Below are 72089 nucleotides of genomic sequence, written 5' to 3'. Positions count from 1 at the left end.
TAACTCGTTATGACCGATTCGTGATTTCAGAATGTGATCGGTAGCTTGAAATACTTGTTCTAGAGAACCTTGTTCTGGTGCCGGATGATGGAAAGTTGACTTGTGTTCTAGGCGTAAATGGCGATCTGGAAATCTAGATTTTCCTACATACGCTATTCTGGCGGGATTCTCGTCCTCTACCTCTTCCGCAGAGTCATTTTCTTTCTCGCTTACTTGTGCTGCTTTACGTTGGTCATGTAACCTTATTATTTCCTTACGAATTTTCTTGTACATACTCTCTATACTACTGATAGTCTTGTGCTTACCCTCGGCTATATTCTCACTCCACCTTGTCAGGGTTCTCATTTCGACTTGATCTTTGGTCGGATAATCTTGTTCCCTTATTAGACAATTAATCAGAAACTTTAATATCATGAGCTGGATCTCAACTTTCCTTTGAGACATGACTTCACTAATACTTTCTGGATCATCCCCTGTACGGATGAAACGATATATTCTGTCTAGATCTTCCTTCATATTCGGTAAAGTGACCAAGTACTCGGACACCTGCCTAACACGCACGGAAAATATAACCATACCATCCTCGCCTGGAACTGGATCATAACAGCATTCAGTGAGAGCTCGCCTGATTTCTGCAATGGACTGATATTTAGGCGTACGCTGTAACGCACGTTCATGTAACTCGACTGCTCCTGGACGTCTATTTGGCGGCGGGGTCTGAGGAGGACCTCCTCCTGCGGCCCCTAAACTGGAACCATCGACTGATGCTCTTCGTGCTGGCAGAGCGGGAATTTGAAATGCAGGCTGGACCGGGGGTGCCGTAGCAGGTACTGCAAGGGGTGCCCCGGTGTCTGGAGGAGCAAGAAGTGCCTGATTTACAGGGACTGGCGGAGCGGGATTTGCATATTCCGGGACTGTGTCGTCCAAATAGGACGAGATGAAAATATCAGCTGCGGTCGGTTTGTGACGTAGCTTGAGCGGGACTAATGGCGGCGGGAAATTACTGGATGCCTCCGGGGTCGCTTTTGGCAAGCCCTCGGCAAGAAGAGGATACATACCCTTAATAAGGGCATGCCTCTGTCTGTCTGACTGTTCGGTTTTGACTCGTTCACCTATCTCGATTAATTCCCTTTCTTGGGCTCTTTCTAAGGATTCTCTACTTAATTCTGACTTCCTGATTTCTTTTTCGGTTCTTTTATGAGATTCTTTGCGCCATAACTCGATGGCATCTTTCTGTGACTGTCTGGCCTTCTTTTTCCATAATGCCTCTTCTACTCTCATGATGCACTCGGCATCCCACGTACCTGATACGGGCCATCTATACTTTTCTTCTAACTCCTTGGTATACTCTACCCATAAATCTAGATATAATATGGCGCTTATGCCATGCTTCTGATACATAAAATGACCTGGACTGTCCCTAGGCGGGACAGGAACTGCTTCTTCTAGCAGACCCTTTCTAGTTTTTAACTGACGTAATCTCGAAAAGAGGGACATTGCAAACTTGAATCTGAACACAATACAATACACGAGGAACAATAACAATTGAGAAAACAATTCAGGCATACCACGACATTGAAAATACATTGAATAACATTATGAAGCAACAGTTCGGACAGAATACTACCTGGAACACTGAGAACAGAAACACATGAATTTCTCGAGAACGGAACAGACTAGAATTACTGGATGCGCTGCTGAAACAGCACGGAACATACCGGTCCCATAAAGGGACGCATCAAGACCCGTATCCACCTAGGTGAACACTTCGTTTCAGATCTGCGTACCCAGACCCATCGGACCAGAGACAATTCAGATTGACCCTGTCTAGATACTACCCCAGCAACGGTACTCACCGGGCAGCAAGAACGGAAGGCCTCGGACTGGACTGGACTGCTTCGACGCCGGACGGACGAACTTCGGACTTCTGTTACGGGTGGGCCTCCGGATACCTCGGACCTTGGACTCTCGGCTTGGGCTCTGGTCGGGACTCGCCGCGTTCCTCCACCGTCTCGTCTGGATGCTGGACCGCCTCCTCCGTCTCCTCCGTGGGCCTGAGGGATACTTAAAGCAGAAATATCTGCCGGTGCGCAGAAGAGTTCCGTCACGACTGCAGAGGGTCAGGGGGCCGGCGTGGCTTCACCGACGCGTGGGGAAAGGGCAAGTCCCTATTCGGGCGCCATTATGTGGTAAATAAATAAATAATACCTCTATTTTTGAATGGATAAATGAATAACAGATAGCTCAATAAATAAGTGTCAAGATTCGAGGTAGTAGGAGTTTGCAGGTTTATTACAGCATAAAGGACAGGAACAGGACAACCTGCACAGGAATAGGATGGCAGGGCCCGGCAGCTGCCGGGGCTGGATCTGGGATGAGCGCGCTGGCATTTAATAACAATACACAAGCATATATAGTAAAACAGTTGCATTACAGTACATATGACAGGCGGAGCAGTGGGTGTGACGCGTAGCAGTCGCGAAAGATAAGGGTGAAAGTGGGTGTAACAGGGCGTATACATAGACAGGTGATGCAAACGTAGCAGAATATGTCATGAATGGGGCGGAAACACGGAGGGGGCTACCTAAGGAGCCGGGACCTCTAACCTGATGGTGCGCGCAAGCTGGCAATGATGTGTTACTAGGAGAAGCTGGGGGCTACGAACTCTGTGCTAGGAGCAGAGACTGAAGTCTGGAGAGTCAGGGCGACATGTACCTAAACAGTATCTAGTATCTGATGTTTAGAGAACATGTCGATATAAACTAGAAGTCAGGAGGGGAAAGGCTAACTTGATTCTAAGACTGGAGCATGCATTATTCTACATGTAGTGCGTGATGAAGAATACTAAATGATCATTAATACAGTATTTCTCTAACATGGAGACGTAAAGGCTAGACTATGACGGTAACTATTGATGCGATTCAGTAGCTTTAAGAATGCAGAGAAGGAGGGCTGGACTGATAACTAGAATCATAACATACTCTTGGCAGACTCAGAGGCAGAGCCAGGCTGAACCGGGCACTGTGAGGCAGGAAGTAAGTGAAGGGTCAGGAATACAGGTGGGGGCCGTGTCGCTCCTCAGCGAGGGCTTCAGGAGACAGGAGCTGAATCTGGTGTCCGGGCCCTTTTGAGGCCTAGAAACGGGGACTTTACAATGGAATAACGTGCACACTGAGAAACGTGGCAACGTAACTTTAAATAGGCCTGATATTCGTAGTATTCACGAGAACTGGAAACTGGCATACTAGAGATGGACACAGCTATAATTGCGTCTTTAATCGAACATGGTGAATACATATGCATATTAATCATGCACACATAACATATGATGGATGACACGTAGGGACACAGAACATGGCAAAATTTACTTTTCCACAGACGGATGAAGACGACTATGAACTACCAGGACAATACCCCACCAAAAATGAGAACCCAATGGACTAGGACACTCAGCCAATGCCGGAAACACCCAGGGAGAGCCTGCCAAGCTCTCCAGTGTGGTCTCCGACAAGTGGGACCTCGCCGAGAGTGACACCGTCCGTACCATCATCAAGGGGGGAGCAATCCAGGTATGGTTTGTGCCAGAATCCAGCACCATCCTCCCGGCTAGCCGATTTCATGGTGTGACCATCCAGAGACTGGAAATCAAGAGACTGGTAACAGACCCTCGTTATCTCTATAATGCTGATTATGTTTTGTTCAAATAAAGGATAGAAGGGTAGCGTTCCAGTCTACCTGCGCCTGTGAGGGCACGTTAGCGCGGGCACGTGTCGTCACGCGCCCGATACAAAATAAAGTGGGGGTGGCCGACTCGAGCAGTCAGAGCCACGAGTGAACCAGAGCACGGCCTCCCGAGTCGTATTTAATATCGCAGTGCCGCATTTGATAGCGTTAGCGCGACCCCACGATATTACAGTCTGCATCCGAATGCCCGAGATGCAAGCTTACAGAGGACGTGTTCTAACACATGGTTTGAGATTCTCTGAGAGTCCAACTGACGTGGGTGGAAATCATGGCCACAACGGTGGACTTAACAGGACACACTGACACCCACCCCCGAATCCTGCCTCCTCGACCTTCATTCCAAAGCCAAAGAGGACAAACACCTACATCACTTTATTGATTGGCATTTGTTCTCTTCAAACTGTGGAATACAATGCAATGAAAAGCATCCACGGCCCCAGACACTGATACATGGCTAACCACATTACTACAATGGGCATTTGTGGAATCCAAAGTGCTACGTGCTGAGGGAATGTTAAGGGTTGGGGGTGAAATTTGGGACATTTACATTATAAACATCGAAGCCAAGCAGGATACACTCCCCCCATGAAGAGAACACCCTGAGATCACAGGACACCTACTACCATAGAGCAACATATTTGACCCACACATTTCCCACATGCTGCATCTCAATGGATGGGGGCCACTGGAAGTTTATGCCGGACCTTGCAGCTTGTGGTCGTTGATGTTTGCCTCTGCACTCACAGTTTGTCTATGCTTGCTATACCCTGGGCACCACTCATTGCCTGGTGGCAACGCCATCATCCCCTCTATCCCCCCACAAGGACCATTGGAACAGAACTGTTCTGTGAACTGCTTCATTATACTGAATATATACTCTGTGTGTTTTTTGTCATTACTGTACACAGTACTCCTATGGAAATTTAATGTACGTCACTTACCTGGCTCCAGTTGTTCTTGTAAAGAACTATTAAAACCAGATTATTTTTTTAAGTATCGCGCTCCTTCCCTAATCTGTGGGTTATTCAAAATCTGTTGTTTTGCAGGCTAAGATCCCAGATGGCAACTGTATATGGTAATAAGAGTTTGAAGGGCAGTACCTCCTGCAAACCTTTACCCACATACAAACAAAACGAAAAAGTCCCAAACTGCCATCAGACTTTCTTCATTTGCAAGGAGCCAATCTTTGGTTGGGTCATAATGTGGCTGTTGTAAGCAGTGATCTTGGCTAATGCTTCTGGGCCATAATCCCATTAGGAAACCATGGCATCCAGTGCCACAGGGCTGGCATCTAAGATTATGTTATTACACAGGGATAAATCACGCTCCTGGCTCAATAAACGGGGAGAGCATGGCTTTATAATTGACTTGGCGTTGTTGAGACCAATTCAATTTGTGTTCCTTTTTGGGTACTTTCCTCCAAGATGCACTGTATGTATCTTGCACAGCAACTGGCCCTGCCTAAGGATCATTTGAATTCCTGATTAAACTTGCCAAATATGAGCATATGGCCGCAAATTCAGGAGGTTTGCAATATCCTCAGTTGCCTTGCTTATGCCTTCCCGCCAGCTGGAGATACACCAGTGCTGAGTGGCTTGTCTTGAAACAAACCTTACTGGCTGATAAACAATGTATTGCTCTGAAAAATACTCCTCCAGTTACAAATGATTATATCCTTTGTTGTTTAACAACTTTATGTAATTTGCATTCACAGATATTTTGAATTATGATAGTTGCAAGTTTACAATATCCTTTACATTTTTATATGATGATCAATGAATTCAAAGAATGAATGAAGCTCTTCAGAGATATGTATAACATTACATTGTTGTGTATAATTTGCCTATTTTAATCACCCAACAAAGCATATTTAGTCCATAAATCTTAAAAACTCTCAAAGGATGTTGACATTTGCCCTACTGTAGACTGTCTCAGTATATCAAGCATTCGTATGGGGTCTCCTATCTTAACACCTTTCTAATTTCATATAAGTTTTGAAGGGGAGTCACCGTGTTTCAAATGTATGTGCCCTGCCATTTACTATGCGATACCAAAGGGGATGATGGATGGAGCGCTTGAGCAAATCAAACACTCACCCTCAGTCAACTGATCTCGGTTTAATCCATCATCATTCTTTAGCTCACTCCACCACCCCAGTTCAGACATAGCCATATGCAAATCAGTCTGACCCTGTGCCTCATGGGAACAGTCCAGCCCGAACTGCCAAGCCATGTCTTCCCTGGACCGGAAACAAGCATCCTGGGACCGGTTTCGGGTTCATAACCCTCATCAGCCAGGCTATCTTGAATCCAGTGGCAAAGTGAGCAAGGGACCCATGTCTAACTCTGCCAACTTAGGGCAAACAAAGCGATACCAAAGGGGATGATGGACGGAGCACTTGAGCAAATCAAACACTCCCCCCAGTTAACTGATCTGGGTTTAATCCATCATCATTCTTTAGCTGACTCCACCACCCCAGTTCAGACTTGGCCATATGCAAATCAGTCTGATCCTGTGCCTCATGGGAACAGTCCAGCCCGAACTGCCAAGCCATATCTTCCCTTGACTGGAAACAAGCATCCTGGGACCGGTTTCGGGTTCATAATCCTCATCAGCCAGATTCAAGGGGGAGCTCTTGTTGTGGGATTGGCTGAGAGCATGTGTTTAAATTGTTCATTAGTTGCGGTACACTAGACTGTGTGTCGCTGTCTGGTATTGGCTGTGGAGGTTTACCGGAAACCGTGTTTCGCTGCTGCACGCCGCACCCCCTGGTTTCTGCTTCAATGCAGACTGGGTGACATTAAGCAGAGGACGACGTGGCTGGGGATTACTTGGTGGATCACTTTGTTTCTATTAGGCATGCGACGTGGGAGAAAATCCTTTGAGGTGAGTGGACCGGGACATGTCAGTGAAAGTGGGCGCTGCAGCAGACACGAATGCCATGACGAGTAGGGTGACCAACTGGCATAGGTGCAAATTCAGGACGGTGAGTGTAAAAATTCAGGACAAAGGGACAAAATTCAGGACAAAAGGTCAAAATTCAGGACAAAACTTTGGGACAAAAGGTACGTTTTACAGACATGTCTGAGGTGGTCACGCAATAGTATATAAGTAAGTAAATAGACAACCACCTAAGTACAAATCAAAACAAGTTTATATTAGGTTGAGACAATCGTGCAATTCACAGTTTTTCAGTATGGCCGCAGCTTGCTACCTTAGACGATTCAAAATTTGCATCTTTCTCCAGCAGGTACATTAGTCACCAGACAATGGGGAATCACACCTGAATATAAGTGAGGCCGCTTTTACTGTTGATTGAAAACTACTGGATGTACAAGGAACTTTGCAGTGCCAGCCCCCAGTAACAAAACCACTTCCCCCCCTTTCCATCATCCCAGGGAAACACCCGACGCCCGGTCCGCCCAGTTTGGCCTTGCTACCACCCTGCAATGGTGCCCCTCGTCTTCACTTAGACCGTCTCTCATGTGTATTTAATTTCTTTTATAATGTTACTCATCCCAAGTATATAGGGCAGCGTGTCGGAGTGCGTTACATCACACACACATTATATAGAGAGAATGACTCATAATAACGTGAAAGTCAATGTATAGGAAATGTTACTTAAGATAATGGGTGTTACGAGGTGTACTCATTCTTTTATCTATCATTCAGTCTTTCACCATTCTTTCTGTCCTTCCATCTATGTGCTCATCTATATCCAAACATATTCAACCATTTGAAAACCTATCCACCATATATCCTTCCATCTATCATTTCACTCATCCACCCCTCCATCCACCCTTTCACTCATCCATCCATTATTCATCTACCCACACTTTTACCCTATCAATCCGTAGTCATTCATCCTCTCTTCGACCCATCCATCTATTCACTCATCCATCCAGCCATTTACCCTTCACCCATTCAGCCATCCATTCACTTACTCATCCATTCACCCAGTTACTTATCCTTCCACCCATTCACTCTTTCAGTCATTCATCCTCCCTTTCTCTCTCCATCCCCCTTTCACTTATCCACCCACCCACCCATCATCTACTCATCCATTCATGAATCCATCCATTGATCCTATTACTCATCCATCCTTTCACTCATCCATCCATCCGTTCTCTCATCCGTCCACCCTTTCACTTCTTCACTCACCATTCCATCCTTTTGTCCATCTACCCCCTTTCACTCACTCATCAATTCTTACATCCACTCTTTCACTCATCCATCCATCCATCCATTCACCCTTTCACTTATCAATTCATCAATCCATCCATCCATCCACGCATCCATCCACCCATTCACTCGCCCATCATCTACCCTTTCACTCATCCATCCTTTCACACACCCATCCTCCCTTTCACCCATCTATCTACCCTTCCACGCCTACATTCTTCTGTTTACCTTTTCTCTCATCCATACTTCCACTCATACACTCATCCATCCATCCTTTCTTTCATTATCTATCCATTCACCCTTTCATTCATCCATTCATCCTTTCAGTAATCCATCCAGTCATTCACACATACCTTCACTTATTTGTCCACCCACCTTTTCACATTATGAGCTGAGCCTTTGTCTGTAGAGTTGCAGACAGAAGAGGCCCATCAAGAACTTCACCTTGCTGTAGTTCCTAAAGCAAGGGGTGGGGTGGGGGAGTTCACTATGCCCCTGCACATAGGCAGTCTGAAAACGTAGATGTCATGAGCCTTGCATGATGCACAGTGCCAGGATGTGAGGTGACTGTGACCTGGGGTTGTTTCCAGGGCTTTAAGTGGTGTAACAAAACTGTGTGGGGGGGGGGGGGGGTATGTGGGTCTCTTCAAAGGGGGTGTTCGATGTAATTAAGGGCGTGGTTTAAAACACCTAGGCTAAAAATCTACGCTTAGCATTGTGTTCCCCCCAACTGGTATTCTGTTGTTTCTATCATTGCATCCAGATATATAATATAGCAAGCTTAATTACACCACCAACAAGCCAGGACTATTGGCTTTGTGAATGGTTGGCATTTGCTGAATATAACAAGCATTTGCAATGCAATAGGTCTCGCATTAGGAAAGTTTGAGCAATTGGTATTGTAAATGACAAATTTGTTATTTATGTGTTGGTTTTGATAATAGCTAAATTAATAGCTTTGTCATTTACAATGCCAATAGTTTTAACTTTCGCAAATGTGACACCTATAGCATTTGTAATGCAATATGTGTTGTATTTACGTGACTTAGATGTATTGATACTACAAATAACAATGGCTTTAAAATTCTTTTTATAATTAATACTTAAATAAAAGCTATTGTAATTTATGATGGCAATAGCTTAAACTTTTGTGAATAACTTTTTTGAAGAATATGTTCAGTGTATTTTATTGTGACGAAAATCCAAGAACAGAAGTGAAATATTAACATCTTTTTGTGACATTTGTAATAAAGCTTGAAACATTGAGAGATCATATTTGAACCAGTTGTTGTTGAATGGTTGCACAGATTGATGCTGTGGTGGCGCTGTTTGATGTTGTGGTGGCGACGAGTGATGCTGTGGCGTTCAGTGATGCTGTGGTAGCGCATAGTGATGTTGTGGTGCCCCTGAGTGATGCTGCGGTGGTGCTGAGTGATGCTGTGGTGATGCAACAAAGTGAGTGCAATAGATAGAGTGAGGGCGATAGATAGAGGGAGGGAGGGCGATAGATAGCGGGAGGGCGATAGATAGATAGCAGGAGGGCGATAGATAGATAGTGGGAGGGCGATAGATAGATAGCGAGTGGGCGATAGATAGAGGGAGGGCGATAGATAGAGTGAGGGCGATAGATAGAGTGAGGGCGATAGATAGATAGAGTGAGGGAGATAGATAGAGTGAGGGCGATAGATAGATAGCGGGTGGGCGATAGATAGAGGGAGGGCGATAGATAGATAGAGTGAGGGAGATAGATAGAGTGAGGGCGATAGATAGAATGAGGGCGATAGATAGATAGAGTAAGGGCGATAGATAGATGGCCTAGGCTCAACCTAAAAACATAAATTTCTGGCCATTTCCTAACATACCTAGTCCCTGTCAGACCTCTCATTCAGGCACACAGGCCGAGAAAGATAAAAGACGACAAATTAACTCCATGTGTAGGAAGCCCAACATGACAACCATAAAAGCCACAAGGGAAACATTTGGGTCTTGCTGCCCGCCCCTCCCCCTCGACTACTGTTGTAGATCCGTTTCAGGCTGAGAAATAAGATAGGGAGAGGATTGGAAGAAGCTGTTGTTTGAGGGGCGCGTGCGTGCTGCGGGGCATGTTTCCACCACTGACTAGTGTAAGAACATAAAACACCACCGCCCTGACCTGCAATAAATGAACCCCCATAAAGCCTATGCTGCTTTAGTGATTGGTTTCTTGGATGTGCAGCCAACAGTGACTTGGCTGTTGCCGCCCACAACAAACTGGACACATCAACCCTGATTGTTGCTTTTATCCTAAGTGATACAGCGGCCCAGAAGCCAATTTCCTTCCCTGCACTAAGGCCCATGGCGTACTGGCTAAGTCAGACACTGGCACCGAGGGAGCATCCCTCCAAAAGCAGTAAGTTCTTGACGCGGATCAGCTTTAAAACTCTCACATTTTGCAGCGCACAAGGAAATGGCCCCTCATGTGCACAAGATCAAACAATTCGGCCAAGCGGAGAAGCCGCTGAGAGAGTGTGGCACTACGGTGAAGGGAGAACAGAGGCCCCATGAGGAGGTGCAAGAAGGCAGGAGGATAATGGGGCTGGGAGAAAGGAGGAGAGAGAAGACCAAAGGCAGAAACTGACCCGAGCGAGCGATTGGGGACAGAGAGGGCCTTGGAGGAAGATGGGAGAGAGAGTGGGGAGTACCGGGGGCGGAGGGGTGGTGGTATGCATTGTCAGCGAGAGTGGGGACTGCTGAAAGGTGAGCACTGTCAGCGAGGATAAAAGAGAAACCCATATGTATAAAGGTGGAGAGGGGTGAGACTGGCTGGGAGAGGGAGAGAGTGGTAGACTTTAGGGGAGGGCATGACTAAAATTAAGAGGGGAGGGCATCGAAGTGTAAACCTAGAAGCACCATACAGAGGGATAGGGCCAAAGTAGAAGGTCCAATAAAGGTGGGTGTGCTGGGAACTGGGGTGCGAGAGCATGGCTGCTAAGAACGCATATGGCGAGTTTGGGCTACAAAGGACATAAAAGGAACAGATGGCGAGTGAGGGGAGAGCTGCTGTGAAAGGATAGGGGGAGGGCTAGGGGGCGAGGGGGTGAAGGCCAAGAGAGATATGCGGCCAGCAGAGTAGGAGTGCGGCTGTGAAGCAAGTGTTATTGAAACCGAAACAAGAATAAATAATACGTGGTTAGAAAGAAAGGGCTCACAAGTGAAGAAGGGAGAAAGTGATGGGGCGAGAAATAGACACGACAATGTCGAGCGAGCGAAGTTAATTGGGCGTGGAGTCACAGAGAGAGAAAAAAGATTTATCAGAGTGAAGGAGAACTTAATAAAATAAAAAATAGAACCACTTCGCTATCGCCGGAGACAGGAAACGAGACAGAAGAGTTGCAGCCTGGGCCGTTGGGCAGTGTGAGCTCCTTCCCCTCTCCCAAGCAGCTTCTTGATAGGAGGTCTTGTAAACGCCGAACCACATGCGCTCCGAGTGCTGTTGTCCGCCTATCTCTTGGCGCTGAACAGCTTCAGTTCAGCCGCAGAGGAGCGGCAGTGTAAAGAAAGGTCTCGGGAAGGGTTCTTCGGCATGGAAAATACAAGAGGGAGGGAGGTTTCCAAGTTCATAGACGATCTCTTAAAAAACAAGCACTAGTAACATTACACAGAACATGTTCGTATTTTTTGTAGACACAGGAAGATTAATTGGCATCTCTGTTAAACACATTTAAGTAATTGCCTGAGCTGCCGATTAATATTCCAGTGTCTTCCAAAAATAACAAACTGCAATTGTATAATGTTACTGGTGCTCATAGAAAGCGCTTCTATAGTGAATCGAAAAGCCTGAGAGCGAGCTGCTGCTAATGCGAGTACAGCCTGCTGAGGAGAGGAAGTGGCTCAACAGCGGGATCTGCAGACTTTGGAGCTGGGGATCCATGTTCGATCCTCAGCGTGGTTTGAACGTCTTGGGAATGATTGTGGGAAATGTTCGCCCTAATTTACACTATTGGAGGAGTGGTGGGGGCCCACACAATCACTATTTTAAGAGGGGTGGGTTGAGACTACAGGGATAATCACGGGAGATGTGTGAGACACACTTTCAAAACAAAGGTGCAGCCGCCATACGTGACGATACGGCTGGGCATGCCTGCGCTGTTACCAAAAAAAAAATGCGGGGGAGGAGAAATGCGAGTCACGTTAGAGGGAGCAGAGCGGGAGGGGGATGGGGAGCAGAGCCTTTGAAGAGCGGAGAAGCAGATTGCCTTCAAGGCAAGTGTGAAGCAGTGGGCGGGGAAGCACAGGAGCAAATGCTAAGGTCGGGTCTGATGAGGCTTTGATGTGGGGAAATGCGCGTGTTACTCTTTGTTTCAAATGTTAAGAATGCCAAAGTACTAAAAAGCATTCCGCAAATGAGATGTTTAGCAGAACATGTTGCACAAATGCTAAGTAACGTAAAGGTTTAGTTAAAATAAGATGATTCGTAAAATATGTTTTTATTTTTCATCAAATTCAAAAGCAGTTATTTGTGGTTTGTGCTGGTGGTGAGTTAGGCTGTGTTGGTACTGTGGTTGTGCTTACTAGTGTTAAGTAATAAGGTTGTGTTGCAGAGGCCAGAGTGAGTAAGTCTTCTGTCACTTTAAAATGAAGAAATAGAACGCAAGTTATGTAGCAAGTCTGTGGCCTCACTTGAGTTTCGAAAAAAAAAAAAGGAGAGCGTAGAGCGCGCATGAGAGGGAGGGGGTGTGGGGAGTAGAAGAACGTGCAGCTGGATGTGAGAGAGGCAGTGGTCTGCATTTTCGCACCAGATTTACATTTCACAGCGGATGTCCGACAACAGATTAGAATCTTTACAACTGAGATTAACCAACTGCAGTATCCTTGTATTTTTACCCTAAGTAAGTATCTCCTAAAAATTGCAAAAAAGAGATATTCTCCATGTTTTAGAATTGTTAGATAATTTAAAGTGTTGGAAAACAAAGGAAATTTGTAAAAAATGTGTCTTTTGGTGCTTTGCTAATTTTACCGTACTTAATTACTACAGCTGAATGTTGTCGTGCTAGAGAAGGGGGGGGGGCAACGGGCAGATGAATGAGAGAGTAGTGCGTGTGCGTGTTGCCGCGAGTTGAAAGGCAGGAAGTGGTATGCTTGGAAAGAGTGCACGTCTGAATGTTGTCGTGCTACAGAGGAAGGGGGTGGGTTCAGCAAAAGGCGCGCGCTGGACCTTAGAGAGGGTAGAAGGAAGAAGCAGATGGTGTGCGTGAATGTGAAAGAGTCTGGGGGCTGTTGGTTGTGTTTTAAAATGTTTTGAGAGAAAAGTGGGCATAAAAGTAGAAGGGGGTGGGAGAACGTGCAGATGAATGAGAGAGAAGCTATGGTGTGCGTGTTGCCGTGCGTGAATAGGAGAGAGTCTGGGAGGGGGGGGGAGAATGTGCAGATGAATGAGAGAGAAGCTATGGTGTGCGTGTTGCCGTGCGTGAATGGGAGAGAGACTGGGAGTGTGGGGGGGTGGGGGGGTGGGAGAGAGAGTCTGTGGGCTGTTTGTGTTTGGTGTGCGTGTTTCAGCGAGTGAAAGGCAGGAACGTGCAGATGAATGAATGAGAGAGAAGCTATGGTGTGCGTGTTGCCGTGCGTGAATAGGAGAGAGTCTGGGAGGGGGGGTGGGAGAGAGTCTGTGGGCTGTTTGTGTTTGGTGTGCGTGTTGCCGTGCGTGAATGGGAGAGAGTCTGTGGGCTGTTTGTGTTTGGTGTGCGTGTTTCAGCGAGTGAAAGGCAGGAACGTGCAGATGAATGAATGAGAGAGAAGCTATGGTGTGCGTGTTGCCGTGCGTGAATGGGAGAGAGACTGGGTGTGTGGGGGGGTGGGAGAGAGAGTCTGTGGGCTGTTTGTGTTTGGTGTGCGTGTTTCAGCGAGTGAAAGGCAGGAACGTGCAGATAAATGAATGAGAGAGAAGCTATGGTGTGCGTGTTGCCGTGCGTGAATAGGAGAGAGTCTGGGAGGGGGGGTGGGAGAGAGGCTGTGGGCTGTTTGTGTTTGGTGTGCGTGTTGCCGTGCGTGAATGGGAGAGAGAGTCTGTGGGCTGTTTGTGTTTGGTGTGCGTGTTTCAGCGAGTGAAAGGCAGGAACGTGCAGATGAATGAATGAGAGAGAAGCTATGGTGTGCGTGTTGCCGTGCGTGAATAGGAGAGAGTCTGGGAGGGGGGGGTGGGAGAGAGTCTGTGGGCTGTTTGTGTTTGGTGTGCGTGTTGCCATGCGTGAATGGGAGAGAGTCTGTGGGCTGTTTGTGTTTGGTGTGCGTGTTGCCGTGCGTGAATGGGAGAGAGTCTGTGGGCTGTTTGTGTTTAGTGTGCATGTTTCTGTGAGTTTAAGGCAGGGGGGTATGCTTGGAAAGAGTGCACGTCTGAATGTTGTCGACGTGTGCGTGTTGCCGTGCGTGAATGGGAGAGAGTCTGTGGGCTGTTTGTGTTTAGTGTGCGTGTTTCTGCGAGTTAAAGGCAGGGGGGTATGCTTGGAAAGAGTACACGTCTGAATGTTGTCGACGTGTGCGTGTTGCCGTGCGTGAATGGGAGAGAGTCTGTGGGCTGTTTGTGTTTAGTGTGCGTGTTTCCGCGAGTTAAAGGCAGGGAGGGGTATGCTTGGAAAGAGTGCACGTCTGAATGTTGTCGTGCTACGGTGAGATAAGCAAGAGGCACGCGCAGGACAGAGAGAAGGTGGGCGGAGGGAGCAGCTTCAATGAGGTGTGGACAAAGTGAAGAGCCAATGAAAAACAACAAAAGCCCGTGAAAAAAAAGTTTATGGCCCAAAAGCGCGTGCCTGTGGCCACGTGAACTCGAAAAAAAACGCACCGAAAAAGCCATAGTTTGACGAGTATTTTGACCACTAGAATTCTCTCCAATCCATTCCTGCGGAATGGAAAAGGCGGGACCTAAAAAAGCAGTAACCATGGCTTTGCTGAATATAATATTGAAAATACTTCAGTTCTAAAATGATGAGATAGTGAAAGAACATAACCTGTTCTTTTTAACTTGTTTCACACGGTTCTTTATATAAACTGTATTCTCACGTTGCAGCATTGGCGTTTTACCTTTTATCTAACAGATTGCCCTGCTGTACACTGAGGCAGAAGGAGCCTGCCACATGCTGTCACACCCCAGACTGCCCCATCGACATTCTGTATGTGACCATCAGCCGCATACAGAATGACAATGGGCGGGTGGGGCTGCTCTTGTACTCCAGCAGGAGTGCGAGGCGGCCCCATCAAGGGGGGGTGAGGCCTCTCACAGGGGAGCAGTGCTGCTCCCTGTGATGGCCGAAATTACGAAAAAATGGCGGCCGTAAAAGGGATCCTTACGGACAACAGAGTGAGGTCCAAATTACGGACTGTCCGTGAAATTTACGGACGGTTGGTCACCCTACAATGACGAGTGCATCTGGTGTGCTTTGTGAGCCTCATGGTGAATGCAGCTAGTCGATTGTGTTTTTTTTCGCTTGGGTGCTTGCAGGCGCTCCCTTTGTTTACATGTAAGTCCTCTTGGGCTGGGACCACTAAACCCCTTTATGTGTGCGCGTTCGTGTTTTGTCTTTCGTTTCTGCCGTTGCAAAGTGGAGCAAACTCGACTCGAGAGTGTATTGAGGCGCTTTGCATGAACCCCGGTTGCATTGCAGCGCACTCCCTTCTCACGGAGGATGCTGTCTGATGTTTACTTTTGCTTGCTTTATTTAGTGTTTACACTTTGCAGCACTTGGGGTGTGCTTTTGCCCCGCAGATTGAGAGCACCGTGGAGGGGAGGTTTGTCCTGGCGTAAGCTGCAGATGGGTGCCTGTGACTCCGAGACTCACACGCTAACTTTGTGGGGACTGCAGTTGTGAGGTTCACTTCACAGTCTACAGGTTGGGTATTTCAGCATTCATCTTGATATACATTAGTGTGTGGACAGGTTGAGGCTAATGGCGGTATTGGTTTCGGTTTGGTCAGCCAGGTTTTTCGACGGGGAGTTAGAATACTTTGGAATATGGACCCAGCGGCATTCTACCGCATGCGGAACTACGTGGAACTCCAGGCTAACTCAGCGGAATTCCGCAGAGTAGCACTCAGCGATTTCCGCCGACTCCTGCTCAATGTCAGCTTCACCTGCTTCTGAATGTTAAAAGGGATGTCTTTGATGTCCTGTGTCACAGGCTTTATTTCACCATCAATAAAAAAATGTAATTTGTGTCTCCTATAATTTGATAAGGCTTTAACAGAGTCATGGTAGCATTGCAATGTCTGAGCTCTCAGATGTTTCCGTAATCAGCCAGCTGACGGTCCTGACAGGGTCGATCATCATATTGATGGTGGCCTTGTGATCAACCACAAACAAGACTTTTATGTCACATGTTGGGATGTGCATCCCAAGCTCTGTTAAGTTGCCATCCCCAATCATTTTGCTATTAAGGATGATGTAAATCTTGATATGGGTCGCACATGCTAGAGACACTCACAGAGCTCTTTTCATCTGTGATCTCTTATGTACGCTGTGGCCTCCAGACATGGATCCTCACACCAAAGAAGTGTAAAAGAAGATTCTTTATTTAAGTTGATCTTCATACCTCAGCTCATTAGTAACAGTCCTCTTCTTTGAATCAATACATTTTCAGAAGGAGCCTTGAAGGGACAACATTACAATGCAAGGCTGACATAGACAGAGAAAGTTACAGAGGCTTACAATGGCTTAACAACAAGTAGCGAATACCACACACCTTCCCCCCAATAATAACAGTAAAGCCAACCAAAAGGAAACTTAAGGATGAAATAAAAATAAGAGGGAGAAACATTGGTGAACAACATTGAAGAAACCTAGAATAAAAATGATTATCATCACAGGACGAATAATAATATTATATATTACAGGACGTAATCCCTCTAAATACTATATGGTCTGACAACAAGTCGCTTCATACTCCTATCTCCATTCTCAACAACCCCACCTTGACTCTTTTGACGAGAGATGGCATCTCTTTCATTACAAACATCCAAAGAAGCATGATACAGTTTTGCCACTCAGTTTAAATTCCAAACTCTGTGATCCTCAGTTTTAACAGCATTCTTAAATACTTTAATAACCTTCATGGGTCGCAAACATTTTGAATTTTGAGTAATAGACCCCCACAGACTTTGACCATATCACCAACCTTTACCACAGTCTCTTTCACAGCTTTCCTCAAGTCAAACCACCTCTTGTTCATACAGATTTTCCTAACCTCATTCTCAATCCTTTCCTTGTCCTCTTTTTCAGACCCTAAATGTTGTGATTTTTTCATAATCCAAGAAGGACACAACATGGTACAAGCTCTCCTTTTGTGAAATAGTTCAAAAGGAGTTCTCCCAGTTGTGGAATGTGGAGACAGCCTATAACACTTCACTTCACTTTGTTGTGAACCTCAACCTCCCAACACTTTTGATTAGAGAAGGCTCTTTGAATAGTTTCTTTGATTACCCAGTTAAATCTTTCAACAATACGTTTGTTTCTGGATAATAAAGGGCAGATCCTTTGTGTATAACGCTCCTATTCTCCAAAAACGTACACATTTCCTTTGAGGTAAACTGCACTCCATTGTCTGATAGTGAAGTTGTTGGAAAACCTTCCTTTTCAAATATAGCGTCAAAATTTTTTATGACATATCTGGTTTCTACAGAATTGGTAACTTTGATTTCCGGCCACCTGGAGCATACATCAAGAAGAACAATCACTTATTTGTCAACACTAGTATGTTTAATAGGACCCAGAAAGTCAATGACAACTTCTTCCCAAGCTTTTTTGGAAAGACGCCTCAACGTCATAGGCTGGACTCTGAGTTTCAAAGCTTTGTCGCTTCTACAAAACCCTACACATTCACGTACAATCCTCTCCACACACAAATCCATCCCGGGCCACCAGAACATTTGTCTTAGGTACTCTTTGGTTTTAGTAATGCGCGGATGAATATCATGGGCAAAGTCTATTAGCCGTGCCCTCAGGCTGGTTGGAGGAATTAATCTGGTACCTCTCATCATCTCATTGATTCCACCCCTTTCTTATACCATCAAGAACCATTTGGAGAGTTACATCTTTGACAAGTTCATCAATCCATTCATCATCTTTATAGTGCTTTTGTTAACAATACAAACAGAGTAATCATCAAAATCACTCAACTCATCTTCTTGCTCATCATCTTTAAAGACCTCGCCATCGATGTCAATCAAACGGAAACAACAGTCAGCTAAATAATTTTTTGCACCCAGAACATATACTACATGGAATTGAAACTCTTGAAGAGCCACAACCCATTTCCTTATTCTAGATGATATGTTGTCTAGACCTTTCTTCTTAAAAATCTCTTTCACTGGTTTCTGGTCAGTTTTGATCGTGAATTGGCAACCCCACAAGAACTTACGAAGCTTCTTTACTGCCCAAAATATGCCTAACCCTTCTTTTTCAACAACAACATAGTTGAGTTCAGCTCCTCTCAAATGTCTAGACAGAAACAGAATGGCCTTCTCTTCGCCTTGATGTTCTTGTAGCATTATTATCAGATGGTGTCCTCTGGGAGCCATAAATCATAGGTGTCAATCACCTCTCTCGCTTTCATTCACCATACTCCCATTCGACATTTATTCAACCCAACTCTCAATAATACCAACTAACTCAAGTATTGGCACAAAAAACCCAATGTGTTCCATCATCCTTTGAAAAACTGCTGCTGCAGAAATAAGGCCAATGGGCATCCTGAGGAATTTAAACGTGCCAAAAGGAGTTACAAAGGCCGTTATATCTTGAGAATCAGGATGCAATTTTATTTGATGGTATGCTGATGCTAAGTCTATAGAAGAGAAGAACCTAGCTCCCTCCAATAAAGACAACATTTCAGAAATATTGGGCAGGGGATAATGATCCACTACCACACATCTATTTAGTTCTCTCAAATCTATGCAGAGTCTAGACTCTCCATTGCTCTTAACAGCCATAACCACGAGGGCCAACCATTCCGTGGCTTCAACGTTAGTAATTATGTCACCATTCAAAAGCTTGCCAAGTTATTTTTTCATTTTTCCTTTCACCTTGTTGGGTACTCCTCTCACTTTACTGGCAACTGGAAGAGAATCATTTTTTAATATTATTTTGTGTGAGTATCCTTTTAAACAACCTAAATTGTCATTAAGTACTTTAGGAAATTCACCTAGAAAAGGAGAAACACACGAATCAACTTGACTTAATGATTTACCTATTGTATCGCTTTGGTCATTATGTGCACCACTCAACATATCTTCTTTCAATCTTATCTGGTACGAGCGAACATTTGTGCACGTCCTTGGATCGGGATACTGTCCTGAAGTGACCCTTCTCCCCACAAGCGCTGCAGTTGCTGGAAAGTACTTACAATCACCAACATGATGAAGTGTTTACCAACAGTGAACACAGTTTTTCTTCATGCTCCATAAACAGAACCACTGCCTTTCACACAGCACTCTTCATTGTGAACAGAGTCGAGTTCTTGCAATGATTTATCATTTCAGCTTGAATATTACTTGAGTGAGCTGCATGCTCCATTGTGTGAAAGGCTTCCGGCTCTCTTAGCTTGTGCAACAGTTTCTTCCGGAATCACAACCCTTAATGGTCCGCTATTTTAAAGCTTCCTTCAACCTATTATCTATCAAAGTCTGTCTTTTACACATGCCTTTACCAGATAATTAAAGAATGACAGACTAGCGAGTGATAACAATGCCATGAATCCTCACACCTGGCTTCCTAAAGCCACCACTAAAGCCACCACTTTGTGAAACAGGATCTGCTTTGTGGTGCACTAGTCCATCAGAATCATTTGAGGTATACTTGATGCAAAAACCGGGAATACCATTAGGCTCATTGCCTTGCCCTAGGTTTACTGCCAGATAAACGTTGCTTGGTATCAGGGACTAGGGACTCAGAAGGTCTGTTGAGTTGCCTTTGCCCGAAGAATAAGCAACTCCTCCCAGTAGCCATGGTCCTCCCCTGCACAGAAAACTATATGTGAACGCTGTTAAGTGATTACTTAAGAGATTCCCAGTTAGAAGGAAAACACTGCAAAGAGAAAAACTTTATAGGCAACCTTTAGCTTTTGTTTGAAGATAGAAATGAATGTTAGAGAAATCATTAAGACATTAAACTCATTCTGATGTCAAGAAGGAGAAAAGTGCCAAGAAGAATCCAGGCGACAATATCAAGAAGAATGTCAGAACAGAAGCTAAAATCAGTGGCAAAATTATAGTGAGGGACAATGAAAGCAATGAACATTATGGGAAGAAATGAGTTGTGATGCCATCAGCACTTTGAAATACCTCCTTACATATGGTATTACAGAAACTGATATTACAGGAAAGAACTCTGTCCCTTCTCGGATTGGGAGCTTCTCTTAACAATATATGGTCACACACCATCTTGGAGAGGGCTGACCAAACCTCTTTCCGGAAATCATGGCATTCAAGAAGCTTGAGCTTGACATTGCTTGAACAGCACTGCATTTCATGGTCTGGCCTATGCCATCCACTCTCAGCCTTCCGAATTGCTCATGAAATATCACTCCAGGTGTCTGCAAGAATAGTGTGAGAAAGCACTAATCTTGAATAGTGTATCCAACAGAAGTGATGCATTCTTCCACCTCTCATCAACTTTACCATTGACCACATACAATGGGACTATGAGGGGCGATAGTTGCATCAACAAAAGGGGAACATGATGAGATAGAAAACAGAGACTCTGGATACTACCACTTTGACTCACCATTCTCATTGGCACTGGTTGAAGTGGTTATCTAAAGACAACAGGAGATATCTTAGGATCCGGCAATGAACTTTCTGTACCTGTCACTACTAATAAGAAAGAAAGCACAATAACAAGAAGCATTTATTCTGATATTCCTGAAACTGAAGAATAACAAGAGGTAAGTACCTTTGTACAAGTTACCTAACCCTTCTTCTCTAATGGTAAGGTGAATGCCTCAAACTTTGCATCCAATCACCACTCTCTGGTGAAGATAAGCTCAGTTTCTACTTAACTCTTGTTCAACTGGATAAGGTAATAAAACAAAAAATATTCTGTGATTCCTATTGGTAGCAATTCACCTGGTTAGAACTCTTTGGGCCAGATGTAGGTAGGGTTTTACCGGTCGGTAACGGCCGAATTCGGCCGTTACCGACCGGTAAAAGGATTTTGAGATGTAGGGGGCAGAATCGGTAAATTTACCGATCGGTAATTTTACCGATCGGTAATTTTACCGAATCTGTAAATATACCGGTCGGTAAATTTACCGACCGGTATTTTAACAGATTCGGTAAAATTGATATGTAGGTGGGACTCTTATGAGTCCCACAAGGCCTAAGAAATCGGTATTTTACCATCAAATTCAATTTGATGGTGAAATACCGATTCAGGTGTGCATGCACATGGGTGCATGCACACCTGTGCCATATGACAGGCACACCTGCCCTTAGGGCAGGTATGCCTGCCATATGGCCCCCGACCCTTTTTTGGGGGTGCTAGAGGGTGTCAAAGTGACACCCCCTGCACCCTTGTCAAAATCGGTATTTACCGATTCGGTAAATACCGACCGGTAATGCCCCATTCATTCCTATGGGCTTCAAAGCCCATAGGAATGAATGGAGCATTACCGGTCGGTATTTACCGATTCGGTAAATACCGATTTTTACCGATTCGGTAAAATACACATCTGGATGGACCTACATGTCCACCCTTCATATTTACCGATTCTTAATTACCGAATCGGTAAAATTCGGTAATTAAGAATCGGTAAATATTTTTTACCTACATCTGGGCCTGGGTGCCTTATTCATAATCAACATATTATTATTTAGCCACTAATGTGACACAACAATTCGTCCATTTCCTTTACAGGATGAAACTTAAATTTCACTGCAATTACTAAAGTCTTTATAGAATCATCAAAGTAATTTGTTCAAAATAGTCCAAAGTTCGTCTCTCAATATAACTTGATGTTCAGACTACTTCTCTGTATTCACAAACATTTCTTCAAAGAACTCCTAAGGAAGCAACTTTTCTTTCCATAAACAAGATCCTGAATCTATGTTGCAATGTTCTGGCTGCTACAAAATTGTAGCTTGACTGTAGCAAGGACTCCATGAAACAAGAATAGTTATACCCAATGATCCAAAATAGCAACTAAAAGTGTGCTGGGATGTCAGGGTGCTGTCAAGTCTTGTGTTTCCCCATAATCAAAGCCTTGTACTAGGAAGAGCTGACACTCTGTATGTACCGCCAACATTTGCTTCTCCTAAATGTCTCCCCAGTAATGGTTGCCATCTTGGTGACGAAGTTCCTGGTTTTTCAGAATATTTTACGTAATATTCATATAACAACTATTGAGCATGAAGATTATACGCTGGTTCCCATGATCACTCCTCCGGATGAAACCCCTTCCAATCTACAAGGTATTTGCAACTGTCTTCTGACAATTCTTGCATTTAAAATCATATGAACCTCCTATTCACTTTCAGCATTTACTTGAACCGACAAGGATTTGGAGCAAGTTTTGTTTTCAACAAAGACACATTTTCATAGTTTGAGGCAATTTCAACCACACATTTATTGGATTCACAATCTGTTTGATAGTAAATGGGCCCATATATGTGGGTTTCAACTTAGAGGATTTCTCATTATGTGCATTTTTTGTGAGTAACCATATTTTCTCACCTATAACTTGTTAGGATACTGGACTTCTCTTTCACTCAATAAGACTTGGGCCAAGACATCCTTCATTTTGCTTCATAACCCATGGTAGAACAAAGATGTTCTTTTCTCTTCTTACCCACCAGTCTGAACCACCAAGTGACTGAATGTGGTAATAAAAATTGTTTCAAGTTTGATAACTCATTCTGTAAAGAAAGATTATGTGATTTTCTATCAAAACATTCTTGCATCTAATCACAAAAGGCAGAAAATTATATATAAAAGGGTTATTTTTCACTTCTAATCTATATCTATCCATATAAATAAAAATGTAAATGTTCGTTTATTCAAAATCGCAAATCTCCGAAAGTTCTTCATCGATTGCTTTGAAATTTTGACACAACGTTGGATTCGAATAGGGGGTGTGTTTATATACACAACGTTGGATTCCAATACGCGCGTGTTGAATACGAGCGTGTTTTTAATCGAAAGCCTGAACAGACACATAAAAATGTCAATGTTCCTTTGTCCAAAATCTTGATTTAAAATTTTTACACAACGTTGGATTCGATTAAGCACGTGTTTCTATATACACAACGTGGGATTAGAATACGCGCGTGTCCAATATGAGTGTGTTTTTAATCGAAAGGCCAAACAGACCCTATCGATTTGGTTGCTACGCAAAAACTAAAAGGGATGCATAGAGACAATAGTCTACATATATTATTATGGACAGTTGGTGTCAGGATAACAGACCGGGAAGTGGGTCGAGGGAGGGGGGGAGGAGTTGGTTCACTTTGCAACATTAAGAAAGGACGCATAGAGACAATAGTCTACATATATTAGGATGGAGAGTTGGTGTCAGGATTGCAGACCGGGAAGTGAGTGGAGGGAGGGGGTAGGAGTTGGTTCACTTTGCAACATTAGCGCGTGTTTATATATACACAACGTTGGATTCGAATACGCACGTGTCCAATACGCGTGTGTTTTTAATCGAAAGGCCGAACAGACCCTATCGATTTGGTTGCTGTGCAACAACTACAAGGGACACATAGAGACAATAGTCTACATATATTAGGATGGACAGTTGGTGTCAGGATGGCAGACAGGGAAGTGGGTGGAGGGAGCGGGGAGGAGTTGGTTCACTTTGCAACATTAGCGCGTGTTTATATATACACAACGTGACAATAGTAACAAAAACATATTGTGTGCCCACAAGCATTGTGAAATCAAACATATTAGAAACGTGCGCTTACTCTTTTCTTTCTCTTCCATTTAACCAGACTGAGCCACAGCAACGTGTGGCAGGGTACAGCTAGTAGAATAATAAAGTTGCTAGCCTTCCCATTAAAATAAAGCATATCTAAGACTGCTTTCGTGCCTGATTTAGAGTTTGCAAATGCTACTCCGCCACAAATTTGATGGATATCTGATTCTCTTTATCACAATTACCATGATATATAATGCACTTATACCAATGTGGATGAGAGATTTTTCATATGTTTGATGGAGTAACACATCTGTCAGATGCTAAATCAGGCCCTTTGTCTGGTTATCTACAAAAGTTATAGGTTTACACAAGTAGTGTAACTCGCACTGATTAAAAATATATGCACTCTTCATTGTGTCTCCAGAAACCTTTCTCGAGGTGCTAAGGGTATAACACAAGTAAGGTTATAAGAGGATGGCTGTATAACCCTGTATGAACCTGGCTATGAATATCAATATAATAAATAGAGCGATCTCTATAGGGATTGATTTTCTAAAGCTTATTATTAAAGTCAACAATAGAGGGATTGGTCACTACTGGAAACAGATTATCAATGTAGGCAATCAAATACTTTTTAAAAACTATTTATGTTTTTTTCTAACACAACTAAAAAATATAGCAATAAAAAAATATTTTGTAGTTGCCCCAGGTTCCAAAATCACCCCTGTATGAACATTGCAAGTCTATCCCAAACATCTATACTTAACAGCAGTTTCCATTTTTAGCCGGGTAATTTGCAGGTGTTCGTTCACAGATTACATGGGCGTTCCACTCCCTGTGCTACACAGTGTTTCTTCGTATCTTAATCTTTCATTTTGGATTGCAGAGGAGAGTGAGAATTGGACTCCAGTAGCCCTATGTATCCTGTCAGATACTTCCCTGTTAAAATATGTACATTTCTCACAGGTCCATTTAAGATAGAAGAAGAAAGCATCACCTTCTCCACACCTGTGACATGCGGCTGTTGTACTTGGGTAAATTCTACCTTGCTCTACCAAGTTACATTAAGTGTGGAGGAGATAATTAAAATGCAATAGTGTAAATTATTTATTACCAGACACCACATGCACTAAAGCACGGGCCTCCCTCCATTTTGCATCTGTGAGCTGCTTTCCGATGTCCCTCTCCCACCCACTTTAGCTCATAAATTCAAGTTTGCGCCGTTCCCATGTTCAGAACTGTTATGTTATGTTATGTTACGTTGTTTTTGTATAGCGTACGGCTACTCGAAAGGAGTGTCCCGACGCTTTTCCACCCGTGGCTCATAAAAGTAACACAACACAGCTAAAACACAAAATCCTAAAAGGAAGAAAAAGAAACAATTTAATAAAAAAACAGACTAGGGATTAAAAAGCCAAGTCTTCAGGCTCCTCCTAAACTGAAGCAGATTGGCAGTACTGCGCAGCGCAAGCGGAAGCGAATTCCACACCTGAGGCGCTCGGCAGCTGAAGGATCGCCCTCCAGCGCGCGCCTTCCTCACCCGTGGAACCACCGCTTTAAAAAGGGATTCCGAACGGAGAGAGCGAACTGGATGATAGAAGTTCAGTCTCCGCTGTAAATATCCCGCCCCTGATCCATGCAAAGCTTTGTGCATCAGGGTCAAGGATTTAAACAGAATCCGCTTCCTAATAGGGAGCCAATGAAGCTTCTGGAGCAACCCTGAGGCACGGGCACGTCTGCCAAGACCAAAAATTGCCCGGGCAGCAGAGTTCTGCACCACCTGAAGGCGCTGAACCAGATAATCTGGAAGGCCAAGAAAGAGGGCGTTTACATAATCCAGCCTAGAGCCGATAAGAGCCTGAACGGTAATCCTCCTGTGTTCCTCCGACAACAGGGGCAAAAATTTGCGAAGCATCTTCAGGATTCCGTAGCAGGTACCAGCCAGACCAAGGATGTGAGTTCGCAACGCCAGCTGATTATCTAGCTTGACACCCAGATTTTTAGCAACCTGGGAGGACTGAGCAGGAGGATTCATGTCAGACGGCCACCAATGCTGCCAATCAGGCTCGACGACACAGCCAAAAAATAAAATCTCAGACTTGCCCGAGTTGGCCCTCAGACTGTTCCGTTGGAACCAGTCGAAGACCAACGCCAGGCAGTCCCGGATTCTCTCTCCATCAAACTCTTGATCTTTCCCGCAAGTGAAGAGGAGTTGTGTGTCGTCGGCATAGGAGACGATCTGGGCCCCACAGGCCTCCACCAAGGCCGCCAAAGGGGACATAAAGATGTTAAATAGCGTGGGGCTCAACACAGAACCCTGTGGAACCCCAACTCCCAGTGGCGGCATCTCGGCGGAGCTCTGGGAAACCCAGACCGTCTGGCGGCGATCTTCCAGGAAAGAGGTGAACCACCTGAGCACCGTCCCCCTGAGGCCGATGTCATAAAGCCTCGCTAAAAGCGCCTTATGGGGGACGGTGTCGAACGCCGCCGACAGATCTAACATGACCAGCATGGCCCTACCGCCGACATCCAGAGTCTCCCTGATAATCTCAGTCACCTCCAACAGAGCCGTTTCCGTACTAAAATTAGGACGGAAACCCGATTGAGATGAGTGGAGCAGATGGTTAGCCTCCAAAAAGCCCGACAGGACTCCGTGGGCGTATTTTTCCGTGATCTTCGCCAGTGCAGGTAAAAGCGAGATTGGCCTGTAGTTCGCCAAAACCTCGGTGTCAAGACCCGTTTTTTTTAGGAGGGGGATCACCATCGCTCTTTTCCAAGAGCTGGGGACCCTTCCCTCTTCCAAGGAGGAATTGAGGACAGAATTGACCATAGGATTCACCACCGCCGCCATCCCGGCCAAAAATTTGGCAGGGCAGGGGTCAAGTGGCGAGCCAGATTTAAGGTTGGCCAATAACGCCTGAGAGACATCACAGGCAACAGTAGGGAAATCAGATAGCGTCGCCGCAGATATCTGCGGTAGACTACCATCCGCCCTAATACCATTGCCTCGCTCCGGTCCCTCCTCAAAGGTGGCCTGAATGGCCTTGATCTTACCTGTGAAGAAGCCAGCCAGATCATGCGCCCAAACATCCGCTGAAGCTGGCGGGGGCGGATGAGAGCTGGAGATAGTAAACTCCTTCACGATATTAAAGATCTCCTTACAGGAGTTCGCCGATGCCTCTATCCTCCTCGCCAGATATTCCCTCTTGGCACCCAGGATGTCCCAATGGTAGGCCTTAACTGCTGCCTTATAGGCAAGTTTGGCCTCCCCATCGTACATGCTTCCCCGGTCCGCCGCGGCAAGTGCCGTTTGTATGGAGGGAAACAAGCACCACCATTTGCAGCCCACCTCGTGATCTCTCACACCTGAGGTCAGAGCTTCACTCGCTGTCACGGTCCCGCCCACTTCCTGCCTCTCAAAAGGACTTGCGCCGAGCGCACGTGCGCAGCAAACACTAATCTCCAGTTAGAAATCTTCAAGACAGGTCAGACTGCGCAATTGTCGCCTGTTAATCTCTATTTTTAAAATTTTAACCACGACATACCTTGTTTTATTTGCGCCGCTCCCCTGTTCAGAACTGTGCTTCCCTGGTCCGCCGAGGCAAGTGCCGTTTGTGCGGAGGGAAATAAGCACCACCATTTGCAGCCCACCTCTTGATCGCTCACACCTGAGGTCAGCGCTTCACTCGCTGTTGCGGTCCCGCCCACTTCCTGCCTCTCAAAAGGAAGTGCACCGAGCGGACGCGCGCAGCGGTGCACCAAAGGCAAGCTTGTCTGCACCCGTCCGCTCCTGACCGCTCCCAGCCGCCAGCCACTCTGCTCGTTTCCTTTATTTTTGACTTATCCCCCCCATGGCTATTCTACAATACTCAAGTTAGGAGCTTCACTTACTCAACAAAGTTTATGGCAAGGAAGACAGCTTCTTCCCACTGACCACTGGTGTCACTCCCCACACTAAGTCTCCCTTCAGCAGGAAACCTTCATCAGCTAGCGGCGGCACTAAAGTCACTCAAGTAAACTCTATAACATCTAACTTCAAATATTTGACAGGACTATACTGCAACGCCTGCTCCTTCCCTAAACACGCCGTCGAAATCTGGTCCCTACTGGACTCAGAGAAACACGATTTCCTGTTCATCTCAGAGACATGGCTCCATGAAACTTTGCAACCCGATATCGCCATAGCCATCCCCCAGGAGTGTCAACTGACCAGATTGGACAGAACACCAAAGTCTATAATTTAGAGACCCTCCAGGCTGAATGGGGTGAGATTTGTATCTCCACTATAGCAACCAACAGCAACAAATCCTGGCGGGGTGCTCTTATCTACCGTCCCCCCCCGGTAATAGAGCCCATTTTTCCAGCAACCTAACAGAGGCCATAGCTCCCCATGTCCTGGCCACAGATAATTTCCTCCTATTATCCTGCAGAGCTTCTATCCGATCCTTACACAAGTGATCTTATCTCCAGTTTAAACACCTTAGGACTTAAACAACTGGTGGTGAGTCCCACCCATATGGCAGGACACACCTTAGACCTACTCTTCACCAACTCCCTCCAAATAGAGACTGACCAACCATCCCCAGTCCTATGGTCGGATCACTATGTGATAAGGTTCCGTATTCAGGGCTTTTCAACCGTCCCACTCCCTACGAAAAAAACTAAATTAATCAGACCCTGGAACAAGATCAACATAGTGTCCTTCGCCGCAAATTTTATCCCCATTCCCCCGTCGGAACTGGCCAAACCTAACAAAGCAGCCAGAGATCTTGAACACGCTATCGGTACCACTCTAGATCTTATCGCTTCCAAGAAACAAACCAAATGTCCCAATAAACTCTCTCCCTGGTTTCCCCTAAACTTAAAATTGATAAACTCGCTGTCAGGAAGGCAGAACAAAAATGGAGGCACACAAAGGATGCTGACGACAAACAGCTCTTCAAAACAACTTATCGACTCTACATGAACCATATAGCCTCAGCCAAAAAAGAATATTTAGGAAACAGAATCAGCCAAGCAGCCAACTCTCCGAAAGAACTATACAAAATTGTTAAGGAATTCACCAACCCCCCCTCCTGTTAACAACCGCTTATTGCGTACCAGGAATGGGTAAACTCCCTCTCCAGCTTTTTTGTAAATAAGATCAACGACATCCATAAACTCTTCCCTCTACCGACCGACACACCACCGACAGGGAGCCACATGGACTCCCCACCCCAACACATAGTCCCCCTTGCTGAGTTCCATGCAGAAGAAGTACTGTCCACACTCAACCGGACTAAATCAGGGTCACCGACCGACCCGGCCTCCGCACAGATCTAAAATCGGCCCAGTCCTCCTCTCCAACCTGACCACATTATTCAATCACTCACTGTCGCAATCTATGGTACCAATTCTCTGAAAAGAGGCCATAGTCAGACCCATCCTTAAAACACCAACAGCGAACTCCAAACAGCTAGCCAACTACTGACCAATATCTCTCCTACCCCTGTTCGGCAAAGTCTTAGACTCACTGGTAAACCACCAACATACTTACCACCTGGAAAACAATAATCTAATGGACGCTTCCCAGTCGGGCTTCCGGGCATTTCACAGCACTGAAATGGCCTTGCTAGAGATTGTTGATAACAACAGACTCTCCCTTGATGCTAGACAGTCAGCCATACTGTTCCTACTTGACCTGTCGGCGGCCTTGGACACCATCTCACATGGCATCCTTCTGGACCACCTAGGTGAATTTGGTGTTGTGGGCACCGCTCGGAAATGGATCAAGAGCTACCTGACAGACCTCTCCTCCAAAGTCCAAATAGGAGACTTTTCCTCTAAAAGCCCGCTCATTGACAAGGGTATCCCACAGGGTTCCAGCCTAAGCCCAACACTCTTTAACCTGTACGTGTCCCCTTTAGCCAAGCTAATCAAAGCTTTTGGCTTCCAAAAAGTGTCAAACGCGGATGACACACAGCTATTAATCACTTTGGGACCTGACATCGCCGATACTAAAAACCGGGTCAAACACTGTATGATTGCCATAAACGACTGGATGACAGGCAACCATCTGCTTCTCAATGCCACCAAAACAGAGATTTTGCACTTTGAGGATGCCCCTAAACTGTGGACCAACGACTGGTGGCCCTCCTCCCTGGGATCCTGCCCTCCACCCAAGACAGCTGTTCGCAATCTCTGGGTGATAATAGATTCCAAACTCTCCATGTCAGACCACGTTAACAACCTGGTACGCACTAGCTACGGCCTCATCCGCAGTCTTAGTAAAATATTCAAGTGGATTCCACTATCCTCCCACATGCCTCTAGTACAGGGACTAATAATTAGCCACTTGAACAAACGGAGCTGAGAGGGAAAAATACAGGACCTAGATTGCCCTCCACTCACACTATATGAAACAAACTTAACCTGGTCCACAGTAATAGGCAACAATTTGGTCATCAGCTGTGATAGCCACTACTATAGACTCAACGTAGTCTATTAGTAATCATAATTCTATCGACAACGTGTGCCTCTTTCATATCTTCTACAAACCAACTCTAAATGTCTATGTACGATTGCTTGTGTATCGAGCAAGCACTCTACTAAATATGTAGAAAAAAGAGATAGGAAAAAAGGTGTGGAGGGGAGGAAGGAACCTCACGGGAGCAACCACCAGGGAACTACTGACTGGTACTCGTCAGTGTGTTCCTCTTATCATCATCGGCTCCTTCCAACCCAAAGAAACAAAGTTGCAAAGAATAATGTAGAAAGGAAAACAATAATAAACGACTCAAATAGTGGTAATCCCTATACTACATGTATGTGCACTTCAACCCCCTAGGAAGTGAGAGCCGCTATCCGGCGCTCAACTACTACTAAAAGCTGGGTCAGGTATCCCTAGCTGTCTGATACTTTATTCTGTGCTGGGTACCTGCGCCTAATAAAACCTACACTCGACAGTTGTGCTTCGGTTTAATGTATAAGAAGCCAACATGTTTCGTTGCCTGTCACTCTTGGTCGGCAACTTCTTCAGGGCTGGGGGTTACCTTTGCCACACATTTCTGGAACCTTCTAGTGTTTAACTCTAAAGACACATAGAAACACATCAACAAAAATAAAAAATAGAGTGACACTGTTAGATGTATTGCCCTTATTGTAAACAAATTATCATGTACCAACTGTTCATAGGGCTTGTCGTATTTACCTTGTTAGGGGTACGCGATGGCATACCTATGATTTACTCCTGTACACGCATTTCGCTGAGACGGCCCCCTATTGATAGAGGCGGTCGCCTTATGTCAACCTACAAGTATCATAATGAGAATAGGATTTAAAATAGAATTAAAAGACGAGTGGTTGAATAGTTTATAAGGGAGCCCCCTCATTCACTCGCTTACTTATGTACAAATTCCTAATTGTTTTACCAAGTTGCACCCTCTGCACAGACAACCGGAATGGATACCCCACCTACCAATTGTCATAATCGGTTGCGGCCGTGTATTAACCATATCTAACCTCGCCGTGCAGCAGTTAGCCCAAATTGCCCCTCTGCAGCTCTTCCCGCCAGGTATTACAGGGAACAGTGAGCGCTTAGAGTTAGAAATGTCAAAAGCTAACCAACAGCCACTCGCAGTCCTCTGTTAGTAACAAGTTTACCCCCATCGAGTGTGCCAGAGGTCCCGCTCCCCTTACCGTCACTCGGTGGTAATATCGCTATGTAACGGGCTCTCGTTCCCGGTCAGCTACGCTATGAAGCTGACGGGTGAATATATCCGGGATCATGACGCGGGGCGATGGTTCATGCGTGCGTAACGTGATACGTCATGGGACCCGTTTTCATGGTGGCCATCTTAGAATGGTAAAATACCATTACGGCCAAGCCAAATCCAAATGTACCCAGGATTTCTGTTATGATATAGCCCTATTATTTCTCGCCGATTCTGTCAATTCACTGGAGGGCTTGGTACAAGGATACCAAGGGTGTCTACTCAAATGCCTGTTGTTACTCCACCCTAAATCCATTATAACAGTATGTAATTATAACGATCTAGTAGTTGATAAAAATATGTTCAGTAATGAACTCATGAGGCGAGACCCTTAATACTCTGACTGATTCTCCCCTTCTGTATATTAATTATGTATCATGTTCCCAGGAGGACAGTCACATGTATCTTGGAAAAAGAATATGGGTGCTAGATGGTCAAGGTTAACAGCTAGTCATAGGGTCTCTGCTGCCACAACAATATCATTGTGTAATGACCTTATTCCATTCGATGAGGTAATTAAGACCTTGTCTGTCAGCTTGTTCCTGGTAGATCCATCGGGCTTCTTTAGTTATTAGCCGGGTTTCAATGTTCGTAGAGTCCCCCTGGATTTTCTCCAGAATTACCCAGCACATCTCTCTGGGTTGGTGTTTCAACTCTTTGTAATGTTCGACCAATCTGGTGGTTAATCGACAAGCTTTGATCGTACTTAAGTGTTCTTGGATGCGGATCTTCACTTTACACGTGGTTAAACCAATATAGTGAAGACCGCACGGGCATGTCAAGCGATAAATGACATTGGTCGTATTGCAATTTGTTCAGGGAGTTCAGGTACCATGTCTTGCCACTGATAAGTTGTACACTTTTAGTTTTTCCAGTAAGTCCGCATACAGAGCATCCTCCACACGGGTAGTGTCCAGACAGATTCTCTCCTGTAGATGTCGACTGTTTGGTGCGGGAATGCACCAATCTGTCTTTCAGGTTCTGTGATCTTTTAAATGCGAACCGCGGGGGCGGCATTTTGAAGTTTGTGGTGCTGAGAAGGTGCCAATGTTTTCTCAAAATTAAACGGATTCTCGTAGATAACGGGTCAAACGTAGTGACCACTGGTAAGCACTCTCCTTTTTCCCTCGGAGTTCTTTCTAAAAGGGCCGCTCTGGGTGTGTTAAGAGTGTTAAGAGCCCTTTTCCATGCTGTCTTGACCACTTTTCTAGGGTAGACTCGTTTCTCCAGTTTCTCCACCAGATCACTCGCTGATTGCACATATTTCTCTGTGGTGCTGCAATTTCTTCGATAACGGAGAAACTGTCCCACCGGCAGGTTGTCTCGGAGTGCACGAGGGTGGAATGAGCCATAGTGCAGCAATGAGTTTTTATCTGTGGGTTTCTTATGAACTTGTGTAGTAAGCTGGTCGCCCATAGCCTCAATGTCCAGGTCGAGATACACTGCAGTTTCTCTGTTGTAGTGCCAGGTAAATTTGAGACACGGGTCCAAGTTGTTTAACCACGTGAAGAATGTTAGTAGCTCAGATTCGGTGCCTTCTCAGATACATAACACATCATCAATAAACCGTTTCCAGAGACAGATGTTCCTCTGGTACGGGTTAGATGGATGGTCAATGTAATGTTGTTCAAATTGTCCAACATAGATGCAAGTGAGACTGGGGGCAAATGTAGCCCCCATCGATGTCCCGGATATCAGTAAGTACAGCTGGTCCTTATATTGAAAGAAGTTGCGAGTAAGGGCTAACTCTACACATTGGAGGACAAAAGATTGTGGTGTGTCATAAAACCACTCACTAGTCGCTAGTGCCCGCGCTGCTGCCACCAGCGTGGCATCCTGAGGTATACTCTTATATAGCGACTCGATGTCGATGGTAACTAGATATTGTCGCTTAGGATCATATTTGATAGTTTCTAAGATGTTTAGGACATCGGTCGTGACCTGCACATATGAGGCTTGAGTGATGACACACTCGGGCAGAAAGAAATCAGAAAATTGAGACAGTGGTTCCAATACAGATTGGATTCCTGCGACTATGGGACGTCCCGGTGGTGGACGTTGTGCCTTGTGAATTTTAGGCACAGTATAGAATGCCGGGATCTTGGATTTGGAGTTGATTAAAAAATCCATCTCTTTCGCTGTAATCCATTTCTTTTCTTTAGCATTGATCACCATTGTTGTAATGATTGTAAGAAGTTCACTCGTGGGGTCACGTGCTAGAGGCTGGTAGTTCTGTCGTGCCCCCAGCAGGCGCATGATTTCGGTCTCGTAATCCACAGTGTTCATCACGACGACAGCATCGCCCTTGTCGGCCGGTTTAATTGTCACCCGATCATTACTTTCCAAAGATTTAACCGCTGTCCATTTCGCCTTACTCACATTCGAGTGTATTCGCTTCCGGTCTGACTGTTCAAGTTGCTCAATGTCATGCAATATTTTTTCTTCAAAGACCGCAACCTCGGGGCCCATGGCTTGTGAGGGAGGGCAGAAAGTGGAGGGACGATGTAGATTGGAGTTAAACACCGAAGGTGGATCTGAGTTCTTCGCTTCTACACTTAAAGCTGTCATGTGTAGGCGTTGGCACAAAGCCCAGTCCCTTATTAAGTACTTGATGTTCACCTGGTGTCAGCACATAGTCGGATAGATTAACCACTATGTCGTTATCATGTGTGGTTAAAATTGTGGTTGCTTGGGTCCTCTGCTCCGGGTGACTCGTGGGGAGTAGGTTTGCCATGTTGGGTTCTGCCTGGACCGCCCTCTGCCTCTCTGTCCTTGACTTCCCCCTCTCCCTCGGTCTGCCTGTTGCTGTCCTAAAAAAGACCTAAACAGTGCTCCCAAGTCTTCGTCTGACCTTACTTGTGTGTTGAACCTGACCCGTCCCTGATTAAATGTAGAGGGCTGGCCGCTCGTGTCTTCCTCCTCACTACTTGTATTATCAAATGTCCAGCTTTGTGGTGTCCTCTTACCCTGACGTCTACCCCCTCTGGCCCCAGCTGGCTGCAAAGACTGGTCTGCTCTGGTTTGGTAGTGTTTATCTTCAGTGTAATAATTAGCCGCCTGGACTATGGAAACTCACTTCTTGTTTCCATTAACGAAAAGCATCTTGCTAAGCTCCAGGTCCTGCAGAATACTGCGGCCAGACTGGTCTTGAACCTGCCCCCGCGATCTCCCTCAGTGCCCAGTTTGCAAACCTTACATTGGCTCCCAGTCAAAAAGACGATACAGTTCAAACTCTGCTGTCTGGTACATAAGACTTTAAATAATAAAGGACCACAATACCTAGCCAAAAAACGAACAATGCACCTACCTGTAAGAACCCTTCGGTCCTCTAGCAAACGCCTCCTACCAGTACCTAAAGTCCGCAGTATTAGAAACGGTGGCAGATCTTTTTACAGAATTGCGCCGGAAACTTGGAACAAGCTGCCTCTACTTCTCCGCTTAGAAACGGATCACAAGAAATTTTGCAAATCCCTCAAAGCCTGGGTATTCTAGCACAGCCCATTCGTTTTGCTTGATTTCTCTTATCTTGTTATTGTTATTGTTAACTTGGTCTTTTATAGCGCCAACTCACCAACAGGTCTCTAGGCGCTTGGAAACAAACCAGCAACAACGATTCATAAGAAATGAAGTGGTCCAGGGACCAGAGATATGATCTATTTAGCTGGGTCGAGAGCCTCCCTAAACAACAAAGTTTTTAACAGCTTCCTAAAGCGCAGCAGATTCGCTTCTTTCCGAAGAGTTTCTGGTAGGTTGTTTCAGATCTGCGGAACCAGAACCGAGAAAGACCTGCCTCCTTTAGTTTTTAACTTATAGCGGGGGCAGACTTAGAAGCTGAGAATCGGCGGACCGCAAAGCTCGTCTGGGGGTATATACCTCCAGGCGCTCTTTGATATACGCAGGGGCCAGCCCATAGATGGCCTTGTGGGCTGTACACAAGCTCTTAAACTCTACTCTCTGTTCAATGGGGAGCCAATGTAACTTGAGGAGTAGAGCAGTAGCATGTGATCTTCTGGGTAGCTTGAAGATCAAACGCGCTGCATCATTTAGGACCACCTGCAATTTATTAATCAAAATTTTGGGTAGGCCCAGATAAAGGGCATTCCCGTAACCCAACCTCGAAACAATAGTGGCAGAAACTACCATACGAAGTGCGGAATACGAGAGAAGAGGGGCCAGCTTTCTTAGCTGTCGAATCAGGCCAGTGCACATCCCCACTACTGAGGAGATCTGACTGGCCATTGACAACTCATTGTCGATTTTTATTCCAAGGCTTTTCACCTTATCACTGGGTATAGGTGAAGGCCCTAGTTCTTTGGGCCAGTAGAGGTCACTCCAAGGTGATGCTAGAGTGGAGACCACCAGTACCTCCGTTTTTTCAGGATTTATTTTCAGCAGATTGGCCGTCATCCAGCCAACCGTATGTCTAAGGATGTTCTGAGCACTGATTTGTGCTGAGATCGTATTATCGATACTCAGCAGTAACTGGGTGTCGTCAGCATAATTAAATACACGGCAACCCATGACAGCTAGAGAAGCAATCAACGGCTGGAGGTACAGGTTAAAAAGCAGTGTGGACAGTGCGGAACCCTGAGGGACTCCGCACTCTATCGCACCTGCTTTAGAAATAGCATCCCCCAGTTGAATCCTCTGGGTCCTACCGGTCAAGAAAGATTGGAGCCATTGATGGACCTGACCCCTTATCCCAAAAGCAGCCAATCTATCCAATAGCAAGGAATGGCTTATCTGAGTATTAGTTATCGCTATTAGACCTACAGGTGATATAGGCGCTTAATAAATAACAAAATACAAATACAAATTTGTCTCTTTCTGCCTTTAAAGTATTTTTTTTTGTTAAACCGTTTTTATTGCAGAACCAAATGCATAGCATCCTAAACAGGAATCTTGTCATCAGCGTGGAGTCCTCGCCCCCTTGTCCGTACATCCATCCTTTATACACAGCCATTCAGCCCACATCCCGGAGGCTGGGCGGCAATACTCATAAACAAGAAAATCTTTACATCCGTTAGTCGCTGTGTGTGTCGTATGAGGAGGTCCGCTGTCTGTTTTTAAGTTTCCCCCCCCCCCCCGGTGTCTCATGAAATAATCGCCTCTCCTGCACCGCTTGATCTAGAATTCCCCCCACCCACCCCTTAACCCCCTCCCCCCAAATGTCCCCACTTGCGCCTAGCCAACATATGTGTGTCTGTGTAGTGACTAGCAGGAGATCATAATTGTCTACTGGATGTGTGTGCTTGGTGAGGGCGCTATTGCTATGGGTGTGCCGGTCGCGTCGTCTGGTGCCGCCCCCTCTCCTTCCTCCTCCTCTATCGAGCTGTCTCGCAGGGCTTGCACCAAAATTTCCCACTCCATTGCCGCCTCCTGAGCTCTCTCGTCCTCCTTTCGGCGTGCCAATTGGTACCTGATTGTGCTCTCGCTCGCCGCCCATTTCAGAAACTCATTTAGCCACCTCCGATGCGTGGGGCCCGTTTTCGACTTCCATCCCTTGGTCACTTCTCTTTTGGCTAAGAGGAGGCCCATGTCAATGAATTTGCTTGACATCTTATTTTTGGGCGTGTGTGGGAACCAGTGCAATATACTGACGGCTGTATCATAACGGAGGTCCCTGCTTGCCACTTCATTCAGGGTGTCGCCAATCTCCTCCCAGTAATTCTGTAGGTGAGGGCAGTCTCTGAGCATGTGGGTCAGATCCGCTCCTATTCTATGACAGCATGGGCAGGCTGCCTCCTCCGCCCCAAAGTATTTCCTTATTTTGTTTGGGGTAAGGTAGGCCCTGTGGAAAATATAGAAATGAATCAGCTGGAAGCGTGCGTTCCTCGTGCTCTTTCTAGCGCGTCTCACCAGCTGCGCCCACGTGGTATCTGGGATTTCCGTCTGCAGGTCTAGTTCCCACTTGGCTTTCAGCCCGGTCAGAAGTTGCAAGGTTTCATTTAGTATTCTAGAGGCATGTGACCGCCTTGTAGGTACCTGCAGACATCATAGTGTACTGGCAGGCCAGCGTCGTTGGTGGTTCCACTAGCCCCTCGCCCCAGTGTGCCTGAATGGCTTGCACCACCGCCGCGTGCAGTAGGTAGTCCCCCCGTGGCAGGTCGTAGCGCTCTTGCAGCGTTTGGAATGGGGTCAGTGCCCCATCGTCATATAAGTCCCCCAGCATCTGTAGCCCTGCTTCCTCCCAGTGTTGCAAGTGCGACCAATCTCCACCATGTGGGAGCGCTGTCACCATGCCCAGTAGGATCTCGGGTGCGTATGGATGTTTCACTCCCGCTCGTCTTTGTGATCGGTTCCAGCAAAGACGGAAAGTTCTTTCCTCCAGGGATAGGTCTCTGAGTGCCAATCATTGTTGTAGGGCGATATAGGCAAGCACATGTCGAGGGGGGCCGCTGTTCCTTTCTTGCTCCGGACCGCGGTACACCCTCGCAATTTCCTGCGTAAAGGTCTGTAGCTGGGCCGCTAGGTAGTAGATTTCAAAATCAGGGACCGCCAGGCCTCCCTCGTCCTTTGGGCGGGTCAGTGTGGTAGGCGCTATCCTGCGTCTGCCCGTATCCCACAGAAAGGAAATAACCATCGATTTCAACTGACGAAATATCGAACTTGGCACCCATATAGGTAGTGTCCGGAAATAATACAGCAGCCTGGGTAAGGCTATCATCTTTAGTAGGGAAATGCGGCCTGCCACAGATAGCGGGAGAGTAGCCCAGAAGGACATATTGCCTTTCAGGGTGCGGAGACAACGGCCCACATTGCCCTCCAGCATGTTCACGGCATCATGGTACACGTATACTCCCAGATATTCTAAACAATTAGGCTCCCATCTAAGAAGTGGGTGAGTGGAGGGCTGTATCTCGCCCTTCCGAAGGGGAAACAGGCAGGTCTTGGCCCAGTTGACTCTCAGGCCGGAGAGCTGGCCGAAGCGCGCAAGGAGTCTTTCCGCCCCCTCCACAGCTTTGTCGGCATCCTCCAAGAAGAGGAGGAGATCGTCCGCGTACAGCGAGATAAAGTGGCGAATTCCATTGTGTTCCAGTCCCCTGTAGTAGCCACCCTTCCTAGCCATCGCCGCGAGAGGCTCCACCGCTAGGGCAAACAGCAGTGGGGACAGCGCGCATCCCTACCTAGTTCCGCGGCACACTTCATATTGGTTTGATATTAGGGTGCCCACCCTCACTCTCGCTTTCGCCGCCGTATACAACACCCTCATCCACTTTATGTAGCCCTCTCCTAGACCAAAGCGCCGCAGCACCTTATACAAGTATCCCCACTCCAAGCTATCAAAAGCCTTTTCTATATCAACTGCCAGCACTAGGGGCGCTCTAGCCTCCGGCGGCTGATTACTCACTAACCGGGTTAACCTTAGGATATTGTGAGTGGTGTTACGCGTGGGTATGAACCCAGATTGGTCCTTGTGGACTAGTTCCTGCATGTGTTGTAGTAACCTGGACGCTAGCACAGTGCTTAGAATCTTATAGTCAGTTGTCAGCATTGATAGCGGTCGGTATGACGCCATGCTGGTGCTCTCCCTTCGCGGTTTCAATAGGGGAATCATCAGGGCTTCGCGCATAGAGTGCGGTAGCCGCCCCTTGTCCTTGGCTTCGTTGTAGACCGTTTGGAGCCGCGGGGCCAGCTGTTCTATGTAACGCCCATAGAACTCTATTGGCAGTCCGTCTAGCCCTGGGGTCTTATTGTGAGCCATGTGCTTCACTGCTCCTCTGATTTCAGCTAGGTCTATTGGACTGCCCAAGGCGTCCGCTTGTGCCTGCTCCAGGTGTGGTAAATTCAGGCCATCCAAGAATGCTTCTATTTCCTCTCCCCTGTCGCCTAGCCCACTTTTGTACAGCTTTTCATAGTAGGATCTAAAGCTATCAAGGATCTCCGGTTGCGTGGTACTCGTGTGACCTCCTCCCTCTGATATGGTTAGGATCGGATGGCTGCGTCTGGCGGGGTCGGCCAGCCAAGCCAGTAACGTCCCGGCCTTATCACCCTCAGCATGCGTTTTCGTTAGATAAGTCTTGTAATCATAACTGCGGAGGCGCTCAATTTCCACCGCCACCGCCTCACGCGCCTCGCAGAGGCTCTCCTGGAGCTCGGGTCGATTAGGGCGCGCCAGCTCAGCCTCCCGTAGCGCGCGTTCCGCCCTGTCCAGGTCGTCCAGCAAGGTTCTACGAGCCCCAGCGTATTTTCCTATGCAGTGTCCCATCACTACTATCTTGAAGGCGTCCCACTCCGTAGCTCTGGAGTCAGTGGAACCTTCGTTTTCCGCGAAGTATTGGCCGATTCTTTCCCCCAGTGCCTCGCGGAACGGTGGGTCATCCAATGTGTCCGGCCTCAGTTGCCATGTCGGGACTCGGGATATTTCGGTCATCCAATCAAGTGATAATAGTAGGGGGTTATGATCTGACAGCGTGCGCGCTAGGTATTCGGTGCGGGCCACCACAGGGAGCACCAGCGGTGAGCACAGAAAGGCGTCAATACGGACGTGGAGGTCATGGAGGCTGGAGTGGAATGAGTAATCCCGCTCTATCAGGTGCTGTGTGCGCCAAGCATCGGCAAGTTCCCACTGCGCCTGCCAGTCTGATCTGCACTTCACTAGTCTGCGCAAACGGGAAGTGTGTAGTGGTGGGTGCGACCTATCTAATTCAATATCTGCCACCGAATTAAAGTCCCCTCCCATCAAGATAGGACCTGCGAGGTAACTAGCCAATTCCCCAGATAGCTTTGCAAAGTATGCCGCTTGGTCCACATTAGGTGCGTATACGCTGCAAAGCACTATGTGTCGACCTCTGAGTTTCCCCTCCACTGCCACAAATCTCCCCTCCGGATCCACTATCTGTCTGATTGCCTGAAAAGGTGTACCCGCTCTTATCCAAATTAGTACCCCCCTGGCAAAGGCCGAGTACGTGGTATTAAACAAGTGTCCTCTCCATCTACGCTGTAGCGCTATTCCCTCCTTTTTCGTCAAGTGTGTTTCCTGTAGTAGCGCGATATGGACCCCTCTACGAACCAGATACGCATGGATCTTGTGTCACCTTGCCATGGTGTGGAGCCCCCTCACATTCCAAGTCACACATTTTAGCGATCCTGCATTAGCCATTGTCCCATGCCGTTCGGTACATTGCAGCACCGTTATGTCTCCAGGCGCTCGTGGCGGAACATTTCCCCCTCCCCTCAAAAACTACCCCCTTCCCCCCACCCTTTACTGTGCCTCGGATCACCCCAACTTCCTCAGGCCCCCCCCCAGAACAGGAACTAACTTCACGAAAGCTGCTCCCATCCAAACTGTGTGTGAGCAACCGTGCTCTTCAACCCACCTAATCCGCAGTCTGCACTACGGAGGCCTTAAGGGCCCTAAGGAGCGTGATCTGGCTTTAAGGACCTGAACCTCAGTCCCATCCCCCCGCCCCGCAATACTCTTCGTAACTCACGATATTACAGTACAATTGCTGCCTGCTCCGGTTGCTGGCTTGGCAAGTTCCAGTAGCCGAAAGTTAGCACAGGGGCAATGTGCTCTCAGCCTTCAATAATCTCCCCCGATGTTTGCGGCGTGACCTCTGGGCCCTTCGTGCTGCCAAGTTCCGACAGTTCTGTTTCTGAGCCCGTTGCTTGATCCTCCGAACCCGAGGCCCGCCCAGATTGAGTCAAAGCTGTGGCCGACAAGTCAAGTACTGCCTGTAGAGCGGCTCTTCGCTCATCTTCCGTCTGGGAGACCGTCGGTTTACCGGCTTTCTGCATATGTCTCCGGACCCTCCGCGATCTCCTCACCGGCAGTTGTTGTCGTGCCTCCTCCGCCCCAATCCGCGCTCCGTCCGTGCCTGCTTTATAAGTGTCCCACCAGGCCCACGCCTCTGCCGAAGTAGGGAAGAACAGCGATTTCTCATCTACCACTACTCTCAGTCTGGCTGGAAAGAGGAGCGAGTACTGTATGCCCTCTGTCCTCAGTTCTCTTTTGATGGATAAGAACGAGGCGCGTAGCCTCTGGGTCTCGAAGGTGTAATCCGGAAACAACGTCACCCTGCTATTGTCCACTTGAAAGGGACCCGCATCCCTCGCTCTCTGCAGCAGCCAGTCCCTGTCCTTGTAGTGCAGTAGTTTAATTACCACTGGGCGAGGAGGCTGTCCCGGACTGGGTGGCCTGGCTGGTACTCGGTGCGCTCTTTCGATCGTGAAGAAGGGTGAAAGCCCCTCCGGTGCCACTATTGTTCTCAGCCAGTCGGTCAAATATTCCACGATGTCAGGGCCCTCTTTTTTTTCCGGAAGGCCCACTAGGCGCACTTTGTTGCGCCTGCTGTGGTTTTCAGCATCCTCCGCCCGCCTTTCCAGGGACTGTATGCGGTCCAGCGCCTCCGTCAGCCAACCCTCCATGGATTTGTGTGCAGGCACCAGGTCCTTCAGAGCAATCTCTGTTGTCTTGACCCTGTCCGATAATTTCCCATGATCTGCTCGTAGTAGACCCAGACCCGTTGCCACCTGTGCTATGTCCTGGTGTAGAGCGTCTTTTGTGGCAGCAATAGCCTCCAGGATACGGTTCTGCATCTGCTGTAGGTCCGTCGAGGGCTGTGATGCTTCGTCAGGTACCTCCGAGCTAGGGCCTCCCTCGCCCTTTGGACCTCTGGGCTTCCCCATCATGCGTCACTGCGTGTGGTCCGGGCCTTTCCTGGTGCCGGCTATAGCAGACCCGTGCCTCCTCACGCGTACCAGCGATTCTCAGGCTCGCTGTTAGTTAGGCCCGGTTGGTCGGCCCCACTGGGATCAGGTTCAGCCGCCCATTGAAAGATTCGGCGCCCAGGGAATCCCGCTCGCCCAGGTCAGCGCTGTTCAGCACTCGTCGTGGGGTTGTGTCCAGCTCCTCCCTCTGTTATGCTCCCTACGCCTGGCAGGGACGTCTTCCCCTCATTCCCGCTACCAGCACGTCCGCAAGTCGGCACCGACCTGGTGTTTGCGACAGCGGTCCAGCGCGCAGGAGATTATTTCCAGGCCCCAATCTCCTGTAGCTGTGGCGATCGATCAGCAGCAGGGGTGAACACAGGCCGAAGCTCCCGTCCCCCTCGTCCGCTCCCCGGGTCCCAGCCACATCCACAGGTCGGGACTCGCTCCGCAACACCCGGGGGGGAGGGCTCCGTCTAGCGTCTTTGATGGCCCTCCTGCGCTGCGTGCTTCGCGTTATTGCGGGCAGCCAGGACTCCCAGGGCTTCCCCAGTCACTAGCACCGATGCGGCGGAGGAGTGCTCCTCCCCCCAGATGGAGCGGGTGGCAGTAGGCTTCACAGGAGGCCGGCGGGCCCAACGGGCCTCTCACTTCTCCAGGCCCCAGCTCTTGGATGTCCCCCAATGGCTAGCGGAGGTAAGATGGCCGCTTCCAGGGTCGCCGTCTCGTAGTGAAGTCAGCCCAAGGGGGCGCCGGAGTCGCCGGGCACCACAGACCCCGCCGCCGGAGGCCCGTCGCAGCAGCCCCAGCTCGGCAGGATCGTTGGAAAGGTCCCCGGAGCGCCCTTCGGCACTCTCAGTAGCAGTAGGCCTCGGGAAGCCGGGGGTCGATTTCCTGCCTCCCGGGTAGGGAGGAGCCTCGCCGGGATTGTTGGAGCGCGGAGTGCGGCCCCGGTTTCGCCGACAGTAGGAGTCGGAGGCCTCACCAGCCGGTCCCGCTCTCCTCACGTCCCCCGGGCATCAATTGGTTTGCTGCAGTCGGGCGTCAGGGCCAGTGTCACAGCCTTCCCTCCGTTGTCGGCTTCGCGGGTGCCGCCATCTTGTGCTTCGGACTCTCGTGCTTTCTCTGCCGAAATGTGCTCCTCTCGGTGCAGCCACACACGCGCCGCACAAACCGGAGCAGGCTCTGATGTATTTTCTGGGATCACCCGGACTTTCGCGGGGATCCCAGGCCAGGTGAAGGATTAATTTCCGGATTACCGGGCGGAGGGGTCGGGAGCCTCGTTAGGCTGCGACCATCCGCGCCGGCTGCTAGCCACGCCCCCCTTCGCCTTTAAAGTATTTTATATCAGGGTACAAGAAGGTGTCACATATCATGTCAAGGTAGCTTCAAGAATGTTCGTGACTGGGGATGTGTTAGGGAATCCAGTCCAAATCTCCCTGACATAGTGGGGAATAGTCCAGGTCCCACCAAATTCTTTCTGTGCCACTTGAAAGGTAATAAAAACCTCTTCTATGTATAAATTGACCATTATGCAACAGCTCTCCTTCCGCGCAAATGAACCACCAATATGTCTGAGGCTATATGCTGAAATAGTATCATAGCAATGATTGCTGTTTTGTTTGACCAGCGGTGCACCTCCCACGTGCGTGACCCCGCTGGCCTCCCAAATTGCCCTCAGACATTTTGCCACCTCCAACTACAGCACTATTCAATTAGTCGCTGCAGTGCAGGCAGTGAAATGTCAGTCTGCAAAATAAACACAGTACAAAGTCAGCATACCGGTTGAAGAATCCAGAAGTCAAGGTCCCGAGAAAAAGGGGGTCGCTTCTGAACGCCCTTTGCTATTCGTTCTCACAGCCTACCAGTTTGACATATAATATATTGCCTGGGTATGTGTTCCTCCCATCATGAACAATTTGAAGGAGGATTTGGGGGGCAGCTGACCACCAGGAGGTCTTCCCCCAGGGCAGATTGGGAAGGTGTTGCAGCCCCTGACCTGCCATTTTGTGTTGGCTATTTTCGTAACCCAAGATAGCCCAAATTATAAATATGGTCTCATTGGGCTCCCTATTACCATTTTAGGTTCAGGAGACCTGGTGGCTACTGACAAGGAGCAAGTAGGTGATTTTCTTAATGTTTATTAATAGTAGTGTAAGAGGACTTTCTGGCCATAGTAGCATGTCTGCAGTGGAGTTAAAAGTTGCTTAGGCACTGCATTTGCTGAAGGAGGGTGAGAGCCATTATCTCGTAGTCAGTGGTGCATTAGCAGGGCCTGCGGCCCCCCCGGCCCATCAAGCATTGGAGCGTGTGGCCGCCGCAAGAGTCGCCAGCATGCCACCGCACAAGAGGGGGCAGCGGCAGGGCAGTCATCCCCTGTGAGGGTAAGTTCGAGGGGCTGCTCCGTGTCCAGGAGAACAGCCCCTCGGGAGCGGTTAGGATGGAGGAGGGGGCTGGTTTTGTGGGCTTGTGCACAACCAGCATTGCTCGCTGCCCTCAGAGAATGAGAGATGAGGCCTGTGAGAAAGTGCCATCTTTCTTGCCTTGGTATGCCCCCACTTTTTTCTGAACTGCTGATGCGCTTTGACATGGTGTGCCCTGGGTTTCTGCCAACCAGGTACCCAGGGCCTGTGTTCCTTCCCTAAAACTGTGCTCAAACTAAAAACCCAATTAGCATCTGTTAGCCCCTAGTAGATGGTACCCTAGCTACCCAGGGCATGGTGACAAGAGAAGGCCCCTGAGGGCTGCAGCACTTATTGTGCCACCCTCAGGGGCCCTGTACCTTGGCACCCACACACTGCCTTTGCAGGCTGAGTGCCTAAGTACAGATCTAAACCAAGAGTCGACATGGCACACATCCCTGTGTGCCATGCCCACAGAACCCACTGCCCTAGCATACTTCAGTCACCCCTCTAGCTGGGTGCCCTAAGCCAGAGGTGTGGGCACAGGTGCATGAGCCCTGTGCCCATACAGTACTCAGAGCCATTCCTGGGCACTGTAAGTGCAGTGATGCCATTAAGAGTATATGGTGCTGGGAAGTTGTCATTACGAACTCCACAGCACCATAATGGCTACACTGAAGACTGAAGATTGGTACCAAACTTCTCAGCACATTAAACCCGCACTGATGCCAGTGTGGGATTTAATGTAAAATGCAACAGAGGGCATCTTAGAGATGCCCTCTGAAATCCTAACCTACCATACACGTCAGGGCTGAGTGGCTGCAGAGGCTGCCACACAGCAGACATGTTGCTGGACCCCTGGGTGGAGAGCCCCCCGCTCTCCTGGGCCTGCAACAATGCACATCCTGGGCAAGGTGCTAGGTCTCCTCCCCCAGGATGGGCAGGGGGAAGCTTCAAAGGCATGCCACCTCTGTGAGCTTCTCCAGACCATTTGCTGTACCCAGCAACTGGTCCCCACCAGTCCTAACCCCCACTCTGGCGGGAAAAACTACGTCAGAAAGGGGGGCTGCCGCTCCTCAGGTGGGTGGGACGAGGTGAAGCACGACCCCGGGCTCCAGCCATCTTGAAGATGGGGAGCCCTGCTCAATCCTATCTAGGCTCCTGCCCCCCTCCCACAGGAGAGGAGCAGGCTAGGGGGTGTACTCACTCCAGGACAGGGACCCTTTGGTCCCGGTCCTTGGCCTACCTGTAACGCCCCTAAATTCAGTATTTAGGGGCTCCCTGAACCTTCCTTCCTCAGATCCTGATACGAAAAGAAGAGAGAAGATCAAGAAGATGACCCGCTGTGCAGCAGCTAACAACAGGACGACAACAACTGACTTGGCCCCTGCCCTACTGGCCTGTCGACCCTGGAACCTGCGCCTGCCTAATCCCGGCGACTCCTGCGGACAGCAACCTTGGGACACCCGGAGGACCTGCCTGCCTTGACCCTCTTAAAGACTGGGACCCCCATCAGCAGAGGCTCTGCAGCAACAACCCGCCTGGTGCCAACCAGGAAGCTCTGGACCAGCCCACTCTGCACCCGCCGAGCCCGGTCCGGGCCCAACCGAACCAAGACCACGAAGACGTCCCCCCGGCGACTGGGACCCGAAGTCCAGTGCCCAAAGACCCTCCTCGACGAACCAGCCGACGCCTGCAGACTCAGACCCAGGGGCCACCCCAACCGCGACCAGCCGAGGGTAAGCTTTTCCGACCTCCAAAGACACCCCTGCACCGGCACCCTACAGCCCCCTGTGCCTCCCTCTGGGGTACCTACCTGTGCTCCAAGATCCCAACTTACCTCACGAAGTGCTGGTCATCCCTGGAGAGTCTCCGTCCCCGAGCCTGCAGCCTGTGTTCCTTTTTGACCTTTCCCATTGGATAACATTGAGCGCCAGACGGCTCAAGAGCACCCTGCACCCAGCCGCCTGAGTGCCGCTGGCTAAGCCACCTTTGTCCTATCCTACTTCCCCCCTCGCCCTGAGCAAGTGACCAGGAGCCCAGCTCCCACAGCCTGCTAGCCAGCAGCCACCAACCGAAGGCCCCCTTTCCCTCATTGGATATCATTGGGCCTACCTACCTCTGCACCCGGCCGGCCCTGGGCTGCTGGGGCGGAACCGACTGTACTTATCTGACCCTGGGGGACCCCTGAGTGTATACTAGGAACCTTAACTTCACCAGCCAAGTACTCACCTGGAAACCTTACCTGCCATTGGATAACATTGACCCTTTTTGACTCTGCAAAACTGCAAATATTCATATAAAATCAGCCGAAGTCCGAATTCCAAAGTACTCACCTGCAAGCAGGCGAGAAGCCAGTACTGTACCTTGTAGCCCAGTACTGAACCGCAAAAGTAATCCTTACCGGGTTTACTAGTAATCTCTATTTTCTCCGTAGGAAGCCATTGTCTGCTTTTCTATGAAATTTCTTCTAAGTGCGTACTTTTGAAAACTTGAAATATTCTTTAAAAATCATACGAGATACTGAAACGCAATTACCTCAATGTTTTAAGTTCAGACCCCAGTGTTGGCCCTAGAAGCCCAGTACTGGATTACAAAAGTAACGCGATCATACTATACCTGCAACCTGAATTTTCTCCCATTGAATAACATTGCCAGATTGTCATTGAAAAGTTTCAAAGTGTGAACTTTTAATAAAGCTTTATATTCATGAAAAATCTCCACAGTAACTAAAACGTTTTTGCTAATCTGGTTTCAGCTTAGACCCCAGGACTGCACCTAGGATCTAGTCCTGGAACTACTAAAGTAATCTGTACTGTAATCAACTGTACTTTTCTGGTAACAATCCATTGAGCTCAATGCTAAAATGTGTCTAGACTTGAGTTGCCTTCAGCAACTCCTGTACATATTGTGTTCACCAACTTTATTGCTTCTTTGCAAAGTAATTACATGAGAGTTCTCATATCTAGCAAAGTATATTTTTATGCCTGTTGGTTCTAAAAATAAAACAACTATATCTTTGGATATAAAAATCATTGGCTTGGAGTTCAGTCATTGAGTGTGTGAAATCCTTTGCTGACTGAGTGTGTACAACAAATGCTTTGCACTGCCCTCTGGTACTGCCTTACTGCTCGACCAAGTTACCACTTTTGAGAGTAAGGTAAGTCCTGACTTTAACATCTGTTATACCTTTGGGGTTTGTGGACCCTTTACACACTTTACTTCATTATTGTCCAGTATATATAGAGCCACTTTCTCACAAGGCCCCTCAGCACCAATTGCACATGTACGGGGCTCCAGGAAAACCACACTTAAGGAAGCCAGCGGCATCAGCAGAGCTGCCTGCAAAAGTGAAGCACAGTGAAGGAGCAGGCCCAGCCTGGGAAGCGAGTGAACTCAGCAGTGCCTGCTCCTGGCTGGGGAGTTGCACGCGAGGTGGGGTCAAATCTGGATGACAAGGATGGCCGGGACATGAAGGATTTCCTTGAGGAAAGGCAGGAGGGGGAGAAGGATAATATTTTAGGCCCACGTGGGGGAGATTAGTGCGGGGGAGGATAAGTAATTTTTGCAGACCCTGTGCCTGGCAGGGAACAAGTGGGGGCCATAAGGAAGAGGCCATTCGGAGAGGCCCCAGAAATAGGTTTGAAGGAGGAGGAAGAATACAAGTTAGCACAGTGGGCAAAAGTACCCCTGACAATCGAGAATTGGACTGTGGCATTTGTCATTTATGCCAGCGTTTACTGTGAGAAGTATCCGGAGCTCTGCATGGCTATGTTTAAGTACATGGATGTTATTCGGACTACCCAACTCACGGGGGAAGGTTATGCATGGGCACTGTACGATGAGGAATTTCAGGCAAGAATTGCATGGGACCCTGAGGTGAAGTGTGGGGAGTTGGATTCAGACCTGTGGCAGCATACTGGGGGGGTTGCAAAGCTGGGTAAAACCTTCTTTATGGAAAGCGGTTTGCCAGTTGTACATCGCCCCTTTTAGGCATGATCCACCTTCGGTGGGCTGGATTTCAAAGCAAAAACCCAGAAAGAGTCAGGGGGTACCTGCTGGGATTTTAATAAAGGGCTGATCATGCGAGAATACTGTAAGTTCCGCCACGAGTGCTCCAAGTATGTGGGTAGGCATCCCTTCATCAATTGTTTCCGAGCCAGCAGTGGCTATCAGGGACAGGGCTCAAGTCAATGGCAGCAGCTTGGGAGGACAGGGGCCACACCAGCAGTTCTCTAGGTACAGGGAAGGAAGGGGGCCCAGGGATCTGTTGCAGAAGGCTTGTAGTCCAATTAGGCTTGACAGGTTGGAGTACTGGCATGGGTTCTATGGGTTTAGGTAGGAAGCAAAGTTTCTACGGGAGGAGTTCTGATGGGGTTTTTATTTGACTACAAAGGCCTCGGGTGCGGGGGTGGACAGATAACTTGAGGTCTGCAAAAGAACACAGATGGGCTGTCCAAGAAAAATTGGAGAAAGAGGTTTGGGAGGGCAGGATAGTGGTTCTTTTTCAGGATTAGCCGACGGAGCAATTGATTGTTTCCCAAATCGAGGTAGTGCCCAAGAAAGAGCAGGGGCAGTTTTGCCTCATTCAGTATTTGTCCTGGCCAGAAGGGGGGGTCAAGTGAATGATTTTATTGCTGTAGAGGTGGCCTCTGGGTCATATTCTTCAGTTGATGTAGCCATGTCACTGGAGGTAACGGCGGGCCCAGGGGCATTAATCGCAAAGTGCGGCGTGAAGTTCGCTTTTTGGCTGCTTCCAGTGCACTCCAAAGACTTTTATCTCTTGGGAATTCCAATTTGAAGGATGCTGGTATGTGGATAAGGCTTTACCCATGGGTTGCTCCATATAATGCTCTTTGTTTGAATGCTTTAGCTCTTTCTTGCAGTGGCTGTTTACATGGCAGACGGGCCATCAGTTGGTAACCCACTACTTGGACGATTTCTTTTTTGTGGGTGCACCTGGCTCAGAGGACTGACAATTAATGCTGACAAGGTTCCAGGAGCTCATGGGTGACCGGTTGGTTCCTTTAGCGTAGGAAAAATCAGTGTGTCCACATACAGTATTTTACCTTCTTGGCATTGAAATTGACTCTGGTTGCATGGAAGCACAGTTGCCACAGGATCAAAAAGAGAAGATGTTAAGTTTGTTGGAGTGCATGCTTACTCAGAAGAAAGTAAAAGTGAGGGAGATTCAAGTACGACAAGGTCACCTGAACTTCATATGTAGGGTAGTAAGGGCAGGTAGGACCTTTTGCAGAAGGCTAATGCTACCGTTATTGGGGCTCTCATTATCCCTTCATCATGTACGGCTCTCTGCAGGGGATAAGGAGGATCTACATATGTGGTGTTTTTTCTTGCATTCATTTAATGGGATTCCACCAGCACAACAGGGTGATTTGAGCTGGGGTGTGCAGATGGAGTAGTTTCTGTCCTGTAACTCCAGTTCTGTAGTAGGGGTATCTCTGTTATAGTCATAATCTAGTGAATAGTCCCGCCCATGTGCGTGGACCCCGGAGCAATCAAAAATAATCTCTTATAGTGTCAAAAAATGCAGAAAAGCATAGACACTTAAGAGAGAATTTAAAGACAGATAATGCAGCCTAAAAAGGCCACACTGTCCAGTACTTCAACTAGAAATTCCACCATAAAATCCACAAAACAGCAAAAGCCTGTACAGATTTCCTTTGCTTTACCAGCAAAATCCCTCAGGAATGATAGAGAGAAGAACCTGGACAGACAAGCCCCATAGGCTGCCATTATGTGGCTCAAAACAGGATACTGTGCCTTTAAGAGAATCTTCCAGAACCTTCTCCCAGTATCCCAGAATGCATAGCAGGTCCAACTTAGTTTCAGTTCTTTTTTCCGGCTCCTGCAAGCAGGACCCTGGAGCATTGAGCTCTCCCTTTTCAAGGGTTTTGTTGGTGTTTTTTCACTAATTTCGATTTTGTGTACTTTTAAAGTACTTTAGTGACTTTCTTCTTGGGTTTCTGCTCTCTTTGGCTGTCCATAATGCCTGCATTATTTGATAAATGCCCAGAGTGCTCCAGGAAGAAGGCCAAGTCAGACCCCCATGAGGTGTGTATCCTCTGCCTTCCCTCTTCCCACATCCCAGAGGAGTGTGTGATCTGTAGAGGCTTCTCTGGCAGGACCCTGAAGGACAGGAGAAAAATCAGACTTCAGGGACTTGAAGAAAGAAGACTGAAGGCTCAAGGTGGGTCTGGAGGGGCTTCTGCTGCCCGTGCTGAGGCCTCTGGGGGGCTCCCCAGGGGCAGGAAGTCCAGCAAACGTCCAAGGTCTCCGTCTGGTTCAGTTGCTATGACCACGACGTCGAGAGGAAGGTCCACGGCCAGTTCCCGGTCTCCCCAGGGCTCTGGGTCGAGAAAACGTCGCCCGTCGACGTCGAGGGACGTTTACAGGCCGCCGTTGAACCCGGTGTCGATCTCCTCGGCGTCGCCGTCGGCGTCGAGTGGACGGCATCGAAGGGCCCGGCGTCGGCGCTCGCCGTCGAGGCGACACCGCCGTTCGCCGTCGAATACAAGGACATCGTCGTCGTCGAGGGGATCCTCGTTGTCGAGACGGAGGAGGTCTCCGGCGCCGAAGAAGTCGACGTCGAGGCGTTCGAAGAGGTCGACGTCGAGACGATCGAAGAGGTCGACGTCGAGGCGTTCGAAAAGGTCGACGTCGAGGCGGTCGAGGTCGCCGTCGAGGCGTCATCGCCCGTCGTCGAGATTTAGAGGTTCGTCCATCTGGTCGGGGTCGACATCGAGGCGGAGAAGCCGGTCGACGCCGAGGAGTGTGAAACGGTCGACGCCGAAGGGCCGCTCGCCGTCAAAGGACCCACGATCGACGTCTGAGCACCGATCGTCGACGTCAGGAGGTCGTAAGGACAGGCCCAGGACTGTGGGGGGCTCCCCACAGTCAGGACAGGATGGTGGCTCCCCGGGAACGGCATACTCCGAGGTGTATACCCCGAGGAAGCCTACTGCACTTCCTTCGTTGCCTCCTTTGCCTAAGGGCCCGCCTCCGAGGGTTTCACCCCCTCCTCCGTTGCCTCCTTTACCGGCTCCTCAGGCCCCGGTTCCTACTGTTCCTCCTCCCCCGGTTCCACCGAGATCGGTGTCGATGCCCAACCTCCCGACACCTCCGAAGAAGACTCCTAAGTCGAAGGTTCCTCCTAAACCCAAGACGTCCGACCCGGGGAGGCCGGCGGAGCGTCCCAGACCCAAGAGATCGAGGTCACGCTCAGGTAGAAGGGACAGGTCGAGGAGTGGACGCGGATCCTCCTCGAGATCCAGGCATCGCCATAGGAGGCATAGGTCCAGGTCTCGTTCTGCCTCGGGGCCCCCTTCCTACTCACCTACGTTGTCAGATTCACCGGAGACGAGGGTGTCCCCGATTGATGACATTGGCACGTTCCAGGAGGTTCTCCTGCGCGGGGCGGCGAAGTCGGGGATCGAGGTTACGGCTCCTACGCCCTCCACTTCCGTGATCTTTGAGACATTGCATAAGAAACACCTGTCTCGCCCCCTACTGCCTCTGGTGCCAGGTCTACTTGAGCCGGCGGAACAACTCTTCCTTACGCCGGCGGTGGTGAAAGCTGCGCCTTCCAGGCTCTTGAAGAAATACAGGGCTCCTGAGTCGGACCCGGCTTTCTTGAGGAAGGACCCGACACCGGATTCGGTGATTGTGACGGCGGCTAGGAAGCTCCATGCCACCTCTCCTGCCTCCACCGTGCCTCCCGATAAGGAGAGCCGCTGGATTGACTCTGCTGGACGAAAAGCGTGTGGGACGTCCTCTGCAACGATGAAGGCCTCCAGTGACTCGGCGTTGTTAGGACGATACGACCGTGCCCTGTGGGACTCCATGGAGCGGTTTGCGGACCTGGTTCCGCGCGACCGGAGAGAGGATTTCATGGAGATCGTCCAGGAAGGGATGCTGGTTTCTAACCAGGCCATTAGCGCCGCGGCGGATATCTCCCTGCTGTCCGCGCATGGATACTGCCACGGTATCAATCAGAGGCGCCATGCGTGGCTTCGGTTGACGTCGCTTAAACCTGAGGCGCAACAACGTGTGGCAAATCTGCCGTTTTCCGGGGATACCCTTTTCGGGAAACACGCAGATGACGAGATGGCCAGGATGAAGGCCGAGGCTGAAACCCTGACGGCTGTGGGCCTGGAGAAGCCGAAAGAAAAGAAACCCTACCGCCAGTTCCAACGGCGGTTCGGGTCGCAGGGTAGAGGAAGAGGACAGTCTTCTGGGCAACAACAGCAGCAGCAGCAGCAGCAGCAATACAGAAGACCCTTCAAGAAACGTCAGAGAGGTAGAGGTGGACAACAGTCCTCTACCGCGACCAAGGGCCCGGCGGGGTCTCGCCCCTGAGCGGTTACTTCCCCTTCATCCGTTACCCGCTCCGGTGGGGGGAAGCATTCAATTTTTTCTGGCAGAGTGGAGAAAAATTACTCAGGACAAGTGGGTGCTGAATATTGTTTGCAATGGATACAGTCTTCGGTTCATCAGCCCTCCTCCATCGATTCCTCCGGTCAGCTCGCAGTATCAACTGCGCGAGCTCCAGGCGGAGGCCGACATCCTTCTAAGGAAAAGGGCGATAGAAGATGTACCTCTGTCTCAAAGAGGAAGAGGTCTGTACTCCCGGTTCTTTCTGGTCCGAAAAAAGGACAAGAACGAGTTCAGGCCCATTCTGGACTTGCGACAGGCAAACAAATGGATTCGCAGAGAAAAGTTTCGCATGCTGTCGTTGCATCAGATTTATCCTCAGCTGCAACGGGGAGACTGGCTGTGTGCCATAGACCTACAGGATGCATACTTCCATGTGCCCATTGCACACAAACACCGGAAGTTCCTGCGATTTCAAGTCGGCACCAATCACTATCAGTACACGGTACTTCCGTTCGGGCTGAAGTCTGCGCCCCGGACGTTCTCGAAGTGCATGGCAGTGGTAGCGGCACACCTGCGGAAGAACAAGGTGTTTGTCTACCCATACCTGGACGATTGGTTGATCAAGGCCTCCTCCTTCTCTAATTTATTTCTAATTTAAAATATTTCTAGAGCGCAGCGTACACCTTGCGGTTTCTTGGCGCTGGGGGGATTGGCTACTGAGGGAAAGAGACCAGAAGAAAGGATAAGAGAAGGTATTAAGAGAGTTTAAGAAGGGAAAGCCTGGCTGAAGAGGAACATTTTCAGATCTCTACGAAAGGGAAGGTACTGAGTATCAGAGCGGAGGTGATCGGGGAGTGAGTTCCAAAAGGTTGGAGCCAGGGTGGAAAAGCTGGCCCCGCCCCACTTTTTACGTGTGAAGCGAGGGGTCTGAAGAAGGGACTTGGAGGAAGACCGAAGTTCTCTTGCAGGTACATACGAATGGATTAGTGAAGTGATAAAAGCGGGGGCAGTGCCCTGGCGGGCCTGAAAGGCCATACAGCCGATCTTAAAAAGGGAGCGTTCTTTTACAGGGAGCCAGTGAAGCTCCCTGAGAAGGGGGGTGGAATGGTGATAACGAGGAAGGCCATACACCAGTCGAGCTGCCTGGTTTTGGATAATCTGGAGTCTACGCAAGCTGTACGCGGGGATACCATGGTAGAGAGCGTTTGCGTAGTCCAGTCGCGATATCACAAGTGCGGCCATGATGATCTTGAGTGCCATAGGCTGCCATTATGTGGCTCAAAACAGGATACTGTGCCTTTAAGAGAATCTTCCAGAACCTTCTCCCAGTATCCCAGAATGCATAGCAGGTCCAACTTAGTTTCAGTTCTTTTTGAAGGCGTAACACGCCAGACCTGTAGCATTCCATAAAGGAATATGTCTCTCTCCACCGGGGAGGAGGGAGGGCGCTTATGACTATAACAGAGATACCCCTACTACAGAACTGGAGTTACAGGACAGAAACTACTCCTTCTGTAGTAGGGGATCTCTGTGTATAGTCATAATCTAGTGAATAGAATGGCAAGCCCATCCCCACACCAAAGCGGCGGTGGAGAAAAGAGAATTAACGCCACTATTGTGCGAACAGATTTCGCAGCGAAGCCTGCCCAACCTGAGCAATGCTTAGCAAAGGTATGAACCGACTTCCAAGTGGCCGCCTTGCAGATTTCTGCAATCGGAACATTACGGAGCAATGCTGTCGTGGCAGCCTTGCCCCTGGTGGAATGAGCCTTAGGTTTACCTCCTAAGGTCTTATTAGCTTTTTGGTAACACAGCTGTATGCAGGACACAATCCACCTAGAGATAGACTGCTTAGAGGTCGCAAGACCCGTCCTGACTGATCCATAATTGATGAACAATTGGTCTGACCTACGAATATCCCTGGTTTTATCCAGATAAAATTTCAGCACCCTCCTAACATCCAGGGAATGCAAAGACCTTTCCGCTGGAGATGAAGGATTCTGAAAGAACGTAGGTAAAGAGATAGTCTGATTGATATGAAAATCAGAAACAACCTTGGGAAGAAACTTAGGGTGAGTACGCATAACAACCTTAGCAGCATGAAATACAGTATAAGGTTCTTGGCAACACAACGCCTGAATTTCACTCACCCTGCGGGCCGATGTAATGGCCACGAGGAACGCCACCTTCCAGGACAGGTGCTGCAACGAAGCCTTATGAATAGGTTCAAAAGGCTCCTTCATCAATCTGGACAGCACCACATTCAAGTCCCATGAAGGCGAAGGAAGCCTGACAGGAGGGAACACTTTCTTCAAGCCTTTCAAAAAATCTTTGATCACAGGGATCTGAAAGAAGGAAGTCTGTGAAGGGCATTTCCTGTAGGCAGTCAAAGCAGCCAGATGAACCTTAATGGAATGGACATTAAGGCCCGACTGCGCCAAATGTAGCAGATATGGAAGGATGACATCTTCCTTGCATGTCGTAGGGTCATAGTTCTTAGACTTGCACCAGATGCAAAACCTCTTCCACTTGTAAGCATAAGAAGTCCGAGTGGAAGGTCGCTTAGCCTCCTTCAGTATGTCCATACAATCCGCTGGGAGATTCAAATGGCCATATTGCACTATTTCAGGAGCCATGCCGCCAAACTCAAAGACGAGAGGTTGGGGTGCACCATCCGCCCCCCGAACTTCGTGAGAAGGTCCGGCCTGCACGGCAGCTTCATGTGAGGAAGGAGAGACCGGTGAAGCAGGTCCGTGAACCACCACTGTCTGGGCCATTCCGGGGCAATCAGAATCATCTTCGCCCTGGATTGGGAGAGCTTGATGAGAACCGCTGGAATCAGGGGAATGGGTGGAAAAGCGTACAGAAAGCTGTTCGACCAGTTGATCCATAACGCGTTCCCCAGCGTCCCTGGCTGGTAGTACCTGGAGGCGAAGTCTCGGCATTTGCTGTTTTCGGCGGTGGCGAACAGATCTACCTCTGGAGTGCCCCACCTTGCGAAGACTTCTCCTAGTACTTCGTCGTGTATGACCCACTCGTGATTTTCCTGAATCAGTCTGCTCAGCTCGTCTGCCTGAACATTCTGCACACCTGGCAGATGAGTGGCCGTTATCGAGAGTCCTCGAGCCAGAAGCCAATGCCAGATCGCCTGCGCCTCCTGAGACAGAGTGCGCGATCTCGAACCCCCCTGCTTGTTGAGGTAATACATCGTGGTCGTATTGTCCGTCTGCACAAGCAGAGAGTTGGTCCGGAAGGATGGTTGAAAGGCCTTCAGCGCCAAGTGAACAGCCCTGAATTCCAGGAAATTGATGTGGTACGTGGACTCCGACGGGGACCACGTCCCTTGAATCTGCAGATCTCCGGAGTGCGCTCCCCATCCCAGGAGAGAAGCATCCGTCACGATAGTCTGAGTGGGAATGTCCTTGTGGAAGGGAACCCCTCTGAGGAGATTGTCCGCCGAGCACCACCACTTCAGAGACTGAAGAGCATGCAGAGACAGTCGTATCTTGTCGTCCCAAGAGCCTCTCCTCTGGTCCCACTGATCTTCCAAGCACTCCTGCAGCGGTCTCATATGGAGCCGTGCATGTGGCGTCAGGAAGATGCAAGAAGCCATCGATCCCAGCAGAGAAGACACCGTCCTCACTGTCGTGGATGGAGCGGACAGGAGAGCCTGAGCCTTCCGAAGGAGAGATAAACGTCGCTCTTCCGAAGGAGACACGCTTGCCGACAGCGTATCGATGGAGGCTCCCAAGTACTGGATGCACTGGACCGGAGTCGGGACAGACTTGGACATGTTGATGTGCAACCCCAGCTTGTTCAAGAGAACGCACGTCTTCTGGAAGTGTGCTTGAGCTTCCGAGATGATTGGCTCCTGAGGCGGAAAGCCGGGAGCAGGGCTATTTACTTTTTAATCTATTTGTACTGCAATATTGTGTTTTTAACCAGGCATCTTCGCTTACCTGCATCTCTTGCCTTCCACAAACAGCGCTACTCGCTGCAACGATCTCCGCCATTCCCGAGGGCGAGGCGAGACACGCCCCCTCGGCTGGCCACGCCCCCCGCCATACCTACAAATAGAGCGCGCCACAGACCAGCGTCGCATTTATGATTGGTTCCTGAGGCGGAAAGCCGGGAGCAGGGCTATTTACTTTTTAATCTATTTGTACTGCAATATTGTGTTTTTACCAGGCATCTTCGCTTACCTGCATCTCTTGCCTTCCACAAACAGCGCTACTCGCTGCAACGATCCCCGCCATTCCCGAGGGCGAGGCGAGACACGCCCCCTCGGCTGGCCACGCCCCCCGCCATACCTACAAATAGAGCGCGCCACAGACCAGCGTCGCATTTATGATTGGCTCCTGAGGCGGAAAGCCGGGAGCAGGGCTATTTACTTTTTAATCTATTTGTACTGCAATATTGTGTTTTTAACCAGGCATCTTCGCTTACCTGCATCTCTTGCCTTCCACAAACAGCGCTACTCGCTGCAACGATCCCCGCCATTCCCGAGGGCGAGGCGAGACACGCCCCCTCGGCTGGCCACGCCCCCCGCCATACCTACAAATAGAGCGCGCCACAGACCAGCGTCGCATTTATGATTGGCTCCTGAGGCGGAAAGCCGGGAGCAGGGCTATTTACTTTTTAATCTATTTGTACTGCAATATTGTGTTTTTAACCAGGCATCTTCGCTTACCTGCATCTCTTGCCTTCCACAAACAGCGCTACTCGCTGCAACGATCCCCGCCATTCCCGAGGGCGAGGCGAGACACGCCCCCTCGGCTGGCCACGCCCCCCGCCATACCTACAAATAGAGCGCGCCACAGACCAGCGTCGCATTTATGATTGGCTCCTGAGGCGGAAAGCCGGGAGCAGGGCTATTTACTTTTTAATCTATTTGTACTGCAATATTGTGTTTTTAACCAGGCATCTTCGCTTACCTGCATCTCTTGCCTTCCACAAACAGCGCTACTCGCTGCAACGATCCCCGCCATTCCCGAGGGCGAGGCGAGACACGCCCCCTCGGCTGGCCACGCCCCCCGCCATACCTACAAATAGAGCGCGCCACAGACCAGCGTCGCATTTATGATTGGCTCCTGAGGCGGAAAGCCGGGAGCAGGGCTATTTACTTTTTAATCTATTTGTACTGCAATATTGTGTTTTTAACCAGGCATCTTCGCTTACCTGCATCTCTTGCATTCCACAAACAGCGCTACTCGCTGCAACGATCCCCGCCATTCCCGAGGGCGAGGCGAGACACGCCCCCTCGGCTGGCCACGCCCCCCCAACCTCCTGACCCGCCAACATAAAGCATGTGTCTTGCCAGGAAGCGCAGCGGACGAGCGCAGCGGGCGCGACTTTTGCGTGCCGAAGGCGCGCCTAAGGCAAGCCCGTCTGCGCCCGTCCGCGGCCGGACGGGGCAAGGGGCACGACTCCATGCTAAAACTATGTCTTACACTACCAAGGACTTAACTGCCCTCCAAGGCCACTGGCCACTCCCGGATTCTATCCGCAGTCTGATTTCTACACTAGGTCTCGCTCCCTCTTCCCCCACTACATCCTATCCCCTGCAGCACGACCCCCCGTCACCTTGCCCCCCCCCCCTTGACGCCTTCCCCCGCTCTCCGGCATTGTCTGTTGTCCTACTCAATACCAGGTCAGCAGTCAAGCACCACCACGAGCTGTTCGTCCTACTCGACTCAGAGAAACCAGACATACTGCTCCTGACCGAAACCTGGTACTGTGACTCTTCCCTCCCTGTTCTCCTGGCCACCCTACCCCCCTCCTATGTGGCCCTGCGGGCCGACCGGCCGACAGGCAAGGCTGGTGGTGGGGTCGCCCTAATTGCTCGGTCGGAGCTGAACTTTCAACAACTCCCTTTTCCCCTTATTCCCCCTGCTGACTTCCTGGTAGTCCGCTCTCTTTCATTTCCCCCCCCCCATCACTTGTCTCCTTATGTACCGCCCACCTCAGCCCTCACCCTTATTCTTGCCGGCATTTCAAGACCTGTTGGCTAACCTGGTGGTCAACTACGCCTCGGTCTTGGTCCTAGGGGACTTCAATTACTGGCCCGCAGACCCACATGAGTGCTCAGCCTCTAAAGAATTTACTGATTACCTTTCATCCCTCAACTTTGTATCACACATATCCGTCCCCACTCATTCCCATGGGCACACATTGGACCAGGTTTGGTCCCTTAACCTCCCTGTGGCCTCGGCTGCTGTTTCGCCGTGCCCATGGTCCGACCATACCCTCATTTCCTTCTCCATTCTCCGAAACCTGATGCCCAAAACTCCGCACACCAAAAACACCTGGGCGCGGAACTGGAACAGACTGGATTATCCCTCCTTGACCTCCTCACTCCGCAACTCCACTCCCATTCTCGCTGGCTTATCATCTGCCTCTCAAGCCAAGGCCATTGACACCTGGCTGGCTGGAGGCTGCGACTCAGTGGCGCCTTTACGCCGCATTTCCATCCGCCGTCCCAAGGACTCCAATAGATGGTTCAATGACCACCTAAAGGATCTCAAACTGAGCGCCCGACGGGCAGAGAGGCAATGGAAGATAAATTACAGCCCCTCATCAAAAACCCACTTCCTATCAGCACTGGCTAAATACAAATCTGCAATCCTGGATGCAAAAACCTCCTACTTCTCTTCAAAAATAACTTCTGCAGAAAACAAAACCAGGGAAATCTTCAACATAGTGAATGACCTAGCATTCTCAGACCGAACCTCGTCTCAAATTCCTCCTTCCCAGCTCCTCTGTGATCAACTTAATACCTATTTCTTAGAGAAAATTGCTGCCATCAAGACCAACATCCCACCACCCTCGTCTGCCTTCGTCGATCCCTCCCCCCCGTCCGTCCTATTCCCATTTACCTCCATTCCCCCCTTCACCCAGGACTCCTTTCTGGAGATACTCCCCAAAGTGAAGTCAGGGTCTCCTGCGGACGTCTGCCCGGCGAGAGTCCTGCAGCAAATTTACTCCAGCTGCCCTGACCTCCCCATCGCTTTCCTCAACAGCTCTCTGGCACAGGGCGTTGTGCCCTCTGCGCTAAAGGCAGCTACAATAGTGCCCATTTTGAAAAAACCTGGCGCGGACCCTTCCATCTCGGCCAACTACCGCCCCCTCTCCCTGTTACCCTTTTTGGGCAAGGTGATGGAACGCCACGTCACCGCGGCACTTAGCGCCCATGTTGAGGCAAACGGAGGACTGGCATCCCGCCAAGCCGGGTTCCGTCCTAGGCACTCGACCGAATCAGTCGTGGTCGCAGTCTTAGACAATCTCAGAAAGGGCATGGATGAGAACAAGCACCAGGCACTGGTCCTCCTTGATCTCTCCGCCGCCTTTGACACGGTGGACCACACCATCTTACTTACCCGTGTCAAGGCGGCTGGTATCGGGGGATCAGCTCTCGTTTGGCTCTCCTCCTTTCTGAGGGACCGCACTCAGGCGGTTCGGCTAGGCAACTTCACGGCCACTCCTCTCCCCGTCACGTGCGGTGTTCCCCAGGGTTCCTCTCTTTCCCCTCTGCTTTTCAATCTCTATATCTTTCCTCTCATTTTCGCACTCCAGCAGCTGGAGGTCACCGTTTATAATTACGCGGATGACCTCCAGCTCATCTTTGATCTATCCCCCTCTCCTCTCTCTGTCTCTAACTTCCAGTCAACTATGACTTTCATCAGGGACTGGATGAACCACAACCACCTCAAGTTGAACCCCGATAAAACCGAGCTGGTTCTCACGGGTGGTTCATCCAGCCCCTGGAACTCTCTCTTCTGGCCCCCCTCTCTCGGCCCCTCACCTACCCCTTCCACCACAGTCAATACACTTGGTGTAAAAATAAACAACCAGCTCACTCTCCATTCACAAATTAGTTCCGTGGTATCCTCTTGTTTCCTCACTCTCCGCACTATCCGCTCTATTTCCCGCTTCTTTTCCCCCCAGGCACTCAAGATCATCATGGCCGCACTTGTGATATCGTGACTGGACTACGCAAACGCTCTCTACCATGGTATCCCCGCGTACAGCTTGCGTAGACTCCAGATTATCCAAAACCAGGCAGCTCGACTGGTGTATGGCCTTCCTCGTTATCACCATTCCACCCCCCTTCTCAGGGAGCTTCACTGGCTCCCTGTAAAAGAACGCTCCCTTTTTAAGATCGGCTGTATGGCCTTTCAGGCCCGCCAGGGCACTGCCCCCGCTTTTATCACTTCACTAATCCATTCGTATGTACCTGCAAGAGAACTTCGGTCTTCCTCCAAGTCCCTTCTTCAGACCCCTCGCTTCACACGTAAAAAGTGGGGCGGGGCCAGCTTTTCCACCCTGGCTCCAACCTTTTGGAACTCACTCCCCGATCACCTCCGCTCTGCTACTCAGTACCTTCCCTTTCGTAGAGATCTGAAAACGTTCCTCTTCAGCCAGGCTTTCCCTTCTTAAACTCTCTTAATACCTTCTCTTATCCTTTCTTCTGGTCTCTTTCCCTCAGTAGCCAATCCCCCCAGCGCCAAGAAACCGCAAGGTGTACGCTGCGCTCTAGAAATATTTTAAATTAGAAATAAATTAGAGAAGGAGGAGGCCTTGATCAACCAATCGTCCAGGTATGGGTAGACAAACACCTTGTTCTTCCGCAGGTGTGCCGCTACCACTGCCATGCACTTCGAGAACGTCCGGGGCGCAGACTTCAGCCCGAACGGAAGTACCGTGTACTGATAGTGATTGGTGCCGACTTGAAATCGCAGGAACTTCCGGTGTTTGTGTGCAATGGGCACATGGAAGTATGCATCCTGTAGGTCTATGGCACACAGCCAGTCTCCCCGTTGCAGCTGAGGATAAATCTGATGCAACGACAGCATGCGAAACTTTTCTCTGCGAATCCATTTGTTTGCCTGTCGCAAGTCCAGAATGGGCCTGAACTCGTTCTTGTCCTTTTTTCGGACCAGAAAGAACCGGGAGTACAGACCTCTTCCTCTTTGAGACAGAGGTACATCTTCTATCGCCCTTTTCCTTAGAAGGATGTCGGCCTCCGCCTGGAGCTCGCGCAGTTGATACTGCGAGCTGACCGGAGGAATCGATGGAGGAGGGCTGATGAACCGAAGACTGTATCCATTGCAAACAATATTCAGCACCCACTTGTCCTGAGTAATTTTTCTCCACTCTGCCAGAAAAAATTGAATGCTTCCCCCCACCGGAGCGGGTAACGGATGAAGGGGAAGTAACCGCTCAGGGGCGAGACCCCGCCGGGCCCTTGGTCGCGGTAGAGGACTGTTGTCCACCTCTACCTCTCTGACGTTTCTTGAAGGGTCTTCTGTATTGCTGCTGCTGCTGCTGCTGCTGTTGTTGCCCAGAAGACTGTCCTCTTCCTCTACCCTGCGACCCGAACCGCCGTTGGAACTGGCGGTAGGGTTTCTTTTCTTTCGGCTTCTCCAGGCCCACAGCCGTCAGGGTTTCAGCCTCGGCCTTCATCCTGGCCATCTCGTCATCTGCGTGTTTCCCGAAAAGGGTATCCCCGGAAAACGGCAGATTTGCCACACGTTGTTGCGCCTCAGGTTTAAGCGACGTCAACCGAAGCCAAGCATGGCGCCTCTGATTGATACCGTGGCAGTATCCATGCGCGGACAGCAGGGAGATATCCGCCGCGGCGCTAATGGCCTGGTTAGAAACCAGCATCCCTTCCTGGACGATCTCCATGAAATCCTCTCTCCGGTCGCGCGGAACCAGGTCCGCAAACCGCTCCATGGAGTCCCACAGGGCACGGTCGTATCGTCCTAACAACGCCGAGTCACTGGAGGCCTTCATCGTTGCAGAGGACGTCCCACACGCTTTTCGTCCAGCAGAGTCAATCCAGCGGCTCTCCTTATCGGGAGGCACGGTGGAGGCAGGAGAGGTGGCATGGAGCTTCCTAGCCGCCGTCACAATCACCGAATCCGGTGTCGGGTCCTTCCTCAAGAAAGCCGGGTCCGACTCAGGAGCCCTGTATTTCTTCAAGAGCCTGGAAGGCGCAGCTTTCACCACCGCCGGCGTAAGGAAGAGTTGTTCCGCCGGCTCAAGTAGACCTGGCACCAGAGGCAGTAGGGGGCGAGACAGGTGTTTCTTATGCAATGTCTCAAAGATCACGGAAGTGGAGGGCGTAGGAGCCGTAACCTCGATCCCCGACTTCGCCGCCCCGCGCAGGAGAACCTCCTGGAACGTGCCAATGTCATCAATCGGGGACACCCTCGTCTCCGGTGAATCTGACAACGTAGGTGAGTAGGAAGGGGGCCCCGAGGCAGAACGAGACCTGGACCTATGCCTCCTATGGCGATGCCTGGATCTCGAGGAGGATCCGCGTCCACTCCTCGACCTGTCCCTTCTACCTGAGCGTGACCTCGATCTCTTGGGTCTGGGACGCTCCGCCGGCCTCCCCGGGTCAGACGTCTTGGGTTTAGGAGGAACCTTCGACTTAGGCGTCTTCTTCGGAGGTGTCGGGAGGTTGGGCATCGACACCGATCTCGGTGGAACCGGGGGAGGAGGAACAGTAGGAACCGGGGCCTGAGGAGCCGGTAAAAGAGGCAACGGAGGAGGGGGTGAAACCCTCGGAGGCGGGCCCTTAGGCAAAGGAGGCAACGAAGGAAGTGCAGTAGGCTTCCTCGGGGTATACACCTCGGAGTATGCCGTTCCCGGGGAGCCACCATCCTGTCCTGACTGTGGGGAGCCCCCCACAGTCCTGGGCCTGTCCTTACGACCTCCTGACGTCGACGATCGGTGCTCAGACGTCGATTGTGGGTCCTTTGACGGCGAGCGGCCCTTCGGCGTCGACCGTTTCACACTCCTCGGCGTCGACCGGCTTCTCCGCCTCGATGTCGACCCCGACCAGATGGACGAACCTCTAAATCTCGACGACGGGCGATGACGCCTCGACGGCGACCTCGACCGCCTCGACGTCGACCTTTTCGAACGCCTCGACGTCGACCTCTTCGATCGTCTCGACGTCGACCTCTTCGAACGCCTCAACGTCGACTTCTTCGGCGCCGGAGACCTCCTCCGTCTCGACGACGAGGATCCCCTCGACGACGACGATGTCCTTGTATTCGACGGCGAACGGCGGTGTCGCCTCGACGGCGAGCGCCGACGCCGGGCCCTTCGATGCCGTCCACTCGACGCCGACGGCGACGCCGAGGAGATCGACACCGGGTTCGACGGCGGCCTGTAAACGTCCCTCGACGTCGACGGGCGACGTTTTCTCGACCCAGAGCCCTGGGGAGACCGGGAACTGGCCGTGGACCTTCCTCTCGACGTCGTGGTCATAGCAACTGAACCAGACGGAGACCTTGGACGTTTGCTGGACTTCCTGCCCCTGGGGAGCCCCCCAGAGGCCTCAGCACGGGCAGCAGAAGCCCCTCCAGACCCACCTTGAGCCTTCAGTCTTCTTTCTTCAAGTCCCTGAAGTCTGATTTTTCTCCTGTCCTTCAGGGTCCTGCCAGAGAAGCCTCTACAGATCACACACTCCTCTGGGATGTGGGAAGAGGGAAGGCAGAGGATACACACCTCATGGGGGTCTGACTTGGCCTTCTTCCTGGAGCACTCTGGGCATTTATCAAACAATGCAGGCATTATGGACAGCCAAAGAGAGCAGAAACCCAAGAAGAAAGTCACTAAAGTACTTTAAAAGTACACAAAATCGAAATTAGTGAAAAAACACCAACAAAACCCTTGAAAAGGGAGAGCTCAATGCTCCAGGGTCCTGCTTGCAGGAGCCGGAAAAAAGAACTGAAACTAAGTTGGACCTGCTATGCATTCTGGGATACTGGGAGAAGGTTCTGGAAGATTCTCTTAAAGGCACAGTATCCTGTTTTGAGCCACATAATGGCAGCCTATGGGGCTTGTCTGTCCAGGTTCTTCTCTCTATCATTCCTGAGGGATTTTGCTGGTAAAGCAAAGGAAATCTGTACAGGCTTTTGCTGTTTTGTGGATTTTATGGTGGAATTTCTAGTTGAAGTACTGGACAGTGTGGCCTTTTTAGGCTGCATTATCTGTCTTTAAATTCTCTCTTAAGTGTCTATGCTTTTCTGCATTTTTTGACACTATAAGAGATTATTTTTGATTGCTCCGGGGTCCACGCACATGGGCGGGACTATTCACTAGATTATGACTATACACAGAGATCCCCTACTACAGAAATTCTTTTACACAGCAGGAGGTATTGGTTTTGGTCCTTATTGGCAAGGTGCACGGAGCCATGGCCAGAACAGTGGGCACATGGGGTAGGAGCATTGTTTTCTTTGAGTTGTTTCCCCTGGTGGTGGCAGTGACACTGTGGGGAGCAGAGTTGGCACACAGGAGGGTGCTTTTCAGAGTTGACAATATGTCTGTAGTGGAGGTGGCAAATAGGCAGTCAGACAGGGACACACAAGATCTAAAATTGCTGCATGTATTGTTTTGGGCTGCTTGCCCCATGATATTGCTTTTTCAGCACAGCATGTGCCAGGTGTGGACAATCACATTCAGGATGCTTTGTCTTGTTTACAGTGGGTTGGACAAGGACGCCAACAAAGACCTGATGCCCTAGCCAGGGAAGTTGTGGTTAGTAGGCAACACAGGATGGTACAACTGCTGGTAGGGTCCCTTGCAGAGTCTACTCAGAGAACTTACGGTCAAGCATGGATGGAGTTCTTGACATCGGGGGCATACCGCAGGGAGGAAGTGTTGTATAGCATTTTTGGACCCTAGTGTAATTTTCCTGATTCATGCCCTTATATAGGTATAAATCACCATATCGTTATATAGGCATAGAAATCATAACCATATTTAGACATAGCTCATGCAGTCCAAATACGGCATGGCTACTTCCACTAGTTCCGAAAATCCACAACGATTTCTTGGAAAACTCGGCTTCAGCAGCTAGGGACTGCCCCTTGCTTCAAAATTGATTTGTCCAAGAACTCATGGAGTTTTCAAAGAACTGAGACTCTTTGATGACGTTATTATGACCACCTTCACGTCAAACTCGGCACCTTCAAGGTATAAATATGCCCACACTTGCTACAGCAAACACACAGTGGTTTGGAGCAGTTCGACTATCTACTTGCCTGATGCATCCTGCTACAGCAAGTGCCAAAGGAAGCCGACCCTCCAGCAGACGCACTGAGAGAGACGCTGTCATTTCTCCTGCTGCGAAATCCAGCTCCAGTGTTTCCAAGCTACCCTTGCGGGTTGTTGGGAAATCGAGTCCTGAGCCTGACCTTCATTCTAAACCAAGGTACAGAGCTGATTAGACCCTAAGAGAAATCTTGGATAGATTCTTGGCAAAGCATACTAAACTTATGCTACACCTCACTTACTTCTTCCCTCGTACTAGACTTAGGTTAGGTACATCGGGGTAGGCGTATTTTAAAAGCACCAGTTGAGTACTTTTTAGCTTTTGTTATTTATGTATGTGTTTATCTATGGTCTAGGAACCATACAATGCTTTTACAGTATTATTTTATTCTACTCTTCTTACTGTACGCATTATACTTTGCAACCAGTAACACGATTGTAGCAGTTTATTTCTTCTGCTTGAGAAAGAAGACTGTTCAATAAATACTTTTATTGAAAACGCCTGTCTATCTATTTCTCTGCACCTCTGGTGAAAAAAAAGCATGCACGAATGACTGAGTAAAATATCTTTCTATTATTTCCACGACTCTGAAGATCAGTTTTATCTTGGGGAAACAAAGTTGTCATGTTTATGCGGTTGTCAGAAACTAATCCCTTCTTGTGAACTCGAGAAAGTTTCTAGTGACCTCTGAGCTAACTGGCACTCACAATTAAGTCTAATATATTCGATAGAGACCTAGTAGACATAAGTCCTACGTCACATCTATAGGATATTTTATTCCAATGCGCAGAGCCTGTTGGGAATATAGGAACTACACTACATTGCGCCCAACGTTTGGTAAGGCACTAATTTAACGCTAGATACTAGAGTAACTCAGTCGTGCTTTTCACAGAGACCCCTTTTTCCCGTAAAATACTCCAATAGATGTCTGGAGTGGGTTAAAGGATAAAAAATCTGCCATAACTGAGTAGGATGAAAGTCCTATGTATTAGTTTTTGGTTTGTTCAACGTTGAAGGATACAGTGTTCCAAAATATTGTGCACCTTATCTTTATTTCCTTGAAACTTGCTCTGCAAGACTTTCAACAAAATATTGAATAGTGACGAAGAAAACAGTAGAGATGCAGTAAATGCAAACCAACCAGGTTTTGACGTTACAGGTTTCCGACATGACGATGCAGATGCTATAAACATCCCGGAAAATGTACGGAAAACAATAGCTATAAAGCTTATAGAAAATGGCCTATCACCGAGAGGTGGTAGAGTAATTTTTGTCATAGAGGCTCATGAATATCGGCAGACAGAGGTATTCTATTAATGGATTATCTTTCCACAAGCAAATCCAACAACACATGTGTTCCACTTCTATAAAATAGAGGAACAGCCAGCGGAATACGTTCCTTTCGAGGACATTGAAATTCCACTAACTTACCAAGAGCATCAGCTCTGGTTTAAAGGTGCCCTACAACATCAAAATCACATTACCAGGCTCGGTCCACTAGGTAGACGAGGAGCAACATGGCCGGTACTAGCCAGCTATACACCACATCCTGCCATTGAACAAATGACAGGTCTAGAACTATTAGCTCAGCTAAAACAATTAATTAAAATCCATAGACAGTTGGTACAATATGTCATGCGGACTCTAACAGTCCAACCTGCTATAAAATTCAACATCACACCCCTCATCAGGGGAACAGAAACAAAATAACACCACAGACCATACAATCGGTCATTGGTAAATTACCAACAAAAAGGGAACAAATTCCATTCTGGTTAGCTCAAAAAATTACTCAGTTTGAGGCAGTATTTCGGATTGTACACCTCATGTGAAACACAGGATTCTAACAATCTGTTTAACAATTGGGATCGCACCACACCTGGAGGACTGTGACACTTGGGGTACAGTCTTTGCTGCTATCTACACAAAAACACATGGTGTTCCGTCCATGGTGGTAATACCAGACGTCCTCAAACAGATTCAAAATGAATACGGGGCAGAACCTGCTTTAAATCTCAGTATGAAGTTACTGAAGGATTTCAAACAGGTCTCAGCTATAATATTAGCAAATATTAAAGGTGAAGCAGCATCAGTGGCAATCCACCAAAAACTAAAAGAACTTGATGTAACTGAGCAACCATATGAACTGGCCAGAATAATAGAAAAATCCTATGAAGAACTAGGAAGAGATAGTTTGGGAGGGAAACCAGTAAAGCCCGAACTAACAGAAAATCCTGAAAAAGTTTTTATTAAAAACACACTCACTACTCCTAAAAATAAGTGGGAAAATACTAGACAGACACTACCTAAAGAGAAGTGTTCTCAATCCAGAGGTAGGTCTTCTCAAAAGAAGCCCTCCGAAAAGAGGTATAACTTCAGAAACAGGAATAATTTGAGAAAACCGGATAGATATCAAGATACTGATACACGTTCCTCTTGTAGTTTTCAGACTTCCTCGCAGAAATCCAAAAGAAGAGGACAATCAGAACACAAGGAAGAACGCGTGAAGTCCAAAGACGATCAACACGTTCCGAAAAATAAGAAAACTCAATTTACCAAAAAGAAGGTAGCAAGTCTTAAAATCAGACATGCCGAGGATCTTGAGGATACAACTCAAGAACGGGGAGTGGGCCCAGACAATGCTGGACAGTGCAGCAGAGGTTACCATAGCTCGCAAGATCCTGAAGGTTCATCTGGAGACAGTGGACCTGAATGAATGCATTCAGGTTGAAACTGCAGATACCAGGGTTAGTGTACAACATAAATTATATGAAGTAACACTACGAATAGAGGGGGACATAACTAGGAAAATAAAAGCACTCTTTTGGGAAAAACTATCTAAGGGTCATGACATCCTTCTGGCTGAAAAAGACAGGCCACCTGAATTTGTCAGGGAGTGCCCACATGGCGAAGAGATCATTATGCCCGCCTTCTCCAATCATATTCCTATTCATAAAAAATACACCTATGCCAGGAAAAGGGCTGTGGCCCAGGCACCAGCATTATATAAAAATCATGTGGGATGGGATGAGGACTCTCCTCACCATAAGATCCAGTTAAAAAATCAACCAACTGCTCAGAAGCAGTATCCGGTTAAACAAGAATCTAAAAAACAGGTCAGGGAGATTTTAGATCAACTTGAATACCAAGGGGTGATTGAAACATGCACCTCGTCCATGAACAATCCTTTGTTTCCTGTCTCCAAACCAGACAGTACATATCGTCTAGTTTTGGACTACAGACATTTTAAATTCTTGTTTAAAAACCTTTGCAGTACAAAATACACACAGTGCAGCACTGATGAATAACATTGTGCGCAAAAAATATAAAACCACAACAGATATTTCAATCAGTTTCTTCTGTCAAAATATCGCACCTGAAAGCAGGTACTTGACCGTTTTCTCAATTAAGTGCAAATAACGATACTTTTGTCGTCTCCCCCAGGGATTCAAGAATAGCCCAGGGTTATTTTCAGCCAGAGTAACAGAGTTACTACAAACGTATGATGATGAGGCATTATCTTATGTCGATGACATCTATCTTACAGATGATGACCTGGACAGGCACTTGAACAGGGTGAACACCATAATTCTAGGATTCGCCCCAAGGGGTAGGATAGGGAGGGGTTCACGGGTAGTGTTTAGAGCACGGGTGTGGGAGCAAGGGGAGAAAAAACACAAAAAACAAAATGTCCTCGCAAAAGATCTAATTCCCGGTACCAGTATGGATATTGAAGAAAAAAAGGAAAGGAATGACAGTGAATCAGAAGCCATCAATAGAATTTCTATCGTGGAATACTAACGGATTAAGGGGATGTCATAGGCGTGAGAGGATCCTACAATACTTAAAAGATTCTTCGGCCCCAGTCATTTTATTACAGGAGACACATCTAACGGGGGATGAGATGAGGAAGCTGTTCAAGAGTAGGAAATGGGTTCAGAACTTGATATGTTCAGAGCAACAACTCTCTATAAAGGGGGGGGGGGCAATCCTGATAAAGATGAACCCCCTGCTGGTGGTTTTCGAAACTAGAGTGGATAAAAATGGAAGATGGGCAATTGCAAAAATTCCCTTCGGGGAGCAAACTTATACTGTAGTGAGTTATTATGGGCCTAACTTGGATGACTCTATGCCTTTTAGTAAATTACTATCTGAATTGCTGAGTTTCCCCAACCCAGTTATTTTGGCAGGACATTTTAATGTGGTCTTAGATGTTAATCTCGATCGCTTGACCAAAAGTAGAAATATAGTGCATAATAAATCCAGGGCTCTGATAAAAAACACAATAAGAAATTTCGGATGGTGCGATATATGGCGAGAAAAGAAGGGAGCCTTAAAAAGCTTCACCTTCAACAATAAAAAATATGGACATCAGTCCAGAATTGACTTGTTTTTAGTGGACCTCAATATAAAAGATCAGGTTCAGAATGTAAACCATGTAGGAGCGCATATGTCCGACCACTCCGCAGTATCACTGACACTGGTCCCCTCAACGGCAGTAAAACAACGCAGGTGGACTATGGGTCGGTCCATACTTACTGACGACGAGGTAATAAAGAAACTTGGTCTGGAGTCTCAGGAGTTTTTTCTTAATAACCGAGGAAGTGCTCCAATAGGAATTGTTTGGGATTCGTACAAAGCCTTTTTGAGGGGCAGGATCACATCAATCCAGTCCTACAAAAATAAACAGCGCAGGGCAGGAATTCTTAATATTGAGAAGAAAATTCAGAGCTTGGAACACAAAATTCAGCAAAATGAAGTGAGAGAGGATGCTGGGAAGGCTTTGATTCAAACCCGTAAAACAGATCTGTCGTCAGTTATAGAAAGGCGGCTTCAAGAAAGGTGGCAAGCTAGTAAGTTGGCCCATTTCAATTATGGGGAAGGTTGTGGTAAATTACTTGCCTGGAAGGCAAAGAGTGATCAGGCAAAGAACTTTATAAAAGAACTTAATTTTGGGATGGCTGGGAGTCCTATTATAGCCGAAAAAAGCATTGAAGATACCATGTTAAAATACTATGAAGAAGTTTATAAAGAAGATTTATGTACAACCAGGTCGGAAGTCCTAGAGTGGTTAGATCAGGAATTACCACAAAAAGTATCCGAACCTCAGAAAGCTGGTCTTAACAATTTAATAACCGTGCAAGAAATAGAAACTGCCATAAAATCGGGAAAATCCAGCAAGGCAGCTGGACCTGACGGTCTGCCCTTAGAAGTCTTTAAAAAATGAAATCAGTATTTGGTGCCCTCCCTGAGCGAACTTTTTGTAGCTATCTTCAGTGCAGGTGAAGAGATCCCCCCTTCTTGGAATGATGCCACAGTGACCTTAATTCTCAAACCTGATAAAAAAACAGACTGCTGTGATTCATACAGACCCATATCGCTGCTAAACGCAGATTACAAGATCTTTGCCAAGTTATTAGCAGAGAGGTTGAATGGGGTGGTGGGAGCACTCCTTCACGAAGACCAGAAAGGGTTTGTGCGAGGCAGGAGTCTTAGAGATTTAACCTATAGCCTAATAGGTGCAATTGATTTAGCCTCAGTAGACAAACTTCCACTAGCGGTCATTATGGTAGCCGCAACTAAGGCTTTTGACGAGTTAATTGGTCTTATCTGCATGAAGTTTTGAGTCTATCTAACTTAGGGGAAAATTTTTATAGGGCAGTAAAACAAATTTATAACACTCCGACTGCAAAAATTCTGATCAATGGGAGGCTAACTGAGAAATTTAATATCCTTAGAGGTACGAGACAGGGCTGCCCACTGTCCCCACTACTTTTTAACCTTTATATTGAACCCCTGGTAGAAAAAATTAGGAAACAGGGGGAGATACTCCCTTTTCAGTCCAGGGGATGGGAGAAGAAAGAGGGTTTATACGCGAACGACCTGGTAGTATATACCTCAAATCTCAGCACAGCACTACCGAATGTTTATGATCTGGCCGCAGGGTTTGGGAGGATTTCGGGATACGAAATTAATGAAGGAAAAACTGTTGTTTTGGCATGGAACA

Source organism: Lissotriton helveticus, chromosome 7 (genome assembly GCF_964261635.1).
Source record: "Lissotriton helveticus chromosome 7, aLisHel1.1, whole genome shotgun sequence".
Classification (NCBI taxonomy): domain Eukaryota; kingdom Metazoa; phylum Chordata; class Amphibia; order Caudata; family Salamandridae; genus Lissotriton; species Lissotriton helveticus.
Note: the sequence above shows the minus strand (reverse complement) of the source record.